Here is a 61,691-nt window from a genome sequence, read left to right as displayed (position 1 = left end):
ACCCTGTACAAGCAAACCCTTAAAGTTTTGGACCAGAAACCGAACAGCTCACATCATTGTACCATCCTACACAAACACAAACTTCTGAGCTGGGAAGATGTAATAAAATACAGGAACATCTGTCTGGTCTTTAAAATCCTGCATAATTTAGCTCCTCCTCCACTTAATTCATTCATAAACCAACGCAATAATACCGGTCAGGTCACTAGAAGCACCACACGTGGTGACTTATCGGTCCCATTCAGGAAAAGCACATTTGGTCAGTTATCATTCTCTGTTAGAGCACTACAAAATTGGAACTCACTTCCCACCCATATTAAAGATACAGTACATACTCCACTTTTACATCCAAGTTAAAAACATGGTTTGCCGACAATTACACCTGCATACACTAACATATGGCTATGTGTTATTTGCGTCATGATCATGGATGCTGCCTATCTATACGTGCTGTCTGTCTGCATCCCTGAATGTGATTGTACTGTTTATTGTATGTTTCGATTATATGTGCTGTCTCTGCATGATTGTACTGATGTTTCACTGTTTTCTATTATCTTTATTGTTCTATCTTGTTTCTTCCCTGTCTTAACTCTTTCCTTTTAATCAATGTGCTGTAATGTATTGTTCTTTTTAGGGTGCCTATTGTCATCGGGCCGGGGACTACAGCTGGATATTAGCCATGCTGGCTAAAGCTGCCCTTTTTACTGTTATTGCTACAGTCAATTAATTGGGATTGTCCACGATATAATAAACTAATAAACTAAATTAGAGTAGGGTAGAGTAGAGTTGAGTAGAGTAGGTTAGAGTAGAGTAGGTTAGAGTAGAGTAGAGTAGAGTAGATAGAGTAGATTAGAGTAGGGTAGAGTAGAGTAGAATGGACTGGGGGTAGTGGACGGATCGAACCAGAAGGAGGCAGCAATGCAACACTGCCAGCTGCCGTAAACCCCCAAAGAAGAAGAAGAAGAAGAAGAAGAAGAAGAAGAAGCAGAAACAGAAACAGAAACAGAAACAAGAAGCTAACCGCAGCTGCTGACATTTGCTTACCATTTTAGCAACTTTAAGGATGTGCTTTCTGCTCTTAAAGTTAGACTTTGCAACAATTCAAACTAAATTGATGCTTAATTTCAAGTGACGCATTTGAAGTGGCGTTGTTGTAGTTTGGTTTAATGCTGTCCAAGTGTTTGCTAGGTTAGTTAACTTAGCTTAGCTTAGCGGGTAACGCTAGCTAAGTTAACAAGGCAAGTTAAAGTTAACTACAAGGCTTGATAGACACTGAAGCATCACTTCCAACTGATGGAGGCTTCTTTGGGATCTCTGCAGAATCCTGACCTCAGGTAACATAAACTGTGGCTAAAGCCAGTGACTAGTAAGCTAGCTAGCTTACTTAAGCTCATTTCTTAATATCACAGGCAACCAGTGATGTTGAACTCTTGCAGAGATGATTATTTGGCATTTTAAAGGATCTAGCAAACATCCCAATGTTTTTATATGTTGTATCTGTATTCCAGCTCTGTCCTGTCATCATGTGAGCCAGAGCTTCAGGAGCTGATGAGACAGATTGACATCATGATCAATCATCAGAAGAGGGAGTGGGAGGCTGAGATTCAGGCCATGGAGCTCAGGCTGAAAAGTGGGAAAAAGGAGCTGTTGACTTCCAGGAATCTCATTGAACGGAGGGACCTGGAGGTGCAGTAGCAGATCCTTCCTATTATTATACTATTATACTATTTTTATTGTACTGTTTTTATGCAGATAAACCAGTGAGGGTCCTCTGTTGAGAAGAACCGAGAGGGCTAACATGCTCTTTAGTTATAGCAGGAGGACTAGAGCATTTAAGAGAGAGAAAGAGAAATGGAATATCATATTATATATTTGCAATCATTCACATTTTTATAACACCACAACTGTCATCACTCCTTATCATAGATCGGAATGCTCCGCAAGCAGCTAGAAGAAGTCCAGCCTGGTCGACAAGAGTTAGTTACCAAATACGAGCAGCAGCTGCAGAAAGTCCGGGAAGAGGTGAGACACTTATCAATTGCACAATTAAAAACAAGCGGTCAAACAGCAGTGACTAATGGGGACAACAATTTCAGAAATTGGTCCAGTATTGAGGGAGAACGCAGTAATTGGCAGCTGGGAAACGAGCTGTGAGGGCAAGTGAGCGGCATCAATGTAACATTACGTCCACTAAAAGTGCTTGTTTTTGCCACTGACCGGCTCAGATTGTTATTAGAAGACCTCACCCACATTGTGGAAATCATTTGTGGCATTGAAAATCTTTTAGATAACACTAAGCTACGCTTTCTGTACTACAACACAACAAACTGCCTGGCTGCCACTCGCGTTTCCACCATGGATGTATTCCACTATTCCACCATTGTCTTTCGGCAACACGTCACCTCGTCAGATTTCAGAAGGAGACTTCTCCTTGTGCGAGACTCTTTCCATAATGTTGTCAGACACTTCTAATAACAATCAGAGCCTGTCATGGCTAAAACAAGCACTTTTAGTGGACGTAAATGATGCTGCCAGCTTGCCCCATTAGCACCATATTGCTGCTGGCTGCAGCGCTCTCCCTCAATACTGGACCAGTTTCAGAAATTGTTGTCTCTATTAGTCAGTTAGACACAAAAACATGGGAAAATACCAAAGTTCCTTAACTGATTAGTAGATTGAGGTATACATTTTGTAACAAAAAATTCCAGCTCCTATTTACAGGTGCATTAGTCGTTTACAGATCTTAAGTCAAAGTTTACCTTACTTTATTTCTTATTAACCAGTTATTAACCACTGAACAAAAATGTCAATAATCTGAAATCTGTGAAGTGTCATCCTTAAAAGTATTTGACAATACAATTCAAGGCCTCTGATTAAAACTTGAATTTGAGAATCTTGTCTCACAACCATTTGTTTCCGGCAGTTAGATAAATTAAAGAGAAGTTATCTGAAGCTTCAGCGTAAACAGCTCAAAGAGACCAGTGGAGGAGCAAATCCTAAAGAGGCAGAACGCTCAGAGGTGACCCAACTCTTTATATCCTGTTTCTTACGTTACCCATGTCACTTACCGACTGATCTTTACTGCAATCTGCTGGTTATATGGAGTATAATCATCCTTGTCCCTCCCCTGCAGGAACATCAGCAGCGCTCTTCAGAGTGGGAGCAGCAGTGCATCCAGAACCAAAAACAACTGGCAGCACTGGAGGCCCAACATAAGAGCCTGACTGATGAACTCACACACATGAAAGTAAGAGCAGATTAATAACCATAACTTGTAAATGATGTCTAATCAAGTTTAATGCTGAAGCAAGATGGAGACAGATTATTTTCACACATATTCTCTGTCATTTCATCTCCAGTCCCAGCGGGCGTTGTGGCAAAAGGAGAGGGAGCAGGAGGTGCAGCATCTGCATACCCAGCTGGAGAAGGCTCGGGGCAGCATGCACTCTCAGGAGCTGGAACTGGAACACCTCCGACCTCTGGAGATGTGGGTGGGACACTACCAGAGAGAGCAGCAGGTTAGCACAACGGTAGGAACGTATTACAAGTAGTGGCATATTAAGAATCAGAAATTGCTTGTTAACAGCGACACCTGTGGCCGTTAAGTCAACGAAAGTCAGCGTCCTGTTGCTCTCGCTCGCGCTTGTGCTCGCTCTACATAGACATGAAGGAGCATCGCTCAAAACAGTAAAGCGACACGCGTCAGCTCAAAATACAATATCACTTTATATTTCAGCTGCTTGGCAGTAATGTTAGCTGACCAGACGAAAGTCTCTCCATGAATCAATGCTGATCCTAGAGTTGGCTTTTCCTGCCTCAGTCTCCCGACCGCGGCCGGAGGGAACAGGGGAGACACCGGAGTTTTGGTCGGAGACGATAACGTTTCTCGCTGAGGAGCCCCGTCACTTCACAAGACACGGGAAACCTCTGTTGGTCTGGAGGAGCTGCAACAGTTATTTCTGGACAAACTTCCACTGTTCCACTAGATATTCTCAGAGCTAAACTAACTCTTCTGCAGTGTGGAGTGTGCGCGCATGCACATGAGAGTGGAGCGAAAGAGCGAGAACGAGCGTGGTGTGTGAGTGAAGGCAGGCAGGCAGAGGAGCAGAGTACAGCAGAGACTCCAGCCCTGGAGACCAAAGCTACAGTCTCCCCCGCGTCCTCCGATCGCGGCCAACACTGTTTAACAGACGGGCTTCACTAGATACAACCAAGAGGTTTTGGTGCTTCACTGTAGTTTATGTTGGAGTCTGAGTCTGACAGCGTAGCCACACGGGAGCACGCATGGGACACCGACCCGGATTGATTGATTTATTATACGTGTAAGAAGTTACAAACAGTCCCTTTTTAAAGCTTGAGACAAACTTAAGACTAGCTCGGGCAACACACAACTGACGTCATCGGTTGACAATGTCAGTCATCATATCAAACATGTTTTAATAAATCTGGCTCTGAAGATTTGTAAGATGTATGATTTTATCACACTAACTGACCCAGACTGGATCAGACCAGGTCCAACTTGGTTACGTCACGCCTAAATGAGATTCAGAATTGGCTTGCAATGTGTGTCCCCGCCTTAAGGTGATAAACATGGGCCCCTCGGGCCTGTTATTTTTGTGGGGGCCCCTACCATCCCAGATTTTAAAAAAGAAAGAAAAGGTAGATAAATGAGTAATTCAGTGACACATTTCAAGCAATATTCCACTAAATGCTATTTTTTCAGTCATATATTTTCATCACTCAAGTTTTGTTAAAATTATTGTTATAATATCGTATCGAGATCGTGAACCCAATATCGTGTATCGTATCGTGAGCTGAGTGAATCGTCACATCCCTACTACACACTGTACCTTTAAGAGGTACTGCTGAAGTCAAACAATATAGTTTGAATATTTTTCTTGTTGTAACACATATTTTGCATCAGTTTCTCTTAGTCCAGTTGACAATCAGGTAGAAATTCAAATCAGCAGAAGTTAGTGACAGACCCACAGTATGATATCAGCACAGAGATGACTGAGACACAAAGAAAATGAAAAAAAATATTAACATTTGTTATTTTCATACGGCTGACACTTCGGCAAACACTGCATCTTGCCTATCAGTGTCCTGGGATCGTGATTGTGACGCACTTTGTTCAGATTGTTCTAAAAGAGACACCTGTGAAGAGGAAGACGCTAGACTGTAGGCTGATAAAAACTTAGAGATGTGTTGGTATATTTTCATGCTACGATTATTATGGCCAAAAACAGCTCGATAATCATCAAACTTTCCTGAAATACTACTATGAGTGCAAAATGTAGACAAATTACTTCACACTACGGTCGCCTTGGATTTAAAAAAATCTACTAAACTGAACAGTGAACAGCAGCTTTGTTGTTCTCAAATACACTAAAACACCATAAATAAAAGCAGGTTGTTTGTTTAACGACAGCTGACTGAAAACTACTATAAATGTTATGTCTGTGTCTCTTCGATCTTGTGCATGTTTTCCTGTTTTTGCACATGTTCTGATTTCTTCTGGATGTTGATAGTTGTGAAAGAACCAAAAAAATCCCACCCACCGTCGACCATTTGTATTCATTTTATTTACAACATTTCTGTCCTCAGCTTTCTTAAGGTAAAATTCATGAATTGAAATTGAGTGTGCAGGATTTTTTGGTTCTTTCACAGTCAGTTCATGATGTCTGTCTATAAGAACTTTGTAGTAACGTGGCATAATGAAGAGAAGAATGTCACTCACAAAAACTAACCTAATCCACCTTGTTTACCAGTAGATTTGTGCTGCAGTGTAGGAGGTTAGAATATCATTTCATCAGCTGAGGATCCGCTGCTGTTCCACAGGTCCTTTCAGAGGAGAGGGATGAACCCCACCCCACGCTGGACTCCCAGGATACATTTGTACAAAGAGCCAGTCTCGAACGCCAAAGGCTTCGCAATGAAGCTGCCAGACTCAACCAATCACTGCGAGCTAAAGACCAAGTCATTCGGTGGGTGGATTTCTACCAAGGCTTATTGAAAGAGGCTGGGACACAGTTTTGAGCTCTTCGGTATGACACATGCGCAGTGTAACTGGAGCTGCAGTCTTGCGTTGCTATTTGCTCAATTTTGGTAAGTGCAGATCAGATTTTACTGCGCATGTGTTGAACCCCAAGGATATGACGCATTGGTGACATCTCCTCTTTTCACCCTCCTTGATTTAAACCTGGAAATAATGTGTTCTCTGTGCTGGCGTTACAATGTAGTACAGCAACAATTACACTAGAGGGCAGTCTATACTTATACTCTGGGTAGCATGCACCGTTGAGTAGTTGCAATACTATAGGTTCAATGCCTGAGTGCTGTATGAATAGAGTGTTTATAGCTGTCAATAAAGCACAACTGTCTTGCTTCGTAGCTCTCTGGAGGACTGCCTGGCAGCTCAGGGCTGTGCTGGTGTGGAAACCCTCAGACTAGATCTAGAGAAGACTGCAACCAGGCTTCACTGTGCTGAAGCATGTGAGGCTCATCTCAAGGCTGAACTGGCATGTCTCAAAGAGAGGTGAATGCTGGCCCACGTTATTATTATTTTGGACGTATACGCTGAGGGCTGTCCTGAATACCATTTTTGTGGCTTCGAAGCTTCGGTGACAAATATTCAACGCACACACACACACACACACACACACACACACACACACAGCCTCTACACGCAGCAGAGAATAACTCATAATAATTAATGTTGATGCATAATGAATAATGTGGGATAACTATTACTTGTTTTATGTGCTTTTTGGGACTTTTGGGGTAATACATATAAATTAATGAATAAAAACTAGGGTTGCCAATCGATTAAAATATTTAATCGCATGATTGTCCATAGTTAATCACGATTAAACACAAATTAATCGCCTTAAAAGGAGATTTGTCAAGTATTTAATCCTCTTATCAACATGGAAGTGGACAATTATGCTTGTTTTATGCAAATGTATGTATATATTTATTATTGGAACTCAATTAACATCACAAAACAATGACAGATATTGTCCAGAAACCCTCACAGGTACTGCATTTAGCATAAAAAATATGCTCATATCATAACATGGCAAACTGCAGCCCAACAGGCAACAACAGCTGTCAGTGTGCTGACTTGACTGACTTGTCCCAAATTGCATGTGATTATCATAAAGTGGGCATGTCTGTAAAGGGGAGACTCGTGGGTACCCATAGAACCCATTTACATTCACTGATCTGGAGGTCAGAGGTCAAGGGAACCCTTTGAAAATCGTCATGCCAGTTTTTCTCGCCAAAATTTAGCGCAGGTTTGGAGCGTTATTTATCTAGTATGACATGGTTAGTAATGGTGGATTCCTTAGGTTTACTAGTTTCATATGATGCCAGTAGCTTCAGTCTAGCTTTAAAACTGAGCCCGCTACAATTGTAAAATCGCAAGTTGCATTAAAGGGACTGTTTGTAAGAATCAGAAATTGCTTGTTAACAGCACACCTATGGCTGTTAAGTCAACGAAAGTCAGCGTCCTGTTGCTCGTGCTTGTGCTCGCTCTACATAGACATGAACGAGCATCACTCAAAACAGTGAGGCGACACAAGTCAGCTAAAACCCCAATATCACTCTATATTTCAGCTGCTTGGCAGTAATGTTAGCTGACCAGACGAAGGTCTCTCCATGAATCAATGCTGATCCTAGCGTTGGCTTTTCCTGCCTCGGCCTCCCGACCGCGGCCGGAGGGAACAGGGGATCTCTGAGTTTTGGTCGTAGACGATAACGTTTCTCGCTGAGGAGCCCCGTCACTTCACAAGACACGGGAAGCCTCTGTTGGTCTGGAGGAGCTGCGCCATTTATTTCTGCACAAACGTCCACTGTACATTCACTAGATATTCTCAGAGCTAAGCTAACTCTTCTGCAGTGTGGAGTGTGCGCACATGCAAGTGAGTGGGGAGCGAAAGAGCGAGAACGAGCGCGGTGTGTGAGTGAAGGCAGGCAGAGGAGCAGAGTACAGCAGAGACTCCGGTCCTGGAGACCAAAGCTACGGTCTCCCCCGCGTCCTCCGACCGCGGCCAACACTGTTTAACAGACGGGCTTCACTAGATACAACCAAGAGGTTTTGATGCTTCCGTGTAGAGCGTGTTGGAGTCTGACTCTGAACAGCGTAGCCACACGTGAGCGCGCATGGGACACCAACCCGCAATGATTTATACGTGTAAGAAGTTACAAACAGTCCCTTTAAAGAAATTAGTGGCGTTAAAACAAATTTGCGTTAACGCGTTATTATTATAGTGTTAATTTTGACAACTCTAAAATAAATAAATAATAAAAAACGATTCATTCAAATTCTGATTTGGACGTCGATTACCATGGCAATGGTCGAAGCTTCGAAGCATTTGGGTCAGCCTGATATACGCTTGACATGTGTGATTCTGTATGTCTTTAATTTGTGATATCAACGTGAGTTTCCTTTTAACATTTTTGTGTTTTGCTCAGACTGGAGAAGGTGAGCCGACGGAGAGCCGAGGCCCAATGCGATTCCTCTGTTGCTGAAATGAAAAGGGTCAGAAATCTCCTCTGACTGGTGATGTTTTGAGAGCTTTTGAGTTTTTGACATACATACTGTATTGTGTGTACTCAGTTAACATCCGTATTGCCATTCCTCCGGGTTCATTCTGCAGCTTAGGGAAGAGCTTCAAAGGGCCAGGCAGACCCACAGCGGCGAGGTGGAGGGAATGAGGAAGGAAGTGTCCAAGCTAACCGCTGAGCTGCACCAACGTGACGTCATCGTCAGCACACTGCAAGGTTCTTCATCCAGCGTCCAGCAGCAGCGAGGTGGCGAGGTGGAGCGAGCAGAGCAGAAGGCAGCTGAGCTTAAAGTAAGCTAATAAACAGGTGACATTATAATTATGGAAATCAACGATCACATTACAACAATCACAAGGAAGCCTTGTCAGGGAACATGAGCCTTTATCAGACATGGAATGTGTAACATGAGTTTTGTCATTCAGACATACTCTAGGTGTGTTTTTTACGGCTTTATTCAGACATGACAGAGATATCACAAATCACAGAGAGAGAGAGAGAGAGAGAGTTGATATATAATGATATAGGGCTGCAACTAACAATTATTTTCATTGTCGATTAATCTGTCCATTATTTTCTCAATTAATGCCCTAATACATTTCAATCATTTGTTAGTTTATTTTATGACCTTTTATTTCATTTCATCATTTCATTCATATTTACAGCATGTTAGCGTTGTCGTTGTCAACATGTTAGTATTTCTCTCCAAGCACCACTGTGCCTAAGTACTGCTTCATAGAACAGCAAGCATGACTGTGGACTTGTTTTTTTTTACCTCTTTTCCAACATACAGGAATAAAATCATTTTTATGGAACTTATATGAGAAGAACATCCTCATCAAATTGAAATTGTCTTTCAAGTTTTGTTAAACAGATTTTATTTTATTTTTGCATGAGAAATATTGTACTACCGCGCTCCTTATATCCAGAGTGAGATGAAATGAGATGAATCCGTCTGTGCATATTTAACCTTGTGCTGCTCCTGCTGCTGCCTTTATGTTAAAGGTGCTCTATACCAGTGATTTTCAAAATGGGGTCCGGGGACCCCCAGGGGTCCTTAAGGGGGTTCCAGGGGGTCACCAGCAAAAAGGGGAATGATTTATTTTCACTATAAATCCATCCATAAGTAACACAAGAATGTATTTCAGAATGTATGACTATTTTGTTCATGGGTTTCATGCATTTCTCTAATAAAACATCTAGGAAAAATCCTATCCGACAAAATCGTATCAAATGGGGGTCTGTCTAATTTGTGTCAGTTTAGGGGTCCTTGACGTGAAAAAGTTGGGGAACTTTATTTGATATCCAGAGTGTTGATAAAGCAGCAAACAACTATTTACTATGTAAAGATATGGTGGAGTAATGTCTACCTGAGCAGAGAATGAAGTCACTTCCCCTCTGTGTGGGTTGTAATCCAAGGTTCTCTGTGTGGTTTACATAACCGTGCTGGCCGAGTGTGCATTTAAGTGCATGTGAGCAGGGCTCTAGACTGCGACCAAAATTATGCATATGCGACCTTTTTTTGGGAGTGTGCGAGTAAAATTTGTACCTAGTCGCATTGTGCGAGTGCATGATCATTACTATTTTGGTAACACGGTTAAGAGCGATGGTTATTGCAGATGAAAGCAGTCCTTGTTCCTCACTGGAGCAGCCTCTCTATCCTCTCTTGCACTCTCCTCTGTTCTGTGGAAACCTTCGATGATGAAAATGACTGCACGTTTTGTGTAGCGCACCGTTATTATTAAACCTCCCTGACAACATAAACACACACACGCATACACAGTGTATTTGGCCGATCCGTCCCGCACGTACACACACACACACACACACACACACACAGAGACACGTACAACATATACCGCCGGCCTCTGATCTCAGGACAACTGCAGCGTCACCGGGGAATTATTCTCAAGTCAGTGAGTTAAACTTTCTAGTAGTTACCATTAACGTTACAGTTAGCTAACGTTAGACTGTTGGATGTTAACGGTAACGTTACCAGTTAACGCTCACTAACGAGCCGGCAGCCGACGTTTGTAATCACAGTGAGTGAGCTGACGATAACGTTACGTTAACGAGGAGTCAAAACTCCACCACAGCTCATATCATGTTACTGATGTTAACCACTTATTTACTTACTTACTCCTCTCTTTGTCCCCTTTGGGTAACAAGGCTGCAAAGAATGAATTTAGTCCGTAGCAACATGCTACGTCGCTCCTCATGACAGCAGCATCTCCAGCAGCTCCTCCAGCTTTGGAGCGAAGCTAGCAGGGCCGGTCATAACTTTTTGGGAGCCCTATGCAAAATCTTGTTTTTCGACCAAATGCTATTTTTTTTCATAGCAATATAAAATAGATAAAAGAAAGGGAATTATGATTATACATATTATATTTAAATAATCACAATTAATAATTATGTTTTTATGCAAATAACCACTACAGATGGCAATAACAAACCACAGTTGATGGAAAAAAGTGAATTTCAGACCCCGCATCACACACTGCAGGGCTCCAAAGCCAGCCTTCCGGTTCCCCCCTCAGGTTAACACTGTTATCTCTGTCAGCACTGTTGCCGTTGTTTTCACTGTTAGCACTGTTAGCAGCCGTTGCCATGTTGAGAGCCATGTAGAGGCAATAGAAATGCTCTGAATTATGTATTGAGCACCTTATATGTGACAGCATTCAATTCAGACTTGTGTTAGAGGAGTTACAGAAATGTTACTCGGCTGACCTAGTAACATTACCATCGTAACTGTTACTTAAAAGGGACTCGGTGAGTTGTCCACAAGATGGGAGTTCCTGAGAATAGCTTTGTATTTTCTTGGTATTAACTCCTTTTTCTTAAAGGGCTGGAGAAAACTGCATTATGCTGGAGCCCATGCATCTGCTCAGAGGTTCAGTCGAACAAATCCGATATTTCTTCTTCTCTGACTCTCTCAGATGACTCAGGCACAGCTGGAGACTCTGCAGACTGAGAACCAGCATCTGAAGGATCTGCTGCAGAAGCTGGAGTCAAAGTCACCTAAGGTTAGTCTACTCTGACATAGTCATTATATAATTTACTCATTACACATTTTACAGACAGCAGCAGACAGGATTCTTTTTCTTAATGTGGCTTCAGTGTTTGTTTCTAAATTGGACTCCTCTCTTCCTCAGAGGGGGGATTCCTCGCTGGCATCCCTGAGGGAGAGTTACATGTCGTCTCTGAGCAGCCTGGAACAAGAGAATCGCCAGCTACGGCAAGCGATCGCTGAGATGCACGCCCGACTCGAGGCCTCCAACCGGACCTGTCACGACAGATATGAACAAGCTCTGCTGAGCCACGCCACGCCTGACCAACCACAGCCTGCTCAGGACAGGTACCTGCCGGCGTATACAAAGACACACACACACACGCATAAAAGATCAAGAAATTGAACCCTTATGAAACGTCTTGCTTTATCTGTAGCAGTGAAGATACTGGACATCGCAAACACAGGGAGGAGAAGATGCCGAGAGAGTCAAACACACCCTCTCCCTCTCCAATGGTTAGGCTCATCACTAATAATAATCCACAGTTGTAGGTGAAGGTAATGTCCTACAGTTGTGTTTTTTTTTTTTCCCTCCCAGGAGCCTCCGTCAGCGTCACCTACGGACAGCATGGTCTCTCGTTTCCTGGATGAAGAGAGCTTTCTGGCCAAGAAGCTGGTCCAGAGACTGGACACCCACATCCAGGGTATGAGAGACAGCAACACGGAGATTGCCTCCAAGTACCTGCCAAGTGGCTCAGGCCCAGAGTCTGCCCAGACTTCAGCAAACAATGGCTAGCGATGAGAATAAATCTGAAAAAAGTGCCTTGAACAACATATGGAAGACTGCGTTCTTGTACTTAATGAGATCTTACACGTCGGAAAATGACATTTCACTCACTTGTCTTTACTTTAGAGACGTCTTTTCTGACTTTTTCTGACAGTCTGCACAATTAAGTTCAGCATGGCAGCGCAGAGCTTTGAGTACACTCAGTGTTTCATAAGAGCTGTCAAAAGGAGCAATTGTAATTCAATATTCCAGTGAGCTCTCAGGCTGTACAGGGCTGTGGCCTCTGCTGTGGCCTCATACAACCTGACCCACTCCGTCTCCACAGTGAAGGATATGAAAAAAAATTTTTTAGGATGAATTAATTGTTTGCTCTTTAAAACATCAGAAAACAGTTAAAAAAAATGTCTATTACAGTTTCACAGAGCCTGAAGTAACATATTAAGATGTCTTGTCTTGACTGACCAGTAGTCTAAAACATGAGGATATACTTTAAAGTGACTGTTTTTAATTTCTTACACATATAAATCATTGCTGGTCGGTGACCAATGCGCGCTCGCGTGTGTCTACGCTGTTCAGACTCAGACTCCAACACAAATTACATGGAAGCACCAAAATCTCAAAGTTGTATCTAGTGAAGCCCGTCTGTTAAACAGTGTTGGCCGCGGTCGGAGGACGCGGGGAAGACCGTAGCTTTGGTCTCCAGGGCCGGAGTCTCTGCTGTACTCTGCTCCTCTGCCTGCCTTCACTCACACACCGCGCTCGTTCTCGCTATTTTACTCCACTCTGACGTGCATGTGTGCACACTCCACACTGCAGAAGAGTTAGTTTAGCTCTGAGAATATCTAGTGAATGTATAGTGGACGTTTGAGCAGAAATAACTGCTGCAGCTCCTCCAGACCAACAGAGGTTTCCCGTGTCTTGTGAAGTGACCGGGCTCCGCAGAGAGAAACGTTATCGTCTCCGACCAAAACTCCAGTGTCTCCCCTGTTCTTCTTTTACTGGGAGAGTGGCTGCATGTCCGCGACACTACAGTTAGTTAACGCTCCCGGACAGGTGAACTGGGGACTCCCGTCAACGAATATCTGTTGTGCTCCTGCAGCTGGTACAACGCTGCATGCTAGGCACAAATCTTGTCGGTTAACGGTTAATAATCGGTAAAGAAAATTTTTCAAAATGAGCATCCCTAGTTGATAACGTTACTCGCTGTCGTCGCCGTCACTCTTTTTCTCTCTTGCTTCACCACTCACTTCACACATACACACACACACTCTACGCACTGGCTCTGTTCCAAACGGCTCTAGAGAGGGACATTCAAATTTTTGCGTCGGCCACCGTAGCTCTCCAACACGCACACGGGAGAGGCTTCAGTTGGTTGCAATCTTCTCATCTCACTGCTAGATATCGCCAGATCCTACACACTGGACCTTTAAGTTGGACATTTTTATGCCTCCACGCCGGCGATTATGTTTTTGGGTTGTCCGTATGTACCATTCTTATGAGCGCAATATCGCACGAACGCCTGGAGGGAATTTCTTCAAATTTTGTCACAAACTTTCACTTGGACTCAATGATGAACTGATTAGATTTTTTGTGGTCAAAAGTCAAGGTCACTGTGACCTCACAACTGTCCCATTCTCGTGAATGTGACATCTCAGGAACACCTGGAGGGAATTCTGTTACATCTGGAACAAACGTCCACCTGGACTCAAGGATGGACTGATTAGAATTTGGTGGGCAAAGGTCACTGTGACCTCACAAAACACGGTTTTGGACATAACTCAAGAATTCACATGCTTAATTATGACAATTTCACACAAATGTCGAACAGGATAAAATGATGAAGTGATAACATTTTGGATAGACATGGATGTAAACTGCAATGTGACTGTTTGGCAGAGGCATACAACCACAAGGCGGTAAATGTAGTTGCTACTAACGACTATCAAATAAGTTTATTCATTTTCTGACTCTCCTAATTCCAATAAATGTTTCAGCTCTGGTCAGCTTGTAATCCAATGGAAAAGGACAAAAAAGTAGATGTTTAAAAAGAGAAGAAAACTCCTTGAATTGTGCAATGAATCGCACATATGATGTTTGTCAATTTAAAACATAATTTTGCAAGTCAAGAAAGCCGTAGTTTGTCAAGGGTTTGTCGTAGTATCATTTAGTTTTGTGTGAAACTGCTCAGTGAACTACATCACTCATCTCGCACAACATAAGTCACCAACACTAGCTAGCTAGATAGCGCTAGCTAACTTAGCTATGACCACACACAAATGAAACGATATCTTACCTGATGTGTTTTATCCAGCGACTCCTGGTCTTTTTATCAGCCGGGAAGAGAGAGAAGGATCAGACGTGTTGCTGGTGTGAGTTCACCCCAGTAGGAAACACACAGACATCGTAGCTTCAGAGAGAGAGAGACCTCGCGACGTGACTTTTGGGTGTGTCGTCTTTCTGATTACGTATTTTCATAGTCTGATACTTTGTTGTTTACAACAAACTGGGACTTTCTTGATTAGCAAAATTATCTTTTAAATTGACACACATCATCTGTGTGATTCATGGAGCAGTTCAAACAGGATTGAAAAATATTTGTCTCTCTCCGTTGACTACCGTTCATATTTTTTCCGAAATGAGGTCCCATGTTCCCCAACTCTGAGGAGTGTTTTTTCCAGCAGGACAATGCTCCATGCCACACAGCCAGGTCAGTGAAGGTGTGGATGAAGGACCCCCAGATCAGGACCCTGTCATGGCCAGCCCAATCTCCAGACCTGAATCCCATTGAAAACCTCTGGAATGTGATCAAGAGGAAGATGGATGGTCACAAGCCCTCAAACAAAGCCCAGCTGCTTGAATTTTTGCACCAGAAGTGGCATAAAGTCACCCAACAGCAATGTGAAAGACTGGTGGAGAGCATGCCAAGACGCATGAAAGCTGTGATTGTAAATCAAGGTTATTCCACCAAATATTGATTTCTGAACTCTTCCTAAGTTAAAACATTAGCATTGTGTTGTTTAAAAATGAATATGAACTTGTTTTCTTTGCATTATTCCAGATCTGAAAACACTGCATCTTTTTTGTTATTTTGACCAGTTGTCATTTTCTGCAAATAAATGCTCTAAATGACAATATTTTTATTTGAAATTTGGGAGAAATGTCAGTAGTTTATAGAATAAAACAAAAATTTTCATTTTACTCAAACACATACTAATAAATAGTAAAACCAGAGAAACTGATAATTTTGAAGTGGTCTCTTAATTTTTTCCAGAGCTGTATATCATTATCGATATATGAAATGACCTATATCCTGACAGAAGATTTTGCCCATATCACCCAGACCTAGTGGGAACTCTACAACGGCTCAACTGCTCTTGGTGTGTCAGGCTCTAACATGTATTGACTGCTCGTGATTTTCATCAGTTTAGCCAAATTGTTTCAGGAAGGCGTTGCCATATATGAACAACTTCAACTGTAAAGATGCCAGATGCCCGGGCTCTTGCGCCCAAGACGTTTTATATAATATTGAATTCCATTCAAGCTTGGACGACATCTGACCTCCGTGTGTTCCGGACCGGATGGGACTATGGTTAATTTCGAAAACGGAGATTTTTTCAAGAACTTTCTATCTAAGCTGACATTAAAGGTCCCATATCGTGCTCATTGTCAGGTTCTTACTTGTATTTTGTGTTTCTACTAGAACATGTTTACATGCTGAAATGTTAAAAAAAAAATTTATATCCCTCATACAGTCTGCCTGTACAGTGCCTTCAGAAAGTATTCAGACCCCTTCACTTTTTTCACATTTTATGTTGCAGCCTTATGCTAAAATCGATAAAATTACTTTTTTTCCTCATCAATCTATACGCAATACACCACAATGACAAAGTGGAAACAGAATTTTAGAAATTTTTGCAATTTTATTAAAAAGGAAAAACTGAAATATCACATTGACATAAGTATTCAGACCCCTTTGCTATGGCACTTGAAATTTAGCTCAGATGCCTCCCATTTCCCTCGATCATCTTTGAGATGTTTCTCCACCTTGACTTGAGTCCACCTGTGGTCAATTCAATTGATTGAACATGATTTGGAAAGGCACACACTTGTCTATATAATGTCTCACAGCTGATAATGCATATCAGAGCAAAAACCAATCCATGAGGTCGAAGGAACTGCCTACAGAGCTCAGAGACAGGATTGTGTTGAGGCACAGATCTGGGGAAGGCTACAAAAAAATTCTGCTGCATTGAAGGTCCCCACTAGAGCTGGCCGCCCGGCCAAACTGAGCAGTCGGTGGAGAAGAGCCTTGGTAAGGGAGGTGACCAAGAACCCGATGGTCACTCTGGCTGAGCTCCAGAGATCCGTTGTGGAAATGGGAGAAACTTCCAGTAGGACAACCATCACTGCAACACTTCACCGATCTGGGCTTTATGGCAGAGTGGCCAGACGGACATGAGAGCCCGCTTGGAGTTTACAAAAAAGCACCTAAAGGACACTCAGACTGTGAGAAACAAGATTGTCTGGTCTGATGAAACCAAGATTGAACTGTTTGGCCTCAATTCTAAGCGTTATGTCTGGAGGAATCCAGGCACCTCTCATCACCTGCCCAATACCATCCCAACGGTGAAGCATGGTGGTGGCAGCATCATGCTTTGGGGGTGTTTTTCAGCGGCAGGAACTGGGAGACTGGTCAGGGTTGAGGGAAAGCTGAACAGAGCAAAGTACAGAGATATTCTTAATGAAAACCTGGTCCAGAGTGCTCAGGACCTCAGACTGGGCCGAAGGTTCACCTTCCAACAGGACAATGACCCAAAGCACACAGCCAAGACAACGCAGGAGTGGCTTAGGGACAACTCTGTGAATGTCCTTAAGTGGCCCAGCCAGAGCCCCGACTTGAACCCAATCAAACATCTCTGGAGAGACCTGAAAATGTCTGTCCACCGACTGTCCCCATCCAATCTGACAGAGCTTGAGAGGATCTGCAGAGAAGAATGGCAGAAACTCCCCAAATCCAGGTGTGCAAAGCTTTACACGTCATACCCAAGAAGACTCAATACTGTAATCGCTGCCAAAGTTGCTTCAACTTGTAAACTGAGTAAAGGGTCTAAATACTTATGTCAATGTGATATTTCAGTTTTTCCTTTTTAATAAATTTGCAAAAATTCCTAAAATTCTGTTTCAACTTTGTCATTGTGGTGTATTGCATGTAGATTGATGAGGGGAAAAAATAATTTTATTGATTATAGCATAAGGCTGCAACATAACAAAATGTGAAAAAAGTGAAGGGGTCTGAATACTTACTGAAGGCACTGTATATACCTGTATTTACCCTCTGTCTGAAACGCTCCGTTTTAGTGCATTTCAACAGAATTGCAATGGAATTGCATTGCTAGGCAACAGCTTGGGTCCATGTTTACTTCCTGTCAGCTGATGTTATTTACATACACTGCAACAGGAAATAAACTGGGACACATTTAGAATGTTTATGTTTAAAACCGTGTAATGGTCTAAATATTGTATATTTGTGACATCACAAATGGACAGAAATCCTTACGGCTTGTTTCAAACGCACAATTTCTGAATATGGGCTGTGTGTATTTCTCCGTATATTGAGCGTTTTGATAGTTTAACAGTGTTTATAGAGCACTTAAACCTGTTTTATAATATAAAAGACCTGAAAATCTCACTTATTACAATATGGGACCTTTAACATTTTGTGATTAGGTCATGTTGTTCCACACCTCTCTCTGCAGGGATAGCTTTTGTTACCAGACCATGGAGGAAATGTGCTTCAACTGTGTTTTTAATTGATTGAGAAATTGTTGAGCATTCATTGTGTATTCTGGCACATTGTGTCATATTTTATTTGACCTCACATAACTGTCTTTTTGGGTGCTGAATTCCACCTGGATTACTTATTGGAAATCTGACATTAAGTGGAGTTCTTTTGTCCTCGTTAGACGCTGCATATTCCAATGTATCAAGTTGCCTGGACTGCAGCTTTAATACTTTGCATTTACATCCAGAGAAAAGTATGTTGCTGTGAGCCAAAGGAGTCCTCCCCGCATGTCTGTCATAACTGGGAAAAACACCACATATGTACATGTCTGTCCCAGACAGTAGGGAGGAGGAGGCAGCGTATACTTCAGCTCTCCTTGTTTTTCAGTTACTAGTCTCTCAAACCCCCCCACCACCACCAGCACCACCCGCCCCTGCAGAGGCCCTCTGACTAGTCAAGTGCAGGAATGTGTGCACCATGCCAATGCTGTCATGAACCTTCCCCTGTGGCCTGCTTTGTCCTCATCATCAGAAAGCTGATGGAATGTTAATATCAACCATGTGATTTAGACTTTTTAACCAACGCTAAACCTCCCGAACACTGAAAGGCCAGGGGGGGAATACTTCTATTTTACTGCTTCCCTAATGGAGGACACACTGATAGAATGGAATAAAGTGTACAAATCTGAAGAAATATGTGTTTTTCATTTTTGCTGTCATACTTCTACAACAACAGATCCGAAGTTCTGCTTTCAGAGTCCAGTGAGTGACTTCTCTCTCTGGTATTTGATAGCCTGTGTTACTAGCACTGTAAGCCCCAACAAACAGCACTGAGGAATTTGGCAAGGCAGGCATTCCTCTGGCTCTCTCTGAAGGGAGGTGAGCAGGTTTTTATATGTGGAGATTCTCTGAAGGGGCCTAGTAAAAGGGAGGAGGAGAGAATGATTCCAGTCCTGGGAGAGTTTGGACTGCCTTATTTATGTAATGATTCACGGGAAAAATGTTCTTTAGGCTACAGGATGATTGAGTAATTGCTGAATTGATTAGTTTGATGAATTGAATTGTCCACATTAGGCTCTTAACCTTATCAGGAAAAATGGTTTGAGTGCAATTAGTTGTATGATGCAAAAAGAGGACATCTTCCCTCTAAAGGAATTCGTCGCCCTCATTTTTTTTGGGTTAATCAGGCTTCTAATGCTTACATTATGCTTTTTAAAGGGGCACTCCAGCAATTTAGTATTGCACTTCCATTACCTTGGCGGACTTGCAAGAGACCTATTATTTTAAAAAGGAGGCCAAGATATTCAGATTTTTAGTCTCAAGTATTGAGACACTATTGAAACACTGAATCCTACATTTCCCATAATGCTCATCAGCATCTTTCTTTAGTCTAGTAAATGCTCCTGTCTTTCAAAACTTTGCATCCCCAGTTTGAAACGCAGGCTTTCTACTAAAACAAATTGTAGTCTCCAAGCCAAGGTAACCCTGATGACGCCATCAGAGGCCATTTACTTGGTTTTTCCCAGTGGGCAACCTCCGGTTCTGAAAAGTGAAGCCAATGCCGAAGTGCCTTTCTAAAAGAAGTCTGATTGTATAGAAGTCTATGAGAAAATGAGCCTACTTCTCTCTTGATTTATTACCTCAATAAACATTGTGAACATGAGTTTATGGTCTCGATCACTAGTTTCAAGTCTTCTTCAATACAGCATGATGTTCATTTAGTAAATTATGGTACCATTTAGAGTCAGATAGACCATAAAGCAGGGGATGCTTTAGGGCGGGGCTACCTTTTGACACTACCACGGAGTTGTCCATGTTTTCTTCTTACAACTTCAACCCTTTCACAGTGTGTTTCCAGTTCATGAAAGCTGATTGTAAAAGTTTGGTTGCCTAAAAATGGCTTATTCAGCATTCGGTTGTACTCCACCCTCTCGTGTCACTTCTGGTTGCCAAAAAACAAGATGGCGATGTCCAAAGTGCTGAACCCGAGGCTACAAAACAGCAGTCCACAACCCAATGGGTGACGTCGCAGTGACTACGTCCACTTCTTAAATGTAGTCTATGTTTTCAGCCTCACCTTGTTGCCATCCTTAGCAGGTGGAGTTTGCTCAGTTAGAGTTAGGGCTATTTAGTTCAGTAGTTAGTTAGTCTACTGAGTAAACTCTATCCGCTGAGGAATACAAGAGATGTGGCTGAAAGCTTTGGAAAACCCAAATCAGTGGACGTTGTGATCAGATTTTCTTCTCAAATTTGTATTTATGAATATTAAAGGATCCCCTAAGGACAGGTTTTAAGTCTTGAAATACTCTGCTTTGAATAATAACTTGTATCTGTTATGCAGTCCATAAAACGTTCAACTATCTTGTCAAAAATATGAATACTCAAATATTTTTTATTTCAAAAGTGTAACTGCTAGATATAAGATGTCTCCTACTTCAATGAAAAGTCCATTCTCAGTGTTATGATCGCTGGAGGCTTCGAGTTTCCATATCCCACTTGAGTAAGTTGCATATTGGACCACCCACTTCCATACTAGTTGTGATGTCACAAAATCATGTTCGTATGTACACACATCTGTACCAAGGTTATAAAAGTTTTAAACTTTCAATTAGTTTTTTACTTTATTTTAGTTTTGACTTTTTGAATTCACTTTAGTTTAGTTTTAGTTTAGTTTTCAGAGTGTGTTTGCTAGTTTTAATTTAGTTCCAGTTTTTCAGAAAGGTTTAGTTTTTATATATTTAGTTTTCGGTAGTGATATATTATAGTTAAAACCTGATATTAATTTACCTATTTTTTTTTATTAGTTTTCTAACCAGGCAATATTGTTTCAGTTCAGTTTTTCTTAAAGGATGTAGTTTTTATCTAGTTTGAGTTTAAAAAAATATTTTTCGCTGCTTATTTCCTTTTTAGTTTCAGTTTTAGTTTACTATAATAACCCTGGTCTGTACACAGAGACACTTTCCCACGTCAGCAGATGAATGTGGAAACAGCCTTCTAGTAGCATACTCTGCATGTACATCATTCTGGTGCCAAACATCAACAACAAGCAAAACACATTACTGATTGGAGGGGGGCTTTAAGTTAAGGCTAGTGAAGCACGCAAATGTACACTGCTCAAAAAAAATTAAGGGAACACTGAAATCAGATCTTGATGAACAAATTATTCAAGTGTAAAATCTTTACTGATGTACATTGTATCATTTGAACAAAATGACGTAACAACGGTCAATGGAAACTAAAATCATCCACCCACCGAGGGCTGGATTCAAAATCACACCAAAAATCAAAGTAAAAAATGTAAATCACAGGCTGATCCAACTTGGGTGAATTTCATCACGGCAACTCATGATGTGACTCAGTAGTGTCTACGGCCCCCGCGTGCCTGTATGCACTCCCCACAACGTCTCGGCGTGCTCCTGATGAGTCGGTGGATGGTGTCCTGGGGGATCTCCTCCCAGATCTGGATCAGGACATCAGTGAGCTCCTGGACAGTCCGTGGCGGTACTTGGCGGCGTCGGATGCACCGATACATAACGCCCCATAGGTGCTCAGTTGGATTTAGGTCAGAGGAACGTGAGGGCCGGTCAATGGCATCGATGCCTTCGTCATCCAGGAACTGCATACACACTCTGGCCCGCTGCACCAGGAGGAACCCAGGGCCCACTGCGCCAGGAGGAACCCGGGGCCCGCTGCACCAGGAGAAACCCAGGACCCACTGCACCAGGAGATACCCAGGGCCCACTGCACCAGGAGGAACCCGGGGCCCACTGCAGCAGGAGGAACCCGAGGCTCGCTCTACCAGAGTGTTGTTTATTGTTGATTGATATTACTATATTTAAATAAATGGTCTTACTTTAAATAGCAGTTGTCTGTGTTTATTGTGCATTTATATTGTGGTAACAGCTGGTTGTGAGAGTCAGTGCTCCGATTCACTCTTCAACGTTCATCTCCTAAATGTAAAGTAGTGTTTAAATACTGGCATTTGGAGTGAACAATCCCCTTTTGAGACTGAATTAACGTTTTGGTTATTGGTCCCTGATTCCAGGGTGGTGCCCCGTTCATTATTAATGTTTATTGATAATTCTTATTAATAATAATAATTCTATGAATATTATTTATTAATTAGCTAATAACCAAACCTGTTCCCTACACCAAATCCCTACACGGTCCTGCTGCTGGGTCGATGCCCTTCTACGGCCCCGTCCAGCCCCGTCCGGCCCTCCTCGTGTAACGATCGGTCTCCTGGTATCTCCTCCGTGCTCTTGAGACTGTGTTGGGAGACACGGCGAACCTTCTTGCGACCGCACGTATGGATGTGCCATCCTGGAGGAGCTGGACTACCTCTGCAACCTGATTGGGCTGCAGGTACCGCCTCATGAGACAAGTAGTGACGAGGACACTAGCAGAACACAGAAGTAGAGAAGAACCGGTCAGGAAGGATGAGGAGAGAGCAGCTGTCTGTGGCCACCATATGTAAAACCATTCCCTGACTGGGGGTTGTCTTGCTGTTGCCTCTCCGTTCACCTGTTGTCACTTTCATTTGCACCAGAGCAGCTAAAAGTGATTCACAATCACTTGTGCTTCCTAAATGGACAGATCGATATCCCTGAAGTTTAACTGATGACGGTGTTATACTGTGATGATTAGGTGTTCCCTTAATTTTTTTGAGCAGGGTATTTAACGTCATTGAAAGAGACCAAAAATGAACCCGAGAACTTCTTCTATTTGTCTTTGAGTGAAATGTGGAAAAAAGTGAAAATTTAAGTACTGATGTTTTAATACTTAGTAAGTGTAAGTAGATTAAGTACTGTCTTCTATTAAAACCATTCTACTAACTAAAGAGCCTGGCAGCAAATTGGTTTCAAGACTCTGAGAGTGCAGTGATGGTTTGACACTCGAGTCTTTCGTTGCTTCTCTTGCTCTACCACAAACTAGCAGCAGAGGGGGCAATTTAAATACTGAATCTGCCAAGTCAGATACTCCTCAATCAGCCAGTAATATAGCCTGTTGTGTCTGTGTTTGCTGCTTGAAAGATTTTTTCTTTCCATGCTCCCCTCATGAAACAGGAATGCCTCTACAGTCCAACACCGAATGCTTTCTGTCACAAACCAGACATCTCATGAAGCCAAATTAACAAATATGTTAGTAGATTTGGCAAATTTAGAGAATAACCAATAGGAAAATTGGTTCACATTATCAGCTGATCTTGTAGGAGATATCTGAGGTATGTGTTTGAGGAATGTCTCTTATCTGTGAGATCATAACTTGTCATGGGAGTAAAGAAGGAAGAATGAAGATGGATTGTTTGTGTAGAGGTCTGATTTATCTCAGCAGAATGGTTGACAGGCGATGCAGATTGGCGGGGATTTCTTGACCTGGGACTGCCAGGAGATTAATGAGCATGGGGAAGGGACAAATATCTCTGATTGATAATTAATTAAAACCATAAATGTTGCCAAAAGAATCGAGAATTGTCTCTTCAGTATGATCCATGTGTGACAAACTACTCCACCCACAGGTTGTTGCACCTTAACAGAAGTGATAAACAAGTCTTTTTATGAATCGCTGAACTTCCCTCACGAGAGAAGACGACTTTTCCCAGAAATGTTGCAGTTCGCGTGCATTCTTCGTTGCACATTCCATGGTGGGGGCCTCAGAGGAACTTGCCTGTCGTGCTTTGCGTGTGTCCCTGTCCCACTTCTAGCTCAAGCCATGTCCCTTATTTGATGGGAACGTGTCATTGTTCTTGAGTCAGGGTGGGGTTGAGGGAGTGGGTGCAGGTTTGTCACGTGCTTTGGGACTCCAGACGTTCGCTGCAGGGACAGAGGGAAGCGTTCTTATCTGCCCGCTCGGTGCTCCGTGCCACGGGAGCGGTGCCAGAGAGGTCAATAGGAAAAGACTCATTCCTCTAACACACAATGAGTGCGTGCACACTAGTGCTCCACTTCCAGTATGTGTTTGTTTGCATACTGTGCCATGTAAACAGATGTATTGAGATATTTTCCTTTCCATCCTTTTCTGTAAAAGTTGGAATGCCACAACATAAAAATAAGTTTTTACCAGACAAAAAACATTCTCAACACAGTTTCCTTTAAACCAAATATCTTGGCCTTCCTCATGGTGCCTTCAAATGGGGTGGTGTTTATCATGTTCACGAGAAGAGTCCGTATGAACGCCCCCTCTATTCAGTGGAAAGTTTCTGAAAGCTCCGAAAAATTTACGTTTTAACGCGTTTGTTGACGTTGTCAGAAATGGCAGAGGCCATGGAAGTAAATTATTCGGTGCAATAATAATATATTGTAATTTTAGTCGTATATTGTTTTTCTTCATATTTTTATAACATGTCTGAGGAAACTTTGATATTCCCACCGTCTCATCTTTTTCCTCTGTCATTATGTCTTTGCATTTCCTGCATTATGTTACCCATTTGCCAGCTTGCTAAATTGTTAGCCTCTGTGGCTTCTAGACGCCGACAGTAATGTTAATATTGCCGTTGCTTAGCAGCGGTGTTCTCACAACTTAACCACTTGAACGGCAAACAAATTGTGTACACGACTTCCCATGTTGTAAATACGAGCTCACAAGTTTCATTTGAAGGCACCATCAGCTGATGGAGTTTGCTCAGTTGTCATGACGATGATATCACAGTTATCAAATGATCTAAATATGGAACTGTGGATTGTTTCTATAGAAGGATGGTCTCTGGTGCCAGTTGTGAATGGCCTCCTTGATTTTGGGGATTTTCATAACTCACTTTTTGTAATTGTTTAGTGCCCCTTGGTCATGCTTCACCTCCTTCTCTCTATCCTCCACCTCTCTGACATGTTGTGCTCTGCGTAGGAGGGTCCTCACAACTCTATTACCTCCATCAAGGAGGTTATGTTTTCGGTTTGGTTGGTTTGCCTGTTTGTGAGCAGGATTAGTAAAAAACTACTGGCCCAATTTTCATGAAACTTGGTGGAAGGGTGTAGCACGAGTAGTATAGGACTGGTGGCTTTGCGCGTGCATGTGAAATGCGCGTGCACGTGAGCGTGCGTGTGCGCGCGCGTGCGTGTGCGTGTGTTGGGATGCAGGTGCACCCTTGGTGACCCTGGTGACCTTTTTGTGACCCTGGTGTCCTTTTTGTAACCCTAGGGCTGATGTTAATTATTGGTAGTTATCCAAAGGTGTCTGCTGTAGGTGTTATCAGTTGCTCCACAACAAAAAAAGAAGACCCCATCCTGTGGATCCTGATGCAGATAAAAAATACAGTTGTATCCCAATATGTGTCTTTTATTACAGTATCATTAAAAGTTCAAACAAACCGCTGCTTCCTGTGACCAAAATGTTTTTGCCTTTTTGGTGTTGCCACAGAAGACCCATACTGTTGATCCTGAGTCAGATAAAAAAAAAAGTAGGTTGTATCCAAGATGTTATCAGTTGCTCCGTAAACAAAAGAAGACCCCACTCCTGTGGATACTGCTTCAGTGAACAAAACACAGTTGTATACCTATATGTGAACTCCGTTGTATCCAAGAGGTGTCTTTTTTATTACAGTATCATTAAAAGTTCAAACAAACCCCTGGTCCCTGTGACCAAATGTTTTTGCTTTTTGGTGTTTCCACAGAAGACCCATACTGTTGATCCTGAGTCAGATAAAAAAAAAGTCGGTTGTATCCAAGATGTTATCAGTTGCTCAGTAAACAAAAGAAGACCCCCTCCTGTGGATACTGGTTCAGTGAACAAAACACAGTTGTATCCCTATATGTGAACTCCGTTGTATCCAAGAGGTGTCTTTTTTTATTACAGTACTCATAAAAGATCAAGCAAACCCTGGTGTGCAGTGGTCAAAATGTTTATGGCTTTTGATGCTGTGGTGGTTGGTACTGTTTGCAGGCTATAGCAGCATGGATCCTGTCAACCATATGTTTGTTTTGTGAGATGTCCTTAACTCCACCTTATAGGAGGTGTATATATAGTCACCATTCAGCTGCGGTCGTGTTTACCATACTTCACCAACTTTTGAAGAGGACACTTTCTCCTAACTCATCTCTTGCATTCTCACATATCGGGGCAATTTCTACCAATGGCGTCTTTTCCCTGTAAGTATAACCATTTTTATTTATGTTTTTATCTAACACAGTTATTTTTTCTTCCAATAATACCAGTTTGTTTTTATAGTAAAAAAAAAAATGTTGTTCTTAACAGTTTTATTTATCAGGTTACATGGCCAGTGGTAGCAACCGCCACGACAGAGGTATTGAAAACTTTCAACCTGGTGATAATGAAGGTATTTAATTCATTATACTTGTTTTGTATTTTGTTCATTATATAGAACTATTTTTTATTTTGTTTTAGACTAAGTGTATGTTGTTTTTATTTTATTTTTGTTCTGTTTTTTTTTACATCTAGTGCCTTCAATCAGCTACTGGGGAACACCTTTTCAGCGGAGAGGGATCTTACAACCCCTAAACCAACTTTCAAAAGGTATGTACATGATAAAATGTAGATGTTAAAATAATACTTGGATAATTAATACATATGATTATTATAGCTAAATACTAAAGTGTGTGTGTGTGTGTGTGTGTGTTTGAATCTAGAAGAAGAAGAAGATTCGGACTTTGAGGAACCAAAGAGCAGGCTTAAAAGACCGAATAGACTTCAATCGGGCCCAGTAAAAAAGAGGCAAAAGGAAGAGAAGGAGCGCCATAGGGTTCTAGTGCATACAAGGTATGTATAAGATTACGGTATTCTATCTGTATCTACGATTATTTTTTTTATATATGTACTAAGTCTTTTTTTTTTTTTCACCTAATGTCTTGCATCAGACCGGTGATTGATGAGGACACCATTGACTCAACATTGGATTCAGTTGTGTTGGCTTCGGTTACCGAGACGCTTCGACGTGAAGAGGCAGAGGACGTGTGTGCTGTCGTGGATCAATTGAAGTCGTTATTAGCAGCGCAGAGACAGCCGACCGCAAAGCTTGTGACAGATATTTCTCAAGAAGAAGATGACATTCAGCATGGTGAGTGGGAACCATACAGTGAATGGGGGGAGAATTTGAGTGTACCATGTGGTTATCTTAAGCAGGATTGGTTTGATTCACTTGTTTATTTTTTCATTGAAAGCCCAGTATAGCTCACCATAGGAGACTTGAGTGACCGGATTTAAATCTGCCGGTACATGGCATTTGGCACATCCGTGAAAAAAACATCCTGCAAACTCATAGCAGGTGTTTGTAGCAGGATTGTACCCATCCACAAAGTATGGGCCAAATTGCTGTTCACCACGATTGAGTGCATGTTGCATCTCAATGTTTTCTGTATGGGCCACATATTCAAGCCACTGCATAGACACATCTGAATATGTCTTATTCTGTTTGGTGTATGCACCTTCATATGTGAGGGCTACAGTGTCTCTGGGCAGGAACAGTGTTTTGAATACACCCATACAACTGGAGGGTAGAGTGGTAAATGAAAACGGGTCAAGCTGTGTACATTCAAGAAATGTTTCACGATAAATTGTGCATGCCCGGCGCAACACCTCCACATCATTAACACAGTAGCGACGAATCTCCGCTTGAAAATCAAAAGTTTCATTTCGGACTGTGTCATACCATTGCATGAACGAGGTTTTCTCATTTTCACACATGGTTTCGTACCCATATTGAGATGGGTCGGGGTATGAGCCTTTGTATTGCTCATTTTCTCTAGTGTTAAATTTGTGGGGAAAATAGCCTTTCTCCAAATCCTCAAACCCCAAAGCAGCAGGTGTTTTGGCCAGTCTCATGGGTAAGAAACTGAACGAATCAATCCACCTCTGTCGGTATGTATGGTCGTACATCAGAATGACCCTGCTACCTCTCATCATTACCATAGGAGTAATCCTTTGTTTGACAAAGTACTCAAGCAGAATGTAGTTGTCAAAGCCAGATGCGTTATGCGCAATGAACGTATACCCCTGGTATTTTGGCTGTCTGTACCGTTTCACAAAGGCATCCACGCATTTTAATGTGTTGAAACAAAACTTGTTTCCATCAATATCCATTGCACACACAAAATTTGCCTCGTGTTTGCCATCGTGAAAACGTGTCTCAAAATCAAACAAGATGTACTTTCTCTGGGGAGCACCCTTCTCGATTGGTTGGATAAAGCACTCGTGGGGCACACTGCTTTCCAATTTTTGTTCACCACAGTGTGAACAGACAAGGGGTGCGCATTTGTGTATTTTTTTTTTACCAGGCATGTATGTTTTTCCACATGCCTCACAGTATTTTAATGCTGTACATGGTATAACTTTGTGTTTTACTTCAGGTACTTTGTGTTGCTTGAAACAGAATTGTGATTTACATATGCGTTTACAGTCAGGGCACTTTAACGTGCGACCTTGGTACGTATGACACTCCTGTGTAAAACAGACATTGCAGTTATGCTTACAGTTGTGGTACAGAGGCGTTTCATACGTATCATAGCAATACTCACACACATATGAAGCCCCGAAAAACCCTGTCTGGTTTTCAATCAGATAGTAGTGGTCATTGTGTAAGTATAACCAGACTGTACGCTTGTGTGGTGCGTCGCATGTTTGGAAACACTGCAAGCGTTTACGCTCAGAGCCATGATGGAAGACTATTATTTTCATGTCTAGGTGTTTCTCAAATTTGGTGACATCGGAGAACGATACTTTGTGCATGTGATCAAAACCGACTGCAGTGTACAACTGTTTTGCATATTCCAATTTTTCATCTCCAGCCATAGCATTGTTAACAAAATGTGCAAGACAGATAGAAAAACATAGATTGTTGCCCCCCATGTTGTCAGGATTGTACAGATGTCGACCTTTTTTGGCCAAAATTTCCTCATAGGAAACTTGACCCAATCTCAGACGCCTTGCTCCACCACGACTATCCCTAGCAACTGTAACAATAAACTCCAATTCATCATCCGTCATAGAATCATCATTGCTTTGTAAGACCTGTGATATTTCCTCCATGAACAGATCCACATTGTATTCATTATCTGCGTTTAAGACGGCTTGTACATCGCTAGCCAGTGATGGGCCCCTCAAGATGACATTTAAAACACTGGTGGGTGGGGAATCCTCTAAGGCTCTCTCAATCACACCAGACAGTCTCTCTCTAACTCGATTAGGTACCTGCTCGGGATCATCAAGATTAATATCCCTAAAATCAACACACTGACGCAATTCAGAGGCATTAAATGCGGGTATGTTTCTAACTTGTATATCTCTAACAGGGACACGGGTGTTTTCTACATGTCTACCCGCCCCATCCTGTACGCATCTGCTAAGACTGTCTATACGTGGAGAAGCTTCTACATTGTCACCCACAAAGCCCTGGTGTTCGTTATTCAAAGCAGTAGCACTGTTCACATCATGATTATCAACACTAGCCCTGATCAAAGCATTATTATCGTCATTGCAGGCAGACACAGTGTCAAATGTCTCTGTAGCAGCAGCAACAGCAGCAGCAGCCCCGGGAACCAGAGCATTTACAGTAGGAACAACAGTAGACAAATCACTTAAAATAGAATCAAGCCTCGCATTGGTAAATTCACCCCACTTTCTGATAGTTTTGGTATTGTATTTTACACCGGATAATTGTGGTAAACCATGTCTCATAGCATATTGGTCACTAACGGCGTTATATTGTTCGACAGTGTGAGTGATATGAGAGATTTCATCATCACTGTCTACTTCATTGACAGTATCATCATTAGTTGCGTTACGACCATCGTCATCATGATTATCAACACTATCATTAACAGTGATCAAAGCATTGTTATAATCATGGCAGACAGACACAATGTCAAATGTCTCTGCAGCAGAAGCAGAAGTAGAAGCAACAGCAACAGCAACAGCAGCAGCAGCAGCAGCAGCATCAGAAAGCGGAATATTTACAGCGGGAATAATAGTAGACAAATCACCTAAAATAGAATCAAGCCTAGCATTGGTGAATTCAGCCCACTTTCTGATAGTTTCATTATTGTATTTTACACCGGGTAATTGTGGTAGCCCATGGCCCATTGCATTTTGGTCACTATGGGTAATATATTCTTCGACAGTATGAGGGACATGAGAGATTTCATCACTATCAACTTCATTAACATCATTATCATCATTAGCAACGTTACGACCAGCGTCATCACTATATTTGAAAATTTTTCTAGGAGGTGACATGTTATCAGCTAATATTTGAGCACTACGATGAAGGCCTGCTTTTTAGGATGTTTGATATATGTGATAGACCCGTAACCATATTATTCTGGATTCTAACCAGTTCTCCACTGGCTGCATGCAGGGCACAGATGTCAGAAGTCAGAATACCTCTATATAATAGATCGGATTTACACCCAGCCAGAACAGTATTTAATAAGTTGTTGTTTTGTTTTTCTAATTCAACTATTTTACTATTCAAAGACTCATATTGTTCTTTGTGATCCTTCTGTATTTCTGCTAATTTACTGTTCACCATGCATTCGAATTTATCAAAGCGGTTGCCAATATCAACCCCACCCCCTAATGACAAATCCTCAGTGGCACAACAGTCAACCACACTTTGGGTACGTAATTGATCAGGATGAATTGCCTGTCGTTGTGAAGATGGCAACAGATCCTCGAGGTCGCTCCAGACGAGTAATTCTAATTGTTCTGAAGAACCAGGCTGTTCATTATCCTCCCCCACACACGTCTGTGTCGCAGGGCGTGTGTCAGAGGTTTTCTCCTCAAAATCAACAAGTGAATCAAACCAATCCTGCTTAAGATAACCACATGGTACACTCAAATTCTCCCCCCATTCACTGTATGGTTCCCACTCACCATGCTGAATGTCATCTTCTTCTTGAGAAATATCTGTCACAAGCTTTGCGGTCGGCTGTCTCTGCGCTGCTAATAACGACTTCAATTGATCCACGACAGCACACACGTCCTCTGCCTCTTCACGTCGAAGCGTCTCGGTAACCGAAGCCAACACAACTGAATCCAATGTTGAGTCAATGGTGTCCTCATCAATCACCGGTCTGATGCAAGACATTAGGTGAAAAAAAAAAAAAGACTTAGTACATATATAAAAAAAATAATCGTAGATACAGATAGAATACCGTAATCTTATACATACCTTGTATGCACTAGAACCCTATGGCGCTCCTTCTCTTCCTTTTGCCTCTTTTTTACTGGGCCCGATTGAAGTCTATTCGGTCTTTTAAGCCTGCTCTTTGGTTCCTCAAAGTCCGAATCTTCTTCTTCTTCTAGATTCAAACACACACACACACACACACACACTTTAGTATTTAGCTATAATAATCATATGTATTAATTATCCAAGTATTATTTTAACATCTACATTTTATCATGTACATACCTTTTGAAAGTTGGTTTAGGGGTTGTAAGATCCCTCTCCGCTGAAAAGGTGTTCCCCAGTAGCTGATTGAAGGCACTAGATGTAAAAAAAAACAGAACAAAAATAAAATAAAAACAACATACACTTAGTCTAAAACAAAATAAAAAATAGTTCTATATAATGAACAAAATACAAAACAAGTATAATGAATTAAATACCTTCATTATCACCAGGTTGAAAGTTTTCAATACCTCTGTCGTGGCGGTTGCTACCACTGGCCATGTAACCTGATAAATAAAACTGTTAAGAACAACATTTTTTTTTTTACTATAAAAACAAACTGGTATTATTGGAAGAAAAAATAACTGTGTTAGATAAAAACATAAATAAAAATGGTTATACTTACAGGGAAAAGACGCCATTGGTAGAAATTGCCCCGATATGTGAGAATGCAAGAGATGAGTTAGGAGAAAGTGTCCTCTTCAAAAGTTGGTGAAGTATGGTAAACACGACCGCAGCTGAATGGTGACTATATATACACCTCCTATAAGGTGGAGTTAAGGACATCTCACAAAACAAACATATGGTTGACAGGATCCATGCTGCTATAGCCTGCAAACAGTACCAACCACCACAGCATCAAAAGCCATAAACATTTTGACCACTGCACACCAGGGTTTGCTTGATCTTTTATGAGTACTGTAATAAAAAAAGACACCTCTTGGATACAACGGAGTTCACATATAGGGATACAACTGTGTTTTGTTCACTGAACCAGTATCCACAGGAGGGGGTCTTCTTTTGTTTACTGAGCAACTGATAACATCTTGGATACAACCGACTTTTTTTTTATCTGACTCAGGATCAACAGTATGGGTCTTCTGTGGAAACACCAAAAAGCAAAAACATTTGGTCACAGGGACCAGGGGTTTGTTTGAACTTTTAATGATACTGTAATAAAAAAGACACCTCTTGGATACAACGGAGTTCACATATAGGTATACAACTGTGTTTTGTTCACTGAAGCAGTATCCACAGGAGTGGGGTCTTCTTTTGTTTACGGAGCAACTGATAACATCTTGGATACAACCTACTTTTTTTTTTATCTGACTCAGGATCAACAGTATGGGTCTTCTGTGGCAACACCAAAAAGGCAAAAACATTTTGGTCACAGGAAGCAGCGGTTTGTTTGAACTTTTAATGATACTGTAATAAAAGACACATATTGGGATACAACTGTATTTTTTATCTGCATCAGGATCCACAGGATGGGGTCTTCTTTTTTTGTTGTGGAGCAACTGATAACACCTACAGCAGACACCTTTGGATAACTACCAATAATTAACATCAGCCCTAGGGTTACAAAAAGGACACCAGGGTCACAAAAAGGTCACCAGGGTCACCAAGGGTGCACCTGCATCCCAACACACGCACACGCACGCGTGCGCGCGCGCGCACGCGCATTTCACATGCACGCGCAAAGCCACCAGTCCTATACTACTAGCACGGGTCAAGGAAGAACCCATTAAATTGCAGATCCCAATCACAGGGCGGATACATGCAATATGTTTTCACTTTTTTTAAAGTGACAACATTGTGAGTCTGCCCCGGGATTGCCTGCATATGGCTCTCACCTCTTAACCTGACCAGCCGGATGGTTTGTTACACAGAACCATCCAAGAAGCTGTCATTGGAAACTGTTTGGAAAAGTGCAGGCACTTTAAAAAAAAATACATGCAGGTGATTGGATGAACCATTTGTCAATCAAACTCTTGCCGAAGCCAGTCAGGAGAAGAGAGAAAACATCTTTTCCATCGAGAAAAGCCTTCAGTGTCGTTCTTTGCTCTTCTTTCAATAAAGAATAATCTCCAGTTCTGATATAACTGATGCTATTGGAGCATCTAGGCTAACCTCTTCAGGAGCCGCCATTGTTGTTAAGAACGAACAGTCGCTCCATGTCGCCTAACACTATAGTCTCACACACCTCAGCCACGCCCATAGCTGCCAGTGACTCCTCATAGGATGCTGATTGGTCTGTGTTCTGGCTTGGTGGACACAAATGCATTACTTGAGGCCTGACAAGATGGATTTTGGTGTGATATGTGATCCCGCCATTCTTGTGTGATCTTGTGACTTCGTGAGAATCCAGCTGCTAACCTGAGGGGGAATAATTCACCTGTTAAATATAAATTAGCGTGAACAACTGAGCCAATGAGATACTGTAGAATTAATACTATGTAATATAAGCAATATTCATGATATTCAGGAAAACTTGTGATCAAATGTCCACAGGCCCAGTTCTGCATCTTAAGATCAAATCTGATGAAGATTGTTAGTGAAGGTGTCTGGGGTCTCGTTATATTACAAATATAAATAATAAAACACTACTTGAGTCATTTCAGCTCAAGTCAGTTTACATACATTTAACATATGTTGACCAAAGTGCTGTAAAGAAAAGCTAAAAGTAGATTTAAGTAATCAAAATACAGAACCGAGGTAATTGTGGAGTCGGATGCTGGGCTGCTGCTGGTTGATGAAGCCTATTAGTGGAGCGGCTAACATCCATTTTTCAGTCAAATCGTGCAAATAGTGATACAAGCACCAAATTTGGCATGATAATTCCCAAGGGGTCACTTAGCAAATATAAACGATCGGCCACTTGAAAATCCAAGATGGCCACCAAATTGACCTGCCGTTAATGGTTTCTCTCATAGAAATTCATCTACTTGGTCAATTTGAGTGATCTTGGTGTCAAATTATGTGTTTTCTAGCATGCTGGATTTTATTTTGATAGTTTTAATAATTTTGATCTGCAATATGGTGGCCATTTTTCAAGATGGCTGTCAAATTTACTCGCGGAGAATGTTTTTCTTAAAGAAATGCATGTACTTGGTCAACTTGAACGATTGTGATATAGAATTATATGTTTTCTGGTATGCTATCTAATTTTACAGCTTTAACATCCTCCAATACGTTTTTTTTTAAACTTTTGGCTGTCCAGTGAGTCTTTGCTTTGTGGTGTTTGCATGGCTCAATTGGCTTGTAGGCCTACTGTTGTAGATATCAATAGCTGCTGTTGCCATAGGTGTAGGGGCTTAGTGGTAGAGGTAGTACCTTTGTTTCAGAAGTCAGCCACATCCTCCAGGATGGACTACTGGCACTGGTTCTCACTACTTGCCCAACTCTCACCTATGGCTCCATGAAGTTGCTAGTGCACGGCAACGGCCACAACCCGGGACACCTTGTTGGCTCACGGGCTGAACTAGGTGAGGGTAGCACACAGAGTCTCTCTGTGATGGAGTATGTCTAGCTCCAAATATCAAAGTGCATAGAGTCAACGAACCAGCCATCTTTATCCATAAGGTTCCAACCCAACTGCCAGAATTGTCACAACAGCAGAGAACTGTAAAGGAGTGATTGTCGGGCACTACCAGGGCACTGGTGACAATCGCTGCTGTGTAACTCAGAATGGGGTTTAACGTCAGCTAAGTAGGATTCAGCATTATACTTAGTGTCCCAAATGCTGCTTACTACCAACCCCTGATCAGTTTTAAGCAGCCACACCTGAATCGACAGGATGTGCAAGCGCGGGAGAGCCATGCCGAGGATAATGGGGTTTCAGTTATCCAGATAGTGTACAGATTGCATAAAATAATGCATGAACCTAGCTATATCCCATACAAGCAAGTGCCCGTGATACAGGGTGGTAAAAGGATAAACCTTCGACCCTAAACATCACAATGGCTTTAAACCAAAAATCAACTGAAAAATGTTGACACACTGACTGGGCCAAGTTTTGCCTTTGTCAAATGGACAAGAATGAGGGCCTTACTTCTCCACATATAAATCCCAACAAAAGAGTAGGTGATGGGTACAGCCTCTTGGCAAGGAAAATTCCCAGATTCCATGCAGTCAGTCAGCTACCAGTCAAGCGTGACCCAACAAGACTAGACGACGACGGTAGTGGGATAGAGGAAACCTTGATGAAGAAATAACACCAAGTTACAAAGAGCTGAAAAGAGATCAACCCCTTCAACTGTTACAGATGAGAACAGCTGCAACAAAATACCACGGAGGGTCAGAGATACTCTATCCCCCAAATGCTTTCTGTGCGAGGAAGAAGGGGGCAACTTAAGATAAGCAATGACCATGAAAATGAATGAAAGACTAAATGACTGTGCAAAACTTTCAGTGATGGAAAGCGCCTTCTCAAACTGAGTGCTGGAGATGTCATCGTGCTTGCTTGGCTGCTCTGTACAAACGAGAACGAGCCTATCTGAATGCCCAACAGCTGCAGAAGAAAGAAGAGCTGGCCCAGAAGAAGGAAGCAAATATGGAGAAGCAGTCCACCTGGCAAAGATTGCTCAGATGATACGTCGTGACATGTTTCAGCATAAATCAGAATTCAACAGCACGTCTCATGATGACAAGATACCGTCACACCATTCCTGCTTCAGTTTGTATGTATGATTGAACATGGAGTTGATATCAAGTCACAACTCCAGAATGGCGTATCAAAATCTGACTTTGCAACTGTTACAGTACAGCTGTTTTGCCAAATACAGGGAAGGATTGCAGGTCCACAGGCACTCCAAGGACAGGAAGACACCTTTTGCTATGTATGTTGGCCTGTCTGTGTTTGCCAAGACCAGAAAGAGGCAACTGATATATATGTTGGTGTGGGAACCTCATGGATAAAGATGGCTGGTTCGTTGACTCTATGCACTTTGAAATTTGGAGCTAGAAATACTCCATCACACAGAGACTCTCACCTAGTTCAGCCCGTGAGCCAACACGGTGTCCCGGGGTGTGGCCGTTGCCGTGCACTAGCAACTTCATGGAGCCATAGGTGAGATTTGGGCAGGTAGTGAGAACCAATGCCAGTAGTCCATCCTGGAGGATGTGGCTGACTTCTGAAACAAAGGTACTACCTCTACCACTAAGCCCCTACACCTATGGCAACAGCAGCTATTGATATCTGCAACAGTAGGCCTACAAGCCAATTGAGCCATGCAAACACCACAAAGCAAAGACTCACCGGACAGCCAAAAGTAAAAAAAAGAACGTATTGGAGGATTTTAAAGCTGTAAAAATTATTAGATTAGATAGCATACCAGAAAACATATAATTCTACATCACAATCATTCAAATTGACCAAGTACATGCATTTCTTTAAGAAAAACATTCTCCGCAAGTAAATTTGACAGCCATCTTGAAAAATGGCCGCTATATTGCAGATCAAAATTATTAAAACTATCAAAATAAAATCCAGCATGCTAGAAAACACATAATTTGACACCAAGATCACTCAAATTGACCAAGTAGATGAATTTCTATGAGAGAAACCATTAACGGCAGGTCAATTTGGCGGCCATCTTGAAAAATGGCCGCCATCTTGGATTTTCAAGTGGCCGATCGTTTATATTTGCTAAGTGACCCCTCGGGAATCATCATGCCAAATTTGGTGCTTGTATCACTATTTGCATGATTTTTCCACTATCCGCTCCACTATATAGTTATAGCAGCAGATGGCTGGCTGAGACTGCTGGCTTGTCACCAAAAGCTGCAGGTGGGACTTGCTGTTGAATGGTGACAGCTGCGTTTTAAACTGTGCTAAAAGCTGTAAGCAGAGACTGTAGGTGGATGCTGGACTATAAGGATGAGGCAGGAGCTGGGGCAGTCACTCGCTGATGAAGACTGTGGCCGGATGCAGGTAAGTCAAAAAGTAGAGTTATATTATTTAATATATCCAACATCCATTTACCTTTATTCTGTGGTAGCTGGAGGTGGAAGCTGAGGCTGGTTGCCCGAGGCAGTAGGCAGTACTTAATGGCAGGAGGCTGGGACTAAACTGGAAGGCAGGAGCTGGAGGCAGAGTCTGGTGAAGGCTCGAGACTAGAGCTAGAAAAGACTAGCTCTAGGGCAGCAAAGGAGGGCAGCTGACTACTAGAACCTGCATACAGAGGCTGTTACTGACTGGAAAGATGTTGGATGTTGGATGTTGGGGTTTACAGCTGAGTGGGGGTCAGCTGCAGTTTTCATATGCAGCTGGCTGTCAGAGTCTGTAGGCAGATGTACAGGGTGGCAGCTAGCTAGCAGGTTTTGCATGCTGGCAAAGCTGTAGGTGTTTGCTCTAGTGAAGTGTCGGTCGCGAACGAGCCGGCTCTTTAAAGTGAACGATGGGAGCCGGCTCCCGTCCGCGAGACGTTTTTTTTAATTTTTATTATTAATTCAAGGCAGAATGATAGGACGATCTTCTCCACGCCACGGGCACTCCATGCACTGACTGTGACTAGTGATGTTACGTGCTGTGCCGAGGCTTCGGAGCGTGTGTCGAGTAATCCAGGAAGTTTCCTGCGATGCGCGTATCGAGGCTTGTATTGTTTTAGACCAATGACGTCATTGATGACATCCGAAGCCTCGCTGCCCGGCCGTACCGCCCACTGGTTCTTGAAATGTTTCAGATCTTCACTGGTTCAACCAATGCCGCTTTCCAGAAGTGACACAGAACACTAATATTAACCCTCCTGCAATTATTATATTATATTACACTACACTACAATTCAATTATTAATTTAGGATTGGTTTGCACACATAAGATGCATTACTCACAAAACAATTACAGTTTATTATCCATGTATCTTATATACTCATAATATACTTACTAAATAGACATTTTATTAAATATGATATATATATATATTGATTATATGGTAATAGATTTTTTTTCATTGTTTATAGTCATTCCCAACAGCCTTTACTGGCGCAAAATACAGTATATCACAGATCTGTGTTCCCAGTAGACCACAACCAGCACTGATCCCAGTAGAGCACTTACACTTACACACCAAAAACTGACAAACTGACAATAACCTGATATTTTCAGGTGGATTTTCATTTAATTCTCACTGACAATATCATTTTCCACTTGTGCAATTTTGTTAATAGTCTGTTTATTGTCAATACTGTATAGACTCCTATTTTTATACTTCCAATCTTTATACTTGGTTCATATTTTGTTACACTTTGTTTAGCTCTTTTTTACTGTGTTAGCTTATGCATCTTGTTTCTTGCACTATCCCCTTTGCTGCTGTACACTGCAAATCTCCCCACTGCGGGACTAATAAAGGAATATCGTATCTTATCTTATCACATGGTTAAGATCATATTTGTCTGTTTTACACTCTTTGACCACCAGGTGGTTTCGTGAGCACATGAAGCCTCGAGCAATGAACCCTTTTCCGAACCAATTTGCTGGAAAGCTTCAAAGCTTCATGAGGCTTCATCTCGCCATCACTAACTGTGACTGAATGTTGTGTTATTGACGAATCAGATGATGACAGAAAAGGATCATACCATCACGCAGGGAGGGGCGGGGGTGGGCAGCGCGCTGACGGTCTACAGGTACAGAGCAGGAGGGAGAGGAGGAGAGAAAGAGAGAGGAGTGTGGTGCGCGGAAACGAAGCAGCATGTAAAATTATGGTATTCTGGAAATGATAAGGTTTGGTATAATTATATTGAATAATTTAAGTGATATATGTGCACACATACTAATCATAGGTCAAAACAGCGCTAAATTATAAAGGGCAGAAGTGGTAAAATTAAGAGCCGTTTGGGAGCCGAAAGAGCCGACTCTTGGTGAGCTGAGCCAAATGATCTGGCTCACTAAAAAACAGCCGAAATTCCCATCACTAGTTTGCACTGAATACAGGTGCCTGGTAGAGGATGCAGGTGGTGGCTGGATCAGCAGTTGCTGGCTGAAGCTGCAGGCAGACGCTGTAGTTGCAGTTTCCAGGTAATGTCTAGCTTTTTTATCTTATTGCATTAGAAGATATTGACCAATGAACTTTAAAAGGGCGTGGCTCAGCACATCAATAGACCTAACTCCAGAACCGTTGGACCCATCATCACGAAACTTTCAGGATATGTACACAACAATACCTGAAACATACCGTGAAAGTTTGATTAAAATCAACTACTAGGGGTCGCTTCAAATCAGACTATACATCCGAAATTGTTCTCCAATCAATACAAAAACCTGCAGGATATGTTTTCTAACAATTTTTAACCATGTGTGTGAAACTATTAAGAGAAGACTCTATAGGGGGCGCCATCAGTTCCAAATTTGTGCATTAGCATGAGCAAATTTGGCCCTAAATCAATGAGTGTTTGTCCAAACATCACCAAAATTGCTGGATATTTTTAATTAAGCTGTTGAAACGTCCCCAAAATGCCAAGAAATATGACTGACACATGGGTGTCATTGGTCTCACTCCTTCTTTATACAGAATTAAACCAGCTGAAATGACTTTGCTCTGCTTTGTGAAGCCCAAAACCTGATCACTGCTGCTCGCAGCTTTGATTTTGGCAAATCAGCTGCTTCCTTCTGTTGAGCAAAAAGGGTTGAACCCGCAAACTTATTCTAAGTTTATTAAAGGGACTGTTTGTAAGAATCAGAAATGTCTTGTTAACAGCAACACCTGTGGCCGTTAACTCAATGAAAGTCAGCGTCCTGTTGCTCGCGCTCGCGCTTGTGCTCGCTCTACATAGACATGAAGGAGCATCGCTCAAAACAGTGAGGAGACACACGTCAGCTAAAAGCACAATATCACTCTATATTTCAGCTGCTTGGCAGTAATGTTAGCTGACCAGACGAAGGTCTCTCCATGAATCAATGCTGATCCTAGTGATGGCTTTTCCTGTCTCAGCCTCCCGACCGCGACCGGAGGGAACAGGGGAGACGCCGGAGTTTTGGTCGGAGACAATAACGTTTCTCTCTGCAGAGCCTCGTCACTTCACAAGAAACGGGAAACCTCTGTTGGTCTGGAGGAGCTGCAGCAGTTATTTCTGCACAAACGTTCACTAGATATTCTCAGAGCTAAACTAACTCTTCTGCAGTGTGTAGTGTGCGCGCATGCACGTGAGAGTGGAGCGAAAGAGCGAGAACGAGCACGGTGTGTGAGTGAAGGCAGGCAGAAGCTCTCCAAGAAAACCGGTTTAACAGTCCATCACCAAGCCTACACAGACTACCTTCAAGAATACAAAGATGCTCTCTCCACAGCCCGGTCCACCTACTACTCTCACCTCATACACTCTGGCTCCACAAACCCCAGGACTCTCTTCTCCACCATCAATAAACTTCTCAAACCCAGTGACAACATCTCCAGTTCCTTCACAGCCAACAAGTGCAACGCTTTCCTCTCATTCTTCCAAACTAAAATCGACACCATCTACAGAAAACCTGTCCACCTCTCCACCGCCCCACCCTGAATTCATGACTAACTTCCGGCCCATCTCCAATCTCCCCTTTCTGTCTAAAATACTGGAACGTGCTGTTGCAACCCCACCTTCTGGGGGATCTGGTCCCCCTAAAAAAAATGCAGGTGCGCGCGCTTCCTCATTTTCAGCATTGAGGTAGCAAATGAACAAAGAAAGAAAGAAACCTTTAAGCTAACAATATCAGGGACCAATTGTTTATTTATACTATAATAAATACATCTATTTAATTTTAATGAAATTTTTGTCTTTAAACCATTGTGATGTCTGATGTGGTTGCGGTTTGAATGGCTAGGGTTAAGGTTCTGGGGGGGGGGTTGTTGAACCCTTGCCCTACAGTGGCAGGAGAACCAAAAGGGCACCAAACCGGCCCTGGTTTACAATATGCTCATGGATTGTACCCTTAATTAGATAGGATGAAGTTTCTCGTACAGCCCTAGAGCCATAGCTTTGTCATAATATGAATTCTTAGATAAAATGGAGCAACGTTTTGTTGATATTCAGCCCAGTCAGAACAGGAATTCTTTGATGCACTTTCTTGCGTGTGCGCTTTGATGTCGGGTTTCTGTTATGTAAAAACTATTTCCAACAATCCTTGTTCATTCATGGCTAATGAGGGCGTCCATTTGGATCGTCTCGTGTAATTAATTTTCAGATTCCCCTTGCAACCACAAACACCCCATAGCCTAATTTTCTCTCTCTCTCTGTGTCTTACGCAATAACATGCACAAGTTTGATTGAGTGTGATCATTGTGCACTGTTTTGTGCTTCAGGATTGAGTTGTGACATGATATTAAATATATAAAACAGTGGGAACCAGATGTTTTGAATGCTGTATCATTTTATCTGCATATTGCTGCAGCTGTCACTATACTATTATAAACAGACGTAAAACCATTAAAACACCAAAATTGGAATTACTAGTTTTTTTCACAGCTGTTCCAAGTGAAAAGATTATTTGAGATGAAGTTTTGGGCGCCGCTCAGTCTGACACAGATGTGATATGCCTGAAAAAGAAACTCCAGAAAAAAGGAGGAGAAAAAAACAATGTGCAACAACTGATTATAATCTACGCCACACAAGCATCCTGGGATACGCTGATGAATTGGCAAGGGGAAAGAGTCCGTTTACATTCTTTCATTCGTAGTGACATAAACAGCTGCACATGTTTTGATTTGTATCAAGAGAAATGCATGAGGAAGTGACGCCCTTCCTCATTTCTAGTTTCTAAAACCTCCTCATCTTTCCATACTGTACAAATGTCATGAGTGAAAGTTACCAACAAAATAATCCTCATGCTTAGTGAAATATCTCAACAACTCTCAGATTGGTTGGATTTATGCACACGCATTCATGATCCCCAGAGGATAAATCCTACTGACGGTGATTTCCTGACGTTACCTCTAGCGGCACCATGAGGTTGATCTTTTTTGTTTGTAGAGAAATGTCTCGACAACAATTGGATAGATTGTCATTAAATCTAGTACAGACCGTAGACTGTATATAAGAAGTGGACGTTGTCACCTTGACGTCACCTATCGGTTTGTGGACTGCCGTTTTAAAGACTTGAGTTTGGCATGTTGGCTGTCACCATCTTGGTTTTTTGCCATAGCCATCTTGTTTTTTTGCACCAGAGGTGACACCAGAGGGTGGAGTTAAGCACAATCAAATGCTGAATAAGACATTAGGTGACCTAAATGTTCTAATTCATTTTCATGAAGTGAAAACACACTGTGAAAGGGTTAAAGTTCTAAAACGAAAACACACACAACTCCCAGATTGGACAAATCCATGGTAGCGACCTGTCAATCACAAGGTAGCCCCGCCCTAAAGCATCCCCTGCTTTATGGTCTATTTGACTCTAAATGGGACCATCATTTACTAAATGAACATCATGCTGTAGTGAAGAAAACTTGAAATTAGTGATTGAGACCATAAACTCTTGTTGACAATGTTTACTGAGGTAATAAATCAAGAGAGAAGTAGGCTCATTTTCTTATAGACTTCTATAGAACCAGAGGAGTTGCCCCCTGCTGGCTATTAAAAAGAATGCAAGTTTAAGGCACTTCCACATTGGCTTCACTTTTCAGACCCAGAGTTACCCACTGGCTCAGATAGTATAATATTCAGGAATCAAACTTTCAATTATCCAATATTTTGGTTTACGACCAAATACCTTTGGAGATTCATATTTGATCAGCGTTGCCTAGTTCGACAGTTTGATCAGAGTTCGTAGGTTTCGGGAGCAGTGATTGACAGCTGCTTTACAGACCACTCTGCTCTGATTGGTTGTTTTCCTTTGACACAGTAACATTTTGTAAATGCCATTAGGAGCACTAGGAGGACACAGAGGAACATGATTTTTTTTCACAGATTATCGGTCTCATGCACTACTGTCAGGATGACAGTACACATGACACTTTTATAAAAATGTTTTATTGTATTGCTCAAAGTTACCTACTGCAGTTTTAATAGTTTCAAGCAATCACTGATTGACTGACTTAGAGTTGTACTTTTGCAAAAGTGCTTCCTTCAGTCTTTATCTAATCATACAGTTGTGTCATCAAGAATATGTATGTTTTCATATTAATCAAACATGCGGACAAGAAATCAGATAGTGGATGGTGTAAAAATGTGTCCGCTCTTGTGTCTTGAGAGGGAGCCTTTTCACGCTCCATTACATTCAGGCAGCTGTTGTCACTTGTCAGTGAGGGGGGTAGGGGGTAGATAACAACAGTGTTATCAAGATTATTCTCACTCTGAAATGGATTTTCTCTATCTGTCTACTCATAGAACACCCACCTCCTCCCAGTTCCCACTGAAGTATGCAGGAAGGTGAAATCCTCACTCAACCCTATACCACTATACTATCATTAATCCTCGTATGTAACGTCTCTTACTTCACCTTTCCTCTGTCGAAACTTCCCATTTAATGACATTTAACAGAAGCAGTGTGTTTCTAGTGATGTGCAGCAGCTTGCATATTTGCATGCAGCTGCATATTTGTAATACTACTGCCTTATCTGTGATCTCTAAAGCCAATTTAAATGCCTTCTCACTTCTCAGTCAGACTAACAGACTCTTAACGGCTTCCCTTCCTTTCAGGCTCGAGTCACCTTTGCTGCTCCTGCGTGTTTAAGTCTTTAATTACACAAGCCATAAAGTTGTCAGTGGAGTGTTGGAGATCACAGAGAAAATTGTCGTCACCTGTGGTGATCACTCTGCATCGTAAATCAACGGGCTCCCGCGGCTGCTCGTTCAGAAGATCACTTTGAATCCGATGTGGTGGATTTTAAATACACATTTTCAGTATTAAGCAGATTAAATGCCTTAGTCAGACACTGTGAATTAGAATGTTGTGACGGCGCTTCAAAACATGGAAAGAGAGGGCCAAGGATGTGTGGCATCCATTCATTACACAAACAGGACTTGAGTTGTGATGTGTGATTGTTGAAAATGTTTAAAGTTGTTGACTGTAAGCCATTGGTTTATATGATTTATCTAATGATAGTGTGCACATTGCTGTCAGCATAATACGCAATGGGTTTTGAGTCATTATCTATATATTTATACAAGCTTTTTTAAACAACTGCAGAAGAAGAACTCAAAATGATTTTCCTAAAAATATAACAGAGCACAGTTTGCTCTCATGCCTGGGCTTACTTTCTATAAGTAAGCTAAATTAAAGCGACAATACGCAGAATATTTTTAGCATCATTGGGCAAAAATTCCATAATAACCTTTCAATTCAATTCAATTCAATTTATTTTTGTATAGCGTCAAATCACAACAGAAGTTATCTCAAGACGCTTTATATATAGAGCAGGTCTTAGACCGTACACCATAGTTTAGAGACCCAACAAGATCCACCAAGCGCACTGTGGCCAGGAAAAACTCCCAGATTAGTGGGAAGAAACCTGGAGCAGAACCGGGCGCAGGGCGGGCGGCCATCTGCCGAGACCGGCTAGGGGGATAGATAGATAGATAGATAGAGAGAGCGAGAGAGAGAGAGAGAGAGAGAGAGAGAGAGAGAGATAGAGAAGCAGCCACAATAATAGCATAGCAGCTGTAATAGCTAATACAAGTAGGACTGATAACACAAAACCAATAGTGGTGGATGGAAAGAGTGATAATACAACTATCGGAATTGATGTCATTGGGTCGTCCTCAGACGGGCTTTCAAGCGGAGCTTCCAGCTGTCTCAGTCCACCATACATCTGGCTAGCTCGCCAGCACTGTCCAGCATCTCTCCTCAGTACGTCCATGTGTGTTGGTGTGGGACGTCCCTGTGATCGATGCCCGTGCGTTGGTTCCCGCAGCATCAGCATGCTTGCTGAGAGTTCTTGATGTCTTTGGCAGTGACTGAGAAGTGTTATTCTCCAGGCTGCCACATTGTCACTAAGTGTTGGTAATCCCTCGTTAGCATTGGTAGTCCCTCGTACAGACGTAGTTAATTAATGATGGTGGCAGTTGGTGTCAAGCCACCAGATCCAGGTGAAACCCCGCTCCAAGTGTACCCCTGCTCCAGGTATAACCTCGCTCCCGGTGTGATCCCGCTCCAGGTGTGACCCCGCTCCACGGTTAGCTGCGAGACAAGGAGGCACAAGGACTCCCGGGAAGGAATGAAGTTAGTAACAACATGGACATGGGACATGAGTATATACAGAAGGAGAGGGGAGCTCAGTGTGTCATAGGAAGTTCCTTATGACAGTGTGTCATAGGAAGTCCCCCAGCAGTCTAGGCCTATAGCAGCTTAAGTATAGGCATTATCAAAGAGGAAAGTCTTTAGCCTACTCTTAAATGTAGAGACGGTGTCTGCCTCCCGGACTGAAACTGGGAGCTGGTTCCAGAGAAGAGGAGCTTGATAGCTGAAGGCTCTGGTTCCCATTCTACTTTTGGAGACTCTAGGAACCTCAAGTAAGGCAGAATGCTGCAGCACGTGTACTGACTAGAACTAGAAAAAGAGATCATATTACGCCTGTATTAGCTTCTCTGCACTGGCTGCCTGTAAAATCCAGAATAGAGTTTAAAATCGTCCTCCTCACCTACAAAGCGCTAAACGGTCAGGCCCCATCATATCTTAAAGAGCTCATAGTACCCTACTACCCCACTAGAGCACTGCGCTCACAGAATGCAGGGTTACTTGAGGTTCCTAGAGTCTCCAAAAGTAGAATGGGAGCAAGAGCCTTCAGCTATCAAGCTCCTCTTCTCTGGAACCAGCTCCCAGTTTCAGTCCGGGAGGCAGACACCGTCTCTACATTTAAGAGTAGGCTAAAGACTTTCCTCTTTGATAACGCTTATACTTAAGCTGCTATAGGCATAGACTGCCGGGGGACTTCCTATGACACACTGTCATAAGGAACTTCCTATGACACACTGAGCTCCCCTCTCCTTCTGTATATACTCATGTCCCATGTCCATGTTGTTACTAACTGCATTCCTTCCTGGGAGTCCTTGTGCCTCCTTGTCTCGCAGCTAACCGTGGAGCGGGGTCACACCTGGAGCGAGGTCATACCTGGAGCGGGATCACACCGGGAGCGAGGTTATACCTGGAGCAGGGGTACACTTGGAGCGGGGTTTCACCTGGATCTTGGTGGTCTCCGGTATTGTGGCTGCATCTGCTGCCGCGTCGGTGCCTGCTTGACACCAACTGCTACCATCCTTAATTAACTACGTCTGTACGAGGGACTACCAATGCTAACGAGGGATTTCCAACACCTAGTGACAATGTGGCAGCCTGGAGAATAACACTTCTCAGTCACTGCCAAAGACATCAAGAGCTCCCAGCAAGCATGCTAATGCTGCGGGAACCAACGCACGGGCATCGATCGCAGGGACGTCCCACACCAACACACATGGACGTACTGAGGAGAGATGCTGGACAGTGCTGGCGAGCTAGCAAGATGTATGGTGGACTGAGACAGCTGGAAGCTCCACTTGAAAGCCCGTCTGGGGACGACCCAATGATATCATTTCCGATAGTTGTATTATCACTCTTTCCATCCACCACTATTGGTTTTGTGTTATCAGTCCTACTTGTATTAGCTATTACAGCTGCTAGGCTACTATTGTGGCTGCTTCTCTATCTCTCTCTCTCTCTCTCTCTCTCTCTCTCTCTCTCTCTCTCTCTCTCTCTTTCTGTCTCTCACTCTCTCTCTATCTATCTATCCCCCCAGCCGGTCTCGGCAGATGGCCGCCCGCCCTGTGCCCGGTTCTGCTCCAGGTTTCTTCCCAGTAATCGGGGAGTTTTTCCTGGCCACAGTGCGCTTGGTGGATCCTGTTGGGTCTCTAAACTATAGTGTACGGTCATAGACCTGCTCTATATATAAAGCGTCTTGAGATAACTTCTGTTGTGATTTGACGCTATACAAAAATAAATTGATTTGATTTGATTTGAAGTAACCCTTTATTCTGTGAGCGCAGTGCTCTAGTGGGGTAGTAGGGTACTATGAGCTCTTTAAGATATGATGGGGCCTGATCGTTTAGCACTTTGTAAAGCATATTGTAATTCAAGTGTTCTGAGAGAAAACTAGACTTCTGCTCCTCCTCATGGCTCTGTTTTCAGGCTTTAGAAATGTACCCCTTGACGGGAGACTTTGACCAATCACAGGTCATTTCAGAGGGAGAGCGTTCCTATATGAATTAATATTCTGTTACTGTAATGCCTATTTCTGCTGTAAAATGTTTTCAGACACATCTTGTAGTGTACTGTTAAAGGGACTGTTTGTAACTTTTTAAGCGTATAAATGTAGCAGGTCGGGACACATGCGCGCTCGCATATGCGCGCTCGCGTGTGGCCGGAGCCTCTCCTCTGCTGCCTGCTTGCCTTCACTCAGACAGCGCGTTCTCGCTGTCTCGCTCCACCTCTAGACGTGAACGCGCGCTCACTCCACACTGCAGAAGAGTTAGTTTAGCTCTGAGAATATCTAGTGGACGTCTGTGCAGAAATAACTGCTGCAGCTCCTACAGACCAACAGAGGTTTCCCGTGTCTTGTGAAGTGACGGAGCTCTGCAGCGAGAGACGTTATCGCCTCCGACCGGGTGCCGGTGACTCCCCTGCGGGCGCAGTCGGGAGTCACCGACCCGCTTTTCCTGCTTCAGAGCCCCGGCACCGACGCTAAAGCAGGAAAAGCCAACACTAGGATCAGCAGTGATTCATGGAGAGACCTTCGTCTGGTCAGCTAACATTACTGCCAAGCAGCTAGAGTGATATTGTGCTTTTAGCTGACGTGTGTCGCCTCACTGTTTTGAGTGATGCTCGATCAGGTATATTTAGAGCGAGCAAGCGCGAGCCCGACGCTGACTTTCGTTGACTTAACGGCCACAGGTGTCACTGTTAACAAGCATTTCTGAAAGTTACAAATAGCTCTTTAAGCTGTTCAATGAGAACGTTTGTGACCCGGCTGGTGGGCGGTGCTTGGTATTTCCTCAACTGATCTCAACATGGCTGCCGGGTCACAAACGTTCTCATTTTACAGCTAAATAGTACACTACAAGATGATTCTGAGAACATTTGAGGAGAGAAATAGGCATTACAGCAACAGAATATTGATTCATATTTGATCAGCGCTGCTTAGTTTGACCGTTTGATTGGAGTTTGCGAGTGATTGACAGCTGCTCAGAGACTGCAGACTCCAGATCAGCTCTGATTGTTGTTTTCCTCCGGTCTGTGAAATCTTGCAGATGCCATTAGAAGCACCGGAGGACACCGGAGGACTCCGGAGGCTCATGATTTTTTTCAGATTACCTGTCTACCTGTCTGCCCACAATATTGTCAAGATATTTTATAAAAATAAAAACATTTTATATCATATTTGCTCTAATTTGCCTACTGCTGCTGTAAATGTGCTTCTCATTCAGCTGGTCACTGGTTCAGATCCCCTCCTGATGAGCGGGACTCCTGGACTTGACATAAATGGCTCCTCTTTATCTCTTCTTCCACGGAGCTGTGGATGTCATCAGGCATGTAAAGGCCACCTGACAACGTACTATCAGTGGACTGCAGATCTCCTCCCACACTTTAAACGCACTCACCCCGTGCTGCAAATGTCGCATTACTGAGGGTGAATTTGTATGCAAACGGCAGTGCTTCCTGTCCTCTATCTGCTGGGGCCAGGGTTGGATTTTCTCATTCCTGACGTCTGACCCCTCCGCTCCTCTGTCTCCTCCCTCCCTTTAACTCTGGTCTACCATCTGGAGATGGAGGTTATCACAGCCAGCCATGTGGCCTCTTTGTGTTTGTTCAGTCAGACCTGTATTTACCAAAGCTCTCTGCTGACATACAGTGCTATATTTAACAAATATGAACAGGTTCCATTTTTATTTCGAAATCTACACCTTAATAACAAGCAGTGGTCAGCTACAAAATAAAGCGTTTCAAGGAGAAGGAAAGGCAGCACATCACATATTAGTATGAATTGTTCAAAACGTAGGTCTGTGGATTTCTGCATTATAGTTTCAGGCTTATTGACTCTGTTTATCTAAATAATGGTATACAAAAAAGAGTTTTCATCATCAGAGGGCACATTCAAGGGTCAGTTAGTTTAATCAACTAGAAAATAAGTGGTTTATTTTATGGAAGATCCTTCTGTCTAATAACTCAGAACACCTGATTTTCTCCCAACTAATGATGTATTACCTCAGTTAGTTTATAAACAGCATTTAACTTTTCAAGAGATTTCATTTTTATATATTAAAGGGGACATATTATAAAAAAGTGAGATTTTCATGTTTTTTTATTATAAAGCAGGCTTAAGTCCTATATAAATACTGAAAGTATCGAAACACTCAATCCACAGGGATATACACACAGCCCTTATTCAGAAACTCTGCATTTGAAACAAGCTGTCAGGATTTCTGTCCATTTGTGATGTCACGAATATACAATATTTAGACCCTTACGCAGTTTTAAACATAAACATTCTAAATGTGTCCCAGTTTATTACTGGTTGCAGTGTATGTGAATGTCATCAACTGACAGGAAGTACACATGGACCCAAGCTGTTGCCTAGCAACACAATCCTGTTGCAATTCCGTTGCAATTCCTTTGCAATTCTGTCAAAATGCGCTAAAAGGGAGCGTTTCAGTCAGAAGATAAATACAGGCATATTCAGGCCGACAGTTTGAGGAAAATTACGTTTTTTTTTAACATTACAGCATGTAAACATGTTCTAGTAGAAACACAAAATACAAATATGAACCTGAAAATGAGCATGATGTGGGACCTTTAATAATGGTCACATATACTGTACATATTTCGGTTTTAAAGCAGTAGTAGCCAACCTGGGGGTTGGTACTCCCCAGCAGGTCCCAGGATAAATCTCAGGGGTCACAATATGATTAAAGCGGCTGTAATCATAATTTTAATATTAACAATCAATCACATGACTACTTGTGTGTGAAAGCAGGTGCTTGTAGTGATGAACCCACAGGGAATTATCAACCTCAGCTCGACGGAGCTTTATTGTTTTGGTTTTACGGCCAGCAACTTTACTGTTTTTGTTGACTCTCACCGCTCTCATAGCACTGTTTTCAGCAAGAGGATAAAGAGGGACAACCCTTTGCTTCTTGTCTAGCACCAGACGGCAGAGAGACAATGTTAGTGGCTAGCTGGGGAACACAGTAGAGCATTTAGCAGCTAAAGAGATGGATATTTCCCTCAGGAGTCGGTGGAAATCATAGATTGTATATAAAGATGGGCGACATGACAGCTCCCCAAAAGTGAAGGCAAAACATCTGGATCGCCCCCTGGTGGCTGGCTGCAGTATAGGTCATAGATGGGACATGTGCCAAACTAAAACACAAAGTACACATCAAATCATTTTTCCCGGAAGATGGTTTCTGTCATTTTAGGTAGTTCTTATCACGCTGACGTATGTTCAAGTGTTCATTCTCTTGATAAGTTTGGTTTTATTAGTTATTTGATGCTATAAAAAGGAAGTGAGACGTCATGATTGACAGCTTTGATTGACAGCTGCTCTAAGTGAAGTAGTCGGGCAGCTGGAGACTCAGGTATTGTACGAGACGGGAGATGTTGCTTTTACTTTTCATAACTGTCACCAGTCTGTGTAATAGAACATGTGTCAAGTTTGCTCCACTGCCGAATATACTGCACAGACTCAGGCTCCAAATGATGTCAAAATCTCAAAATGACACCACCCATATTCGGTAGATATTTTGACTTCACTTTTGTATAGTGGGAAGAAGTGAAGACAAGTCGTCCATACAATATGGTGGAGACCAAAACAGAGCTAAAAGGAGAGCAAATATTAGACTTACTGTCCTCAGGTGAACACAAACACGACTCCATATGGATGCTAATATTGCTGCTGGATGTAGGTTTGCCATATCAACTTAAAGCTTCAGTAGGCAGTATATTTTTGGCATCATTGGGCAAAAAAAATCCCATAATAATTCAAGTGTTCTGAGAGAAAACTAGACTTCTGCACCTCCTCATGGCTCTGTTTTCAGGCTTTAAAAAATCGTGAGACTTTGGCCAATCACAGGTCATTTCATTGAGAGAGCGTTCCTATTGGCTGTGCTCCGGTCATGTGACCGGAACTTGGCGTTCCTTCAACAGATTTTTCAATGGCAGCGGCGTCACAAACTTTCTCATTTTACAGTTAAACCGTGCACTATAAGATGATTCAGAAAACATGTGAGGAGAGAATTACAGTAACAGAATATTGATTCATATTTGATCAGCGCTGCCTAGTTTGACCGTTTGGTCGGAGTTCGCGAGTGATTGACAGCCGGCTCTCATAGACAGCAGCTGGACAGCAGACCTCAGATCAGCTCTTACTGCTTGTTCTCCTCCGGTCTGTGAAATCTTGCAGATGCCGTAAGGAGCACCGGAGGACACCGTAGGACACCGGAGGACACAGAGGCACATGATTTTTTTTAGGTTATCTGTTTCATGTACTACTGTCACGTTTTATAAAAATAACTTTTTTTAATCATATTTGCTCCAATCTCGCCTACTTCAGCTTTAAAAGGTGGCCAAAAAATAAGTTATTGCAGGTTGAAAAAATAAAAATGTTTTGTTTCACTTTTTTCTGACTGTAAGCTGACAGTACACAGGATGACAGCGATGAAAAAAATTATACTATGGATTAACTGCTCAAAACTCAGCTTTGCCCTTAATTTATAAGCCGTAATTAGGGATAACAGCTATTTATTTTTTTAATTTGAAGGACTCAAAAAAGGTTGGAATCACTGTTTTTAGCCACACTGGTGTAAGAATACTTATTGCAACTGTTCCACGTTCAGTAGCTCTAACATTGCATTTAATATGTTAGTAGTATGCAATGTAACACATTTCAATTTTAATTGATAAAGTCCTGTTAAACAGACTTTCGTTTTTTTGGATTCCTGTATTTATTCTTTTAATTGTAGATCAGTTTCCCCCTTAATATATTTAATGTTGTTCAATGTGGACAAAAGAACAATAACAATACACGCTGGTGTTTTACCAGTGAAAATAAACACTCTGTTGGCATCCAACAGTCTGTCGCAGTCAATCATGAACAAAGTTTAGAATATATGCTCTGTGTTCACTTGCGTGTCTGTCCGGAAGCACTTTCTCCAAACACTGCAGTGAAAATGGCAGAAATCGTTTCCAGAAATCCAAAGAAACATCCGTAATTTTAGAAAGGAATGTCACATTCCTTTGCAGCTGACTGAGCCCAGTCTTCCAGAGTGCCTCCTATCAGGAAGTGCTGCACAATGGGAGCAAATTGCCAGAAACACAAAGTCAGACATTTGGGACAGAGGTGGGGGCAGACAGAGGAAACTGTGTCAGGCGCTGCGTTCAGACAATAACCTCTGCTACCACACTCCGATTCAACAATAAATAAACTACATAGTCAGATGCTCTGGGGATGAACCTCTGTTTAGAAGGCCTCATCAGCTTTGCAGCTATCAGTTGAAATGTTGCATTGTGTTAAAGACAATGTGTTATCCAAATGTAAACATACAGGTCTCTGCACAGTAGTTGAGTAATAAGTCAATTAATACATAGATTAACATTATGTATGGAATTATATTTGTGTCACAATTCAGGATGTGATGGGACATTTTGAGCACAGAAAAATATTTTTTGCAAGCACATTGATTAGATTTTGCAGAGAATTTATTATAACGCAATCTGAGAAAACGAAAGTCTATTCTTTGCTGACTGAGTAAAACTGAGTTAGAAAATGTATTGCTGTGTGTCTATATACTTAAAGGTAGGGTCTACGATGTTGGAAAGCTAGCATAATTTGAAAGTAGCATCGACTCAGGAGCTCCGTCTAAACCAGGGGTGGGCAATTAATTTTCCCAAGGGGCCTCATAAGACACTTGGACTGTTGTGGAGGGCCAGACCAATAGGCTGAACTCAATTCTGCTCAATATTAATTTTATCTCTTTATAAAAAACATGAAATAGTAAGGTTTTGATTAGCTGCTGCTGGTAAGAGCAGATGTTACATTTAGGCTATGAAAATGTGGTGCAGGCATAGTAAAAATGCCAACATTATTCAATCAACATTTAATCAACATTCACAAAAACGATTTTTAAAATGAGAATGTTTTTGCAATATTTCAAAGACTAGCATTAAATTAACTTTATACAAAAAAAGTAATAAGTGCTATTGCTATTTTGTTTGTAGTCTAATTACCTCATTTGCTGTTTTTCTTTTTTATTGTTCGGTGAGAGAAATCCCGTCTTAGTTGGGCTTGAACAAGTGCACTAAAGTCAGGTTGAATGTCTGAGGTGGATATGCGAGGACAGCTGACAGGTGATCGTCAGTGAGAGAGGATCCGTATCTGTATTAGTTAAATTTCATCACTGAGAATGTTTGTTCACATATGTAGGTAGATCCAAAGAGAACCAACATCTTCTGAGCATGCCTCCTCATGTGTGGAAAGTTCTCCTCTTTGAGAAAAGAATAAAAATCCAGCAGTGATACTGACTTAAAGCGCTCTGCTAGTAGTCCATCAGACTGCAGGTCAATGAGTTCGAGCTGAACATCACTGGGTGCATTATCCGCACTGCAAGTGAAGGGAGAAGAAATCATGTGCATTTCACTCTCAACTGTTTTGAAGTCTTCAAAGTGCCTTAAAAACTCACCCTAACATGGATGAGTACCTGCAGAGGTGATCAGCTGATGATGTGGCTTCTCTTAGTGTTGGCATGTGAGTGAGAATGTTGCCCTCCAGTTGGCTTGAAAGAAACTGCAACTTTCTGATGAAAGCCTTCACCAGTCTATACATTTCATGTGCAAAGAGGCCCTTGCCTTGCAGTTTGGTATTTAGTTCATTCATTAGTGCAGTCACATCAACAGCAAAAGCAAGATCGGTCATCCAGTCTGCATCGGAGAGCTCTGGGATGTCCTTGCCTCTCTTCTCACAAAACTCTTGAATCTCAGCTCTCAGGTCCCATACTCTTTCAAGCACTTTGCCCAGACTGAGCCATCTGACAGCTGTGTGGTAGCCTATGTCACCATGTTCAGTCTCATGCTCCTCCAAAAGTGCAACAAACTGTCTGTGATTCAATGCTCTTGCCCTGATGAAGTTAACTGTTTTAGATACAACATCAGTAACATGGTTCATTTTTAGCACATACTTACACAACACGTCCTGATGTATAATACAATGCAAAAATACCGATTTCTGCTCAGGGTTCATTTCAGCCACTTTATCTTGCATCCACTTCAAAAGTCCGACATTTTTCCCGATCATATTTGGACAACCATCAGTTGTAACACCTGCCAGTTTGTCCCATTTCAATCCCAGTTTGTCCAAGCATGCATTTACCTCTGTGAACAAATCACTCCCCGTCATCATCCCTTTCATTGACCGCATTGCTGCCAGCTCCTTCCTAACCTGCAGAGTCCACCAAACACTCTTTGATAAACTCCCCATCAGAGAATGACTTACTGTTTTTAGCGATTTTGTGGGATATCACAAAGCTGGTTTTGACTGCTCCATCCCTGGATGTGTGAATCTTGGTAAAAAAGTCCTTGTTGATTTTGCAGCTTAGCTAGCAAAGCTTCAGATGTCCGTGCCGCTCTGCATCAGTCAAATTCTTGTATTTCTCTGCATGTTTAGTCTTGTAATGGCGATTCAAATTGTAATCCTTAAACACAGCGATCTGTATTCCACAAACTATGCACACGGCTTTACCTTTGACTTCGGTAAATAAATACTTAGAAGTCCATGTTTTGTTAAAAACTCTACATTCTGTGTCAATCTTTCTTTTTTTAAGGTGAGCTGACATTTTTGAGGGCTAACAGCTAACTCACATCTCTCGTAAACGTGTGTTCGCCAGTGAAGGCGCAAACGCTCGCAGGCACGCCCACATGCACGCCCACACGCACGCCCACACGCACGAACGTAGGCCTACGTAAATTTAAAAAATAGCAGTCGTCTTCAAAATAAAGTTGTATTGCGTGCATAATGAACACGTATTTACGTTTGATTCCTAATTCCAGTGTGCCTAGAAGCACAAGGCTTTGCCTTGTGCTTCTAGGCACACTGGTCTGTTATTCGACGCGTTTCTTTTCTTATTCTTCATCTTCCACCTAAAACTTTGGCGCGCTACTCCTCCCGCAGCGTTGCCAGCACCTGTACAAAAAATACATCAAAACGTGCGGAATGATCGGGAATGGTGTGCTATGACCTTGGTAAGAGATTCTCGCAGTGGTTTATGGAAAAAGCGCAATTTTTTTCTCCATTGGAATGCATCGAAAATCAACGTGAAGAGAGTTAAAAACGCTCATCTTTGGGGCCATACAGAGTCGCCATACATTAACGTAGAAACATGATTAAAAGTTTAAACGGGTCACGAGACTTGGGACTTTATTTGGCCAAATGGAAATTTTTTGATAGCTGGCACGGTTTTCACGAAATCGCAGTTTACGTTTTGTGAATTTTTCAGACCGTTTCAGATTTTATAATGGGTGTGTATTGCGTGGGTCGTTAAGGGCTAGAGCACGTGACATCATTGCAAGAGTGTGGGAAAGCTTTGAAATCTTTTGAAAATTTTCCGAACAAATTGCTCTGTAGCCCACAATTGTCACTCTTCATAGAAAATGTGTTCATCAAATTGTAGGAAATTTTGTACCGGTCGCAGTCATGTAGCCATGGAATCAGTCGGACTTACACATTTTGCGATAAATGCCTGAAAGTGAGAGCAACTCCAGGCTCGGCTCCCATAGGGGCCAATATTAAATTTCACAGAATTTTTTGGATCAGAGAAAAAAGTTTTGAAACTGCCGAGGTCACATATTTGACACTACAGACCCAAATGTCGCACCATTTGTTCACCAGAGACTCCTCACTGGTCACATGAACAATCTTAGCGATAGGAGTCACGGTTTCTGTCGTAGAAGTACTTTTATGACATGTACGTCTCTGGTTAACTCCTATTATAAACTGCCCCACTGCAGCAGTGGCCAATCACCACAGCAACTTTTGATTGCTGCTAGACAGCTGATTCACATTAGCCAATCAGAGCAGGCTGACTAACACACACACACACACACACACACACAAACAAACAAACAAACACACACACACAATATTTACTGTATCACGCCATTTCAGTGAGCCAGCATGCTCTAAACAGAGCTTCAATGGATCAGGGCCATAATTAATGTTATTAATTACACCTGTGATTAAAAGCCCCCAACTCTCATTGTATGATAACAGGAAACTAAACACTCCTCACGGCCCCCCAATCACCATGGCAACCAGTGACGGAATGATCGGGAATGGTGTGCTTTGGCTTTTCTAAGAGATTGACGTAGTAGCTCATGGAAAATTTGCGCGAAAGCGCGATTTTTTTGCTCCATAGGAATGAATGGCAAATTGACGTGAAGAGAGCTCAAAAACACTCAAAAACACTCCTCTTTAGGGCCATACAGAGTCGCCATACTTTAATTTAGAAAAATGATTCCAAGTTTAAACGGATCACGAGACTTGGGACTTCATTGGGCCTATCATCCCCCTTCTTATAACCTCACTATGGTCCTCAGACCCCCCCCAGCACCAGGCACACTGGTCAAAATTGGGCGAAACATTTTCTAGTTTACCATTGACCTCACACGGGCCGGTCAGGGACAGCCAAAGGGCCGGATGTGGCCCGGGGGCCGTACATTGCCCAGGTCTGGTCTAAACACACCCCCCTCCCCTCGAGGCTCCTTCCAAAGCAACCCCCCCCCCCCTCACACACATACGCATGCACGAGCACCGCCCTATCGTAACTACTTCACAGACACAGAACGGAGAGAGGACCTCAACTCAACAACGCTACCTCATGACCAGTAACTGCGGCAGTGCTACTGCAGGGCTGAGTTCTCTCTTCAATTCTCCAGGAAACGTGCGGCGGTGGCGACGAGCTTTGAGTTCAGGCCGGTGCACGCCAAGGGTAGAGTATACGAGCAGGGAGGTGGGGAGGCATCTGATTGGTTCTTTCCAAGCGGACCGCGAGACAGTGATTGGTAGACGTTTTTACAGGATTACAGCAGCTACAGATGACGGCTCTTTTCCTTTTTCAGAGCTCATCAGTAATGGATCGCTGTCGGGGTGTAAAGACCATTTCAACCAATAGAACAAATAGTGGATACTGGAGAACATCGTCAACCCTGCCTTTAATAAAGAGCATGCAAAATACATTTATTGAGCCCAGAATAGATTTTGCTCAAATTCAATTGTTCTTTGATTAACAGTTATTAACGCATATAAGGTACTCAACATTGCCTATTACTGCTAAGAATTTAGACACAAATATCATTCCATATGATACACATACACATATGATTCCATACAACACAACAACTAAATTATATGTTATTAATGTTTTCTGGCACTATTAAAGGGACTGTTTGTAACTTCTTACACGTATAAATCATTGTGGGTCGGTGTCCCATGCGCGCTCGCGTGTGGCTACGCTGTTCAGACTCAGACTCCAACACAAACTACAGTGAAGCACCAAAACCTCTTGGTTGTATCTAGTGAAGCCCGTCTGTTAAACAGTGTTGGCCGCGGTCGGAGGACGCGGGGGAGACCGTAGCTTTGGTCAACAGGGCCGGAGTCTTACAGTGAAAACAACGGCAACACTGCTGACAGAGCTAATGGTGTTAACCTAGGGGAGGGGACCAGAGGGTGGGCGCTACGCTTCACAATGGTGCTATCAGTTGGGACAGCGTTATCAGCTGTAACCGCCGTATGAGCGCAGTACAGAGTGGTGTCATGAGCTGGCCAGTGGGGCACACTCACATGCACTAACATAAGCATGCGCGGCCGGCCCGGATATGTCAACAAAGCACGGAGAAGCTCAGATTACAACACACAGAGGGAGAGAGACTTCATTCTCTACTCAGGTAGACATTACTCCTCTATCTTTTACATAGACAATAATTGTTTGCTGCTCTATTAATGCTCTGAATGGGGTATGGAGTGCCTTTAAAGTTGAAGTAGGCGAGATTGGAGCAAATATGATTAAAAAAAGTTATTTTTATAAAACGGTCGCTATATCCTGACAGTAGTACATGAAACAAGTAACCTGAAAAAAATCATGTTCCTCTGTGTCCTCCGGTGCTCCTAACGGCATCTGCAGGATTTCACAGATCGGAGGAAAACAAGCAGTAAGAGCTGATCTAAGATCTGCTGTCCATCCAGCTGTCAATCACTCGCAAACTCACGACAAAACGGTCAAACTAGGCAGCACTGATCAAATATGAATCAATATTCCAGAAACCCTCACAGGGAATGCATTTAGCATAAAACAATATGCTCAAATCATAACATGGCAAACTGCAGCCCAACAGGCAACAACAGCTGTCAGTGTGTCAGTGTGCTGACTTGACTATGACTTGCCCCAAACTGCATATGATTATCATAAAGTGGGCATGTCTGTAAAGGGGAGACTCGTGGGTACCCATAGAACCCATTTACATTCACACATCTGGAGGTCAGAGGTCAAGGGACCCCTTTGAAAATGGCCATGGCAGTTTTTCAAAAATGTAGCTTAAGTTTGGAGCATTGCAAGCTAGTATGACATGGTTGGTACCAATTGATTACCTAGGTTTTCAGTTTCCTATTAGGCCAGTATCTTCACTCTAGTTTTAAAACTGAGCCCGCTACAACCTAAAATTTGCAAATTGCGTTAATGCGTGAAAGAAATTAGTGGCGTTAAAAGGAATTTGCGTTAACGCAATGTTAACTTTGACAGTCCTACTTTCTTGATTGAATTTTGTTTCTAAATACTGTATGATCCTCCTGTTTGACCATATTTAATAATCATATTAATTGCTCTGTGAACATATATCTTAACATTAAGTTCTTGTTTTTGGTCATTGTTTGTTTGAATCGTCAATATCCTCCCCTTCTCTCCCTGTTTCAAAATGGAAACTCCAGTGTTTAACCCTCGCCTGGCCTCTGTTGCAGAGGTCCACCACCTGCTTTCTGTCTGACACAGAGCCGTCTTTAAGCTTCAAGCAACAGAGGCATCCATCTCCGCTCGGTGGCTGATGAGCAGATTGGGGGCTCTGCACTCAGCATGGCCCTAGGAAACATCTTTATCTGGCCTGGAAGCGATGGCTTTACCCAGCCATCTGCTTCCACAGGGCCTGCAGCAGGCCTGCATTGATGGGGAGGGGGCAGGCGAGCGTGTGTGTAACCTGAGATTCATTGTTCAGGCTTGTTGTCACTGTCATTTTGGTATCTGCAAATGATGGTGCGGATTAAAATGGCCAGTTTTTTGGGGATGAGCAACCGGGGCTGGACTGTTAAACAGTGTGAACGTTTGTTCACAGCTGCGAGTGAACTGCAGCTGATGTGACATTAAATGGCTCTTCCACCTGCTCTCTACATAATGGCTTCAAGAATGTGAACCAAATGGGAAGACTACACTTGAATAGGTCCTCTCAATAAGGAAAACAGGTGGTAGATTGTAGTTTTTACAGAATGTGACTACATATTTGAAGTCTCTCTCTTTGTATTTTTGTAATTGTTGACTGTACGCTTTGTCTGCGTTTTGTTTTGCACACACTGCATTCTTGTGGCAGAAGTCCATATGGTGTCGGAGGGGGGGGGGGGGTGACAGGTGCATCTGCCTCTAAGCTGGAAGGCAGGAGATAATGTGTACACTGTGCTTTGTTTCCACAAAACATCTAACCCTTAGCCTGAAGCCCTGTGATATTCCACTAAATACCATCCTTTGGTTTTAAAAGTAACCTCTTTTATTTTGAAGGTTACTCTTCATCTGCAGTGATAACATACCAACCTAAAATAAAGTTTTGAAGGCCTTCGGTGCTTGGTAAAATTCCGGATTTTGACTGTCTTTATGCCACTTCTTGTTGCCTAAACCTTCTTTCAGACCAGTTATTTTTTCAATAAATATTAGGCAGTATTCACTCGAGCATTCAGAGAATGCCCATGTTATCTGTTGACACAAGGCTGGTGTTGTGAGCCAAATACAAGTTGCTTGTTTTCCTGAAACGGCTAAATTGAGCTCAACACCTTCCAAAGGTTTCTGCAACAATGACTGTGAGGAATGTTGAGGCATCAGCTGTTCTGACTGTTTACACTGCTCTTATTTCATATTGGTGTCTTTAGTTTCAACACAGTCTCACGACAGTTAATCTATCTGATTCATATACATATACACAAATTTACATTTGTTTTTGTGACGCTGGACGCACGACTTTCAACAACGTATTTTTCGTGAGTTGTCCTACGAATGTCCAGCAACACATGACGCAGGGGTCAATTTCCGCTCCAGTCTTTTCAAAATAATAATACTTAGTTAGGTTTAGGAATACATTGACTTGGTTAGGCTTAGACAACAAAACTACTTTGACTCACCCACGAATCACGAATCAACACATTAAATTTCATAACTATTTCACGAACTGCTGTGCAACTGGGGTGTTAGTTTCATTAAAGCAGTGATAAGTCTTATCTTATGGATGTTTTGGGGTTTAGAAATCATATTTTGGTTTGTACTTTTGAGGTAATTTTTTATTCTCCAACTTAAAAATATCCTCTATCCTGCAGTATCAGTACACATCAAACTTGTATAAACCATCATAACAAAAAGCCAAAAATGACCCTAATTAATGTGAAAATGTGAATTACATACAGTAATTTCTCTTATGATTTGGTTCATACCTCTTCAACTCAGAGTCAGTCTTTGTTAATTGTGTGGATGTGACAGTCATTGCCTTGAAAGCTGCCATTGTGTTTAATGCAGCAGAGGAGACAATCCTGACTGTCAAGACACTTTGGCGACAGTAAACTATTCATAGAGCTCACATATACAAGGAGCCATTTAATAGGCAGCCTTTTGGAGATTACAGTCGACCTTCTTCTTTTACATATTTGCCTGTCTATATACACTTTTACTCTGAGGTGAGTCAGTATGAGATCAAATTGGCTCGTTTCAGTGTCTTCTCAACAGAAACCCCTAAAGTGATCCAGACGACCAAACGCCGTTTGGAGATTTGACATGTGGCTACATGTATGTCAGAGTGGCCGTTAGGAGAGCGTCTTAAACCGATTTGTTTAGGGAAATGAGACGGCAGGATGTTGGTGTAGCTGCAGAGATGACTATCACCGAAGCAGTTGCTCTCTGACCCCTGGCTAAAGCAGCAGGCCAGCAGCTGGGCACCTCTGTACATGTCAGCACTGGACCCATTGGATAGATCAGGAACAGTGTGTAACATTTCAGGGGATCTATTAGCAGAAATGGAATATAATATTCATAGCTATGTTTTCATTAGAAAGTTAAGAAAGTGAGTTAAAATTGTAAAATGCATAGAAGCAGATGTAGTCATAGCCAAATTATATGGCTCCATCATCTTGTTAAAGGTCCCATATTATAAAAAGTGAGATTGTCATGTTTTTTACATTATAAAGCAGGTTTAAGTGCTATATAAATACTGGTAA

The 61,691-nt window shown here is 42.3% G+C and overlaps 2 protein-coding genes and 3 long non-coding RNA genes across 7 annotated transcripts; 3 read left to right on the top strand and 2 right to left on the bottom strand.

Annotated features, from left to right (window-relative positions):
• Nucleotides 1-952: 952 nt before the first annotated feature.
• Nucleotides 953-12,406, top strand: cep63 (centrosomal protein 63). 3 transcript variants are annotated; one of them, XM_074636683.1, is made up of 14 exons: nt 953-1,334; nt 1,509-1,686; nt 1,927-2,022; nt 2,924-3,019; nt 3,134-3,247; nt 3,360-3,530; nt 5,842-5,987; nt 6,395-6,538; nt 8,479-8,545; nt 8,664-8,861; nt 11,505-11,591; nt 11,721-11,923; nt 12,013-12,091; nt 12,174-12,406. In XM_074636683.1, exons 1-14 carry the CDS (start codon nt 1,294-1,296, stop codon nt 12,369-12,371), a joined length of 1,818 nt encoding a protein of 605 aa, XP_074492784.1. In that variant the 5' UTR covers nt 953-1,293; the 3' UTR covers nt 12,372-12,406. The 3 variants fall into 3 exon arrangements, with proteins under 3 accessions (XP_074492784.1, XP_074492786.1, XP_074492785.1); XM_074636685.1 differs by having other exon boundaries at nt 967-1,334; nt 3,360-3,518; XM_074636684.1 differs by having other exon boundaries at nt 967-1,334; nt 12,016-12,091.
• A 2,695-nt stretch (nt 12,407-15,101) lies between these two features.
• Nucleotides 15,102-15,496, top strand: LOC141768392 (uncharacterized). Its single transcript, XR_012594065.1, has 2 exons — nt 15,102-15,234; nt 15,300-15,496. It is a non-coding gene; the product is annotated as an uncharacterized LOC141768392 (long non-coding RNA).
• Nucleotides 15,497-26,191: 10,695 nt separating this feature from the next.
• Nucleotides 26,192-27,197, top strand: LOC141768639 (uncharacterized). Its single transcript, XR_012594135.1, has 5 exons — nt 26,192-26,224; nt 26,331-26,412; nt 26,535-26,609; nt 26,723-26,852; nt 26,951-27,197. It is a non-coding gene; the product is annotated as an uncharacterized LOC141768639 (long non-coding RNA).
• A 3,718-nt stretch (nt 27,198-30,915) lies between these two features.
• Nucleotides 30,916-31,930, bottom strand: LOC141768638 (uncharacterized). The gene is made up of 5 exons (XR_012594134.1): nt 31,889-31,930; nt 31,701-31,782; nt 31,504-31,578; nt 31,261-31,390; nt 30,916-31,162 (listed from the first exon to the last, which is right to left on the bottom strand). It is a non-coding gene; the product is annotated as an uncharacterized LOC141768638 (long non-coding RNA).
• Nucleotides 31,931-53,464: 21,534 nt separating this feature from the next.
• On the bottom strand, nt 53,465-54,581 carry LOC141768508 (general transcription factor II-I repeat domain-containing protein 2A-like). Its single transcript, XM_074636836.1, has 3 exons — nt 53,887-54,581; nt 53,712-53,789; nt 53,465-53,564 (listed from the first exon to the last, which is right to left on the bottom strand). Exons 1-3 carry the CDS (start codon nt 54,579-54,581, stop codon nt 53,465-53,467), a joined length of 873 nt encoding a protein of 290 aa, XP_074492937.1.
• Between the last annotated feature and the right edge of the window lie 7,110 nt (nt 54,582-61,691).

This window comes from Sebastes fasciatus, chromosome 5 (assembly GCF_043250625.1).
Source record: "Sebastes fasciatus isolate fSebFas1 chromosome 5, fSebFas1.pri, whole genome shotgun sequence".
Classification (NCBI taxonomy): domain Eukaryota; kingdom Metazoa; phylum Chordata; class Actinopteri; order Perciformes; family Sebastidae; genus Sebastes; species Sebastes fasciatus.
The sequence above is the reverse complement of the archived record's forward strand: the minus strand, read 5'-3'. Positions and strand labels throughout refer to the sequence as shown.

Bases quoted from the DNA above. Each gene is read 5' to 3' on its own strand.
- cep63 (XM_074636683.1), top strand. From the start codon at position 1,294: ATGGAGGCTTCTTTGGGATCTCTGCAGAATCCTGACCTCAG. The intron at 2,023-2,923 runs GTGAGACACTTA...TGTTTCCGGCAG, and splicing joins TGCAGAAAGTCCGGGAAGAG to TTAGATAAATTAAAGAGAAG. The intron at 8,862-11,504 runs GTAAGCTAATAA...TGACTCTCTCAG, and splicing joins AGAAGGCAGCTGAGCTTAAA to ATGACTCAGGCACAGCTGGA.
- LOC141768508 (XM_074636836.1), bottom strand. From the start codon at position 54,581: ATGACGGGGAGTGATTTGTTCACAGAGGTAAATGCATGCTTGGACAAA. The intron at 53,790-53,886 runs GTACTCATCCAT...CTTCACTTGCAG, and splicing joins TCAGCTGATCACCTCTGCAG to TGCGGATAATGCACCCAGTG. The intron at 53,565-53,711 runs GTCAGTATCACT...TAACTAATACAG, and splicing joins CTACTAGCAGAGCGCTTTAA to ATACGGATCCTCTCTCACTG.